Source organism: Melospiza georgiana, chromosome 2 (assembly GCF_028018845.1).
Source record: "Melospiza georgiana isolate bMelGeo1 chromosome 2, bMelGeo1.pri, whole genome shotgun sequence".
NCBI lineage: Eukaryota > Metazoa > Chordata > Aves > Passeriformes > Passerellidae > Melospiza > Melospiza georgiana.
In genome coordinates this window covers 57,180,736-57,252,824 of record NC_080431.1, presented here as the reverse complement: position 1 = coordinate 57,252,824, position 72,089 = coordinate 57,180,736, and the positions used below count along the sequence as shown (strand labels likewise).

The following is a 72,089-nucleotide window of genomic DNA, read 5'->3' as shown; positions in this document are numbered from 1 at the left end:
TTTTATCATCATTGTGCAAGCATAGACAGGCCTCACTCGGTTCAGAGTTCAGAAAGACTGATCCATATTCCTGCAGATTTTTGGTCACAAGTCTTAATCTCATAAATCCATTAAATTAAATTATTTTAAACATATTAATTTTGTGTTAATAAATAAATAAAAAATATACATCTGTTCCCCAAAGTGATTTTAGGGAAGAAAGCTGAAGTGGAAAAATCAAATCTTTATTTCTTTCAGACAGTTCTCATTTTCCTTTAATACAAATGAAAAAGAATTACACAAAAAGTCAAATATCACTTTTCTTGGAGAAAGAGACTTGATTGGAAGCATTCTTTCATTCTTAGTAATTGGAGGAAAAAATATCTAGGTGCTAATGAAAAGACAATTAAAATTTGCCTTAGACAAATAACATTAACCATTTTCTGCGGTAATTTTTTTTAAATGGTACTGTTAGAAAAGCTTTGTTGTCTGTTAAATTCATTACAATGAAACGACTGTGACTCTTAAAACAACATTTTATATATCCTTTACTTGAACATGAATGTACATTACTGCTATTCATTTCAGCAGTAAAACGTTTTCTCAGGTGCGTTGGTCAAGCAACTGCTCCGAAAGACATCATGTGGGGAAAAATTAGGGTTGACACTTTACAAAAAGTCTCCTGACATTTTTTAAACCTCAAAATTGCCCTTAATGGAAATACAGGCATAGATGGTAGTGGGCATCCTATAACAATGAAATTATATTGATGAAACATAAGTCATTGTCTTAAAATAAAAAGTTACTGGTTGCACTTCACTTTTTTCAGTTCTTTCAGTTGAAGCCAATTTTTACCACATTATTACTTGTCTAAAGTAGAAAGAAAGAAAGGTCTGTTTCATGTCTGTAATGGTTTTAAATTTGCTTACTTGTCTGAAAAATCTTTGTGTCTTAAGTAGCTATGTACCCATATTTCTTAAAGAAAAGGAAATCCATTAATTGAAGTCACATTTCACTACTGCATTTAGCTTGAAATCTAGCTTATAAATGAATGAAGAAAATAATTTTTCCTCTACTATTCAAACTTTGGGGAACTAGCCAGGATACTTGCTCTCAGTTAGGAGTAAGCACTGTCAGTTCAGCAGCAGCCTGTGACTTAAACTGTGTGCTGGTGACTTACAACAAATGTAGAGTAGCAAGCAGGTCACAGCTGAAATCGAGTAATCTAACCTCATCAGTGGATAGTTACCCACACCTTCTGACAACAAGGATTAAACTTAAAACTGAAGACAGGAAATCTTTTGTAATTTAGCATTTATCAAGAGGCAGATGGCTGAATTTGGAAAGCTCTAGTTTTTAAGGCTTGAACTAATTGGTCATTAGCTTTAGTTTCCTACTGCTGTCATTCCTTGATAAACCACTCAAGTTACTATTGAGCTAGGGTACACAACTATATTATAGTTTTGATTTGGTTTTGCTGATTTCACAAGATTGCTTAAAGGAAATGTAGTTGTGAGTTTATCCAACTTCAGTTGAGCCTAAAGTTTAATTCAGTGGAGAATTAGCTCAATGACATACCACAGCTTTGGATTTTAAAACAGCAGACCTAGAAGAATGGTGTCACCTGAACTGATAAAGCTAATGTTCTTAATTTTAGATGAGCACTGAGCAAGGATGAAATCTGGCAAGAAAATCTGACTAGACAGCTAACCTTGTCAAGAGATGTATCAGGAAAAAGGAGAGGATTTACAAGAAATGTGGGTATGAATCGTTGAAGTCAGGATATCATAGCATAAATTGAGAAGTGCAAAAATATAATCGCCAATTAAACTTTATGAAACTGTTAAAATACAGTCCAGGAGGTCCCATTACAATAAAAATGGTCGACCATTTCCCCTGACACAATGGTAATAGACAGAAAAGTAAATTAATATCAACCTCCAGATCAGCTGAATATTTGACTCCATTTTTGAGAGGAAGTATAACATTAACTGGGAGGATAACTTTGGAGAAAGGAATGAAGTGGGAAGGGCATGGGAAGTGATGTGAAAAGGGGCTGTACTGAAGCCCACCCCATTCATTTCCCTGGGGAATGTCAGCTCCAGGATTTGCAGTGAGGGTTCTTATAAAATTTATGTCTGGCTGCAGGCACATATAGCAGACATAGGGAGAGAGAGCTATATATTAGATTTAAAAGCAGTAGTAATGCTCATAAACAGAAAAGGTAAGGAAACAATCCAGGCAATTGCATTTGCTGCCATGGGTTATTTCTTTCTCGGCAGCATGAAAAGATTTAGGAAACATCTTGAAAGGAAGAGTAATTAAAACATAAATGTTAAAGGAGAGTATCATAAAGGGCAATGCACATTTACCAGAGTTGTATGTGCCAGACTAATCTGAGAACTCTCTCTGATATGAGAACTTATTTTCTGGGCAAGAAAATGTAATATCTATGTATCTGTCTGGATTTCTTCAACACATTAAATAGGGTGTTTCTTGAAAAATTCCTATTTGGGTGGAAATGATGTGGATAAGCACAGGAATTTTGAGGTAGGTGATGAGCTGACTGAAGAGAAGATAACCACGCAGCATTTTGAGATTTTAAGGCCACTTTCTTATGGCTCACCTTTCTCTGTTTCCATTGGCAAAAAAATGTTAGAAAACATATGCAGGAGACATATTCCTTGTAAAAGAATTCTTTGGGAGGATGTCGAAACTGCAACATCTGGAAAGAAACTGTGGCTAAAATGAAAGTTCACATGCACATAAACCAGTAACAAGAATTTCTAATGTGGGAGTTTGGAAGTTTTCAGAGTACAGTAAAGGGTTTAAATGTTCAATGATCCATCAGGAACTTCTGACTTAGTCAGCAGTGTTAGTGTCATGCACTGTGAAGCACTAAGCAGGTCACATTTCATGTCCTGTGGTCAGGTCTGGCTAATGTCTTTTAAAGCAAATGAGCTTAAATTACAACAGTTTAGCAAAGGGCCATTAGTGGTGCTGGAGGCATGGACAGCTTATGCAAAGAGCAGACAAAGTAACTTGGCTTACATGGGAGAATGAAGGCAGGAATGAGACAGAGTTGCTTTTTACACAAACTGAGGTGGGGTAAAACTACACAAATTGAATGAACCATGAATTTGGACAGGCTGGGTAACAGCGGAGTTTTTGCCTCCAGAAGGAGGAGGTTCTGTGACAGCCTTCTAACTCAAATAAAAGGGGGCAATAACTGTCTGCTTGCAAGGTGACATTTTACAGCTTCCTGGAAAGTCCTGAGCAGTGCCACTCGGTGATGCTCTACGAGGCCGAATTCAGTCTCAAAATACAGCATTTCCCCGTGCCTTCTGACTGAAACTTCCTTGGATTTCAGTGCAGATTTACATTAATCTACAGTATCAAAGTTTAAAAAGCATTTCTGTTAACTGGAGTCATCCACTAGTAAGAAAATTCTAAAATTCTTTTCATGATTTTGCAAAAAATTTTCCTGAATAATTGTTTTCATATTTTTTTTCCTAAGGCTCTTAAAAAAGCCAGTACTGGAACAGCCTGATAATAATTAGGGAATTAGCAGAATGTTATCTGACGAGCTGCAGGATTGCACAAAACAATGGAAATATTTATAAGTTAATGTTGGGTTTTGGAAGATATATTTTTGAATTTTGAATTTAAAAAGAGTTATGAGGAAGATGGTGTTTTTTAAAACACTTAGAAGACGGCTACAAAGCAGAAAAAGGGGCTAAAAATAATCACAGTTATTAGAGTGAACTGAAGCTGCTTCAATATTTTCTTTATAAAACAGTGTTTGAATAATCTTTGAAGTAACAATATAAGGGATTGATCTATTTTAATTCTTTGTAGGAAAGATAGGAACATAATAATTCTTTTGAAATTTCACATTTAACTTACCCAGACAGTCCTGCAAATAGTAAATGACAATTCATGTTCACTTTTAAAATTCAAAACTATGAAATAATACATTTTTAAAATTTTCCCCCAACATTTGCACATCCAAGGTTTTGCAGATCCAGTGTGGGCATGTCCTGAGCAAAATACATCTCTGAACTTTCAGTCTATGATGTGCTATGAACATTGTTTTCCTCAGTGCTAAAAAAACATTACGGACGTGAAGTAATTGAATTTTACTTCAGCCTGTGGAAAAATGTTTGATTTTGACATTTCAACAACATTCATTAAAACAAAATGCTATTTTTTTTTTTAAGATACACGCATTGTATCAAAATTTGTTGAATAAGCATTGGAAATCTGTATTCTGGCAGATAAACACTACAGACGCATGTGGGACACGTGTGCTTGTCACACTCTATTATTACAATGCTTCTTGTAGGGCTTTTGTCTTAGGTCAGCCCAAGTCACCCAGGTAGTCCAAAACTTGTGGTTTGAGAAACAGCATGAGTCTAGTGACTTTTCCAGTTTGGGACAGCCTTAACAATTCGTTCAGTTGTGATTCCATACCACTGGAGTAGTATCAATGCCAGGGATTGTGGATCATGCTCCATTTACTGCTCTGGAATTAGCAATCTAAATTTTTTATTGCTCTGTCATCTAAAAGGCCTTTACACTTGCTATGGAATAAAGTTCCAACTCCTGTTTTCTGTAAGCAGGCAGTGTATCTCTTCCTGTGAATTCTGAGATAACAAAGAATAAAATTAATTCTTTAAATTAGCACCCAATTACACAGTTAGACCTCCAGATATCTCAAATGCATAAAGTTGTTGCAAATTAGAAGATGCTCACTAAGGCCCTGTAAATTGCACTGTCCTGCTGACTGCAATGAAAGTATTTCAACTAATACTATCCCAGGATCAGGACAACTCAAAGCATTTCATACATGCACCTTTATAAACTTAATACAGGTAGTGAATATTTAAGTCTAAGTCTGAAAAAGTCTTGATTTGTTTTCTTTTGCTTGGCAATGAACGAGAGATAGATATGAGTAATTGACTGATGGGTGCCTGCAGAATGCATTATGTCGCTGCAAAGCTGATGTGATCAACTGCTGGTTTTAAATAATATTCAGTGAAGGTTAGTCTTTGCTAGTTTTGCTAAGTTTCTTTCTATATATACTTTCTTGATTCATTGCAGCGTGAGTACACATGCAGTCAGGGGCTAAATGAATTTTCTCTTTTAGGAGCTTTTGAACTCTAGTCAAGACAGAAAAAACTGAAGTATTCTGTTTTGCTGGAAACTTTGTTCTGATAGCTCACATGCGGTATAGGAACCACCCCCTCTTAGGGTAAAAGGTACAAATTGGTTACAGTTAACATTTGTTTATCCTGGTTTTGACACACACAGGAAAAATGACTTATTTAGGTATTGCCTTATTTTTGGATTGGAATTTTACTGCTTCTCTAAGCAACATTTATGAAGTAGATTTTGAGATATTTTCAAGTGCGAAAATGTATTTGGGAGCAAATATGGCAAACAAACCTCAACTGTTATCCAAGGTCTCTTTGCTAAAATTCCTGTCATCTGGTGTTTTGCCACTTGCTTCAGTGGGCCTGGAATCAACTTTTGCTTTACAGTCCACAGAACTAGGAAGACCAGAAATCCTAGTACAGCAAACAAGCTGGTAGAAAGCTTAATTTAAACAACAATTTCAATTCCTTTAACATGGGGTGAAAAAAGTCAAAGACTTTTATTTTCATTTTTTGACGATTTTTATTACTGAATTGCGTAAAAATTTGCTGTGCGCTTTTCAGTCCAATAAGTCCTCAAAGTTGGATACTGTGCTGCCTCCACGTTCTGCTCCTCTCAGAAAATTGTCTCAGATTCTTTGATGTTTTATAAAGGAGTTTCAGCTCAGACTGATGAATGTTTGAAAGAAGTCAGCCAGGAGATTCATGTGATGGAAGAATTGTTGACAGTCATGATGCTCTCTTTTAGAAGATAGGGAATAACTCCATCTAGATTCAAGATGGCATCCGCAGATGGCCGTTTTGTGAGGGAGCAACATTTTGTATAAAATGAAATCTACCAGGGGCTGTGTCCATGGTGCGGTGTTGGATTTCAGTTCTCATTGTCTGTATAATCCATGGGCTGGATTAAAAATAATCTGACAAAGAAAACACCAAGGTTTTTGGTTTGTTTTGTTTTTAAAATGTGTCTCATTTTCCCAGCCTGAGTCACCGAGCAGCTGCATAGGCCATTGCAGCAATACAGGAGCAGCTGCAGGGCAAACATGAGTGGGGAAGGGGGAGAAGGAGGAGGAACCAGGGAGCAATGAAGCAGGTACTGCTGTTGAATGGAGTTGTTACTCAGGCTCTGGCTCCTAGGAAGGGAAAGGAATGTCTGCCTGGAAGGGCCTGACAGGATGCACTCTCAGCTGACATGGCCTGGAAAAACCTTTGTTTCCACAATTCAGTCCCATAACCTCCACTGACTACACTGAGAGCTTGTGCACCTCTTCAGTGATGGACACCCTCACCAAAACAACTGCAAAGAGGTGAAGAGAGAGCCACACTTGGATCTATAACCTGAATCTAAAGGTGAAACATGCTTTGACTTGTGGCCCTTCAGTCTTGCTAGAATTAGTGGGCTGGAATTGTATACTTTTTAATATGGTATGACAGGAATTAGTAGAATAGTTAGGAGGGCTTGCTGGATATATAAATTTTCTAATCCTGGCCACAGTTTCTTGATGCATTGTATGGGTGCTGGAAAAGTATCCACCATTTGTACTCTGCTGCAAAAAAGCTCAAAAAAGAAAAGCTCAAAGTGTCTAACAAGAAGGAGACACATATTGATGAGCAGAGCCATCACTATACAGAATATCTCAAAATTGAAGGGATCTGTAAAGATCATTGTGTCCACTATTTAATCTTTCAACTTCAGGTGTCATCTTTAGAAATTTTGATATTCTTCAGTGAGACTTCGAATATCTTCCAGCAGAAATCCAGTTTCAAGAAAACATGATGCTTTGCCATGTTTCAATCAGCACTCAGCACAGGAATTTTGCTCCATATGCAGAGAAAAAGCTGTGAAGCTTAATTTGTGGTAGTGCCAACTACTCCATTTATTATCTTAAGTAAGGGAAAATGGTGGCAAATTGCAGCACAAAAAATTCAGATTAAACATAAAGAACAATGTTAATTTCAGGAGGGATGTAGAATCTTTGCTGTCAGAGATTTTCAAGAATTTATACAAAATCCTGACTGACCTGGCATGGTCTGATCTATAATCCCATTTTGAGCAGGAGATTGCATTGTGCCATGCCTAGAGGTCTCTTCCAGGCAACATTTCTATGGTCCTGCACTATATTACTTCACTTCCAATTGCCTGATTTCTCTGGCAATATCTGAACATCTTTTTCAGTACCCATTATAATAATTGGTCTTAATAATTTTGGAAATCTTGATGTTACTGTAGTCCATATGAATAAATATGACATTTGGGATACCTTCGTGTAAATTCTACTCTATTGAACAGTTATGTAGCAGTTTTTGATCTACACATGAGCTTTTGAAATGTAATTTGTACATTAAAATTTGTGTCCTGCCTTATTGCTGGCATGCTGTGTATCTGAAATCCATGAGATCTTCATTATGTTGAAGAACTGTAGTCTGTGGAAATGAATAAGAGTGTTTTTTAAAAAATTCTGTCTGTAAAACCTTGCACCTTGCACTTCAATGGTACTTTTTTTTACCCATGAGCTTTTGAAATACTTTTTGAAACAGTATTTGCACATTAAAATATTTCTACTTTGAAATCTATTAAGCAAATAGTTCCTTTCATAAAATCAAGAAAATAGAATGTTAAGTATGTACAGGAGTAGTTGCCAGATGGCTAGAGCAACAGTCTGGAGCTACTAAATGGAAAACACTCTTCTTTATTAGTTCAAGGCAAAAACGTATCTGTTAGGCACAGCCCTAAGTCGGGTATTTAGCAATAAATAAAACACCTCCAAGTTCCTCAAGAGACAGTCAGGAAATTGCCTTTAATCCTATTGAGCTGAGACACGTCTGTGGTTAGGTTGAGGGAGAAATGTACCTTCCTCTCTTTCCTATTTCTATTAATCTAAAGCACTGCACAGTTCCAGAGGGTGAGGAGGGAATATCTCTGAATATTTAGTCTCAAATTCTCTGGCTTTCTCTTCTAATTCATTGCATCCTTATGTAAGAACAAGTTAGGAAAACTAACTTTTATCTTTCTTCTTCTTTCTTCATTATTTTGTCCTAAACTTTCAATTGGCTACCTTGAAGCTGTATCAAGAGAAGGTTATGACATAGAAATAATCATGGCATTATTGAATTAATGTACATTTCTTATAGATCAATGTACATTTTATTTACATTAACTTGTTGTCAACCATGACAAATCCTTATAAAATGTTCAAAAGAGATCATGTGCCTTAGGAAAAAATGGAATATTCAGGTATCATTTTTAACCTCTTTAGATGGAGAAGATTTAAAACATTTTTCAAAATCACAGATAATTTTTATGGTGCACCATATATTAACCCAGATTTTTTATTGCATGAGTCACTAAAGAAAAATAATCAAAACCTGCCCTGCCCCACTCATGAGCTACTGAGGACTGTTCATGCACTGTGTGATGCTTTATTGAAGAGAATGTCACAAATAACTGAAGCAGCACAAGTTTAATGATGTAGCTGATTATTTGTATATAGTCACTTTTCGGTGAGATGGTACAATAAAAATATTAGGGCACAAATTAGTTTTAAGTTGTAATACTACTTTGAGGAAATCAGCATTGCAGATGATTCAGTTGTCTTCTGAAAACAGCAGTTCATAAGCCCCTCCAAAGTGCCTATTTTGAAATTAGAGATTAGCCTGCCTTCTCTGAAGGTTCATATAATTTATTTCTCTTAAGAAGATTATTACTTTTCTCCTCTCTTCTTTTTTCTTTCAGAGCTGCCTCCTAGTCATCTATATCCTGCACTGTCGCCTGACATTATTCTGCTCCAAAGACAGATTCTGCTTTTGCTACTCTTCAGTAGGTTTTATTATCTGCAAAATTGAATCTAGATGCATAATTATTTTCACATAATATGCAAGTGGGTATGTATTTATTAGAGGACTGAAATTAGACCAAATCAATCTACTCTGGAGGCCATGTCTATGTATCAAATGGAGACGTGGTTGCAATTTGTGTTAGCTTTAGTAAATTAAAGCCTGGAAAAAATATAATAGTTCAGGTTTCAGCACAGACCAGCATCCCTACGGACTTGGACTGACTCTGCAAACATCCTTGGCAACAGGCTATATTCATGCATGCTTGTAGAAACCTGGGCAGTATGGAGTTAATGCATTGCTATGCCTCAAACACCAATGGCCAATCAAGTGGACAGCTTAGAACAGGATGTGGCTGGACAGGGGGGCTCTGCAGAGGTATGGCAGCACCTTTTTGGGGCCACATTCTCTCTCCTGGTTCATGGGCACTGAACCAGGACAGTGCAAGTGCAGAGGTAGGGTCAAGAAGTGGGGCTGCACTGAGCACCAGAAGTCAATCCAGTAGGCAGGATCGACACCACTGAAAGACAGTCCATGGGCAGAAAGGTCCAGAGGAATGGACTGCTCATGCTCACTCATCTACATGAAGAGCAAGAAACCCAATCCCAAGGTTTACCCTCAGGACCCTGGACACCCTGTTGACTGAATCAATGGACCCAGGACTGGCGATGCTCTTTCCTCTCCTGTCTCACTATCTGATGTCTCTTTCCCACTCTGCTTCTTGCCTCCAAATTTTTATTCTGTTTTTTCTCCTACTATTAGAAGATAGGCACAAAACACAGACGAATTTCCATGCCAAGTGTGTAGTCTGTTAATAAAATTTAGTGAACTTGTTTTTTTGGAACCCTTTTGGTTTTTGCTATTCTCTTTAGACCATGGGTATCTATGCATCTTAGATGATCCCACTCCTACTGCATGATGTAGGAGTGGGATACAACATTTTTACTGGATTCATAGGCAGAATGACATATCAATCATTTTCGAGCAGGGACATTCTTAACCTTAGAATAGCAATGTTTTCATAAACTTAGAGAAATACTGCTTGTGCGTAGATGATATTTCCATACATGTAAAATTTCTGCCAGGCAATTTCCATAGAAGCTTCTCACAGTCACACAATACAGGATGAGCCCAGTGATTGAAGCACAAGTTAAAGAAAAAAGGAAAACATTTCTACAAATCTCTTTATTGCTACTTTGCAATAGGCCACTTTTTGGTGCATTGATAAGCTCTTTATCTGCTGATTGCCATTTTTGAGGGTTATTTTGCTGATTTGCCTTCCGCCTTTTGAGCTTCCAGCCATCTGAACCTTCTTCACACACCTCAGGTAGAGGTTTCTGCCCCAACACTTAGATACATAAACAGTTCATTTAAGGCATGGTCTGAGAGAGAGTAGGCAGGAATGGATGGAAATGTAAACCTCCTTCAGGCTTTTTTAAAAAGGGAATTCTCTTCAGCAGGAGAAGGAAATCTCTTTTCCTTTCTCACAATTTATTTCCATTCCCTCTCCAGATGTTTATGTCCCTTGGGCTGAATATTGAATTGACAATTTGTGTGACTGAACTAAGAGTTATCCACCAACAAAATTCATTTGAGAGAAGGAAAAATAAATATTTGATTGGTCTTTCAATGAAAAATAAATAGCCTTCCTCTGAAATGTGGGGATTGAGTATTCTTTCAAGTGGCTGTTCTCCAAAGTTTAGTATTTTTGCACATTACAGGACAAAACCCTGCTAATTTCTAATCCTGGATGAAATTAAGATTTTAATTATCATTTTAGAAATCAGAGATATGCATCTTCTGAGGCTGGCTATACAATGGCAGTAGTAGTAAAAAAATAACTTAGGTATTTAATATTCAATTAAAACAGTGCTTTACTATTTCTTTTGTATAAGGCTGCTAAGTAAAAAGTACCAGGGGCATGCATTTAGAATATATCTACCTAATTAATATCATATTCATTAATCTCACAGTACAAGTTTATTTACTGAGATTACTAATTCACTAGTAAAATAGAAATAGAGAAATACAAATAAAAATAAACAAATATTAAAAATAAAAAATCCTCACAAAGTAAAGTTTCAACACAGGCAGTTATCAGCATTGACACAAAAAATTATTTTCTTCTGGCTTTTTTTAGATATTCAGACAAGAGGAAAATCTGTTTTGAGGGCAAATAAATGAAATGAGACAAACTAGAACACTGGCATCACAACAAAGGCAATTAGCAGACACAGATGGCACAGGGAGGTGAAAAAGTCTGGTGTAGGATTTCAATACCTCTTCTGTGTAAACTGAATCCCAGAGCAGAGTGATCTGCTCTATGATTGCGCTCAAAAGGGACAGGAAGTCAGAAGGTGGTTTCACAACCCAGCTTAAAGTACATTCATTCCCTGACACTGACTTCATCTTGTAGGACAGGCTGTTGTGGTCCCTGTGGCTTTATTCCAGCCCTTGTTGGTTTTCTCATGTCTTTGATGCTTTTGTCAGCAGCAAGTCTTGAGCTTGAGGATGCACCAAGAGAAAGGGTGCCAAAGAGGGAGAGCAGATTGTGTGCTACTGGTATGGCTGGGACAGTAGCACAGTCCCCAGCTTTTTAAAGGTGGGCATGGACAGAAAGTCTGTTACAAAACCCATAGAAGTTCCAGGGCATTTAAAGCAATGGCAGATTCAAATACATTAAAGAAACCTCTTGGCTGATCCAGGCATAAATTTTTTAAGCTGCCTCATCAATGTATTCATCTTTTTTGCTTTTAGGGCACACAGTTCAGAAAATAAAAGAAGAAAACTAGTCTGTTTTGGTCTGCCTGTTGTGCTAAAGAAGGACCAGGCAGGCTTTTAGAGATCATGGATTCCATGATCTCTACATATAGCCAGCTACAGGGCTTTGCTCCCCTGAGAATTACAAAGTCCTTTCCTAAATCCATCCTGTGGCTCTGACTGCTGGTAGAAATGCTTTGCACCCTTGCAGTACCATTGCTGTGTCTTTCTTCTCTCCCTCCCCTTCAGTCGCCTTCCTACTTTGTCCTTCTTTCCACAAAGAAAGAACCTAGTTCCTTCTCAGTTTTCTCATCCTTTGCTTTTTAAAAACCAATTAGCCAATAATTTTTCCTGAATGTCTTATTACTCCATACTTTTTTATTGGATCATAAAATCTGCCTATTTTTTTTTAATAGGAGAATCATATATGCTACTCATTTTTTAAAAGTTAGTGATCTTTTGCATCCTAATCTGCCACTCTTCTGCCTAGTCATGTATCTAATTCCTTCAATGTGTTTTCCAGCCTCTCAGTTTGGTGTAACCCATAACTTTATAGAAATATTCTATTCTTTTCCTAGTATTCAGGAAGTTATTAACCAAACCCATAAATGTATTTATGGGACCCTAAAAGAAATGTAGCGAGCACTTCAGGAAAAATAATAGCTAATGGCTTTGAGAATCACTCTTCAAACATGTGTACACCTTGTGCTGATTTCCTCTATTCCACATTTTCTTGGCTTGCCTGTAGAAATTTCAGCACAACTGTGTCAAAAGATTTAGAGAGACCAAAAGTCAAACAATACCATGAGTTGGTTTTCCTTTACCATCTACCATGAGAAAGAAGAGAATAATTTCGGTGGCTGAAAAGCACAATGGCAAATATGGTACAATGTAATTATATATATTACACTCTTCATGTTCTGTTTTGTTCTGTCATTAGAGGTCTGGGGGTGGATGTTGTTCGCATTAGTTAGACATATGGCTTTATTTAACTATGGTAAACCAGACATTTCAACTGGAGGGTGTATCTTCCTAATCAGGAGTGGCCTGATGCTATTGCCTAGGTACAGGAGAAGCCTTTATCCAGTTAATCCTTGTCACTAATGGGAGGCTGCACATGATAATATGAAACTTTGTCCAACATACCTTCTGCAAATGAAATCATAAAAGGGTTTCCATGTCGTGAGTGCAGAACTAGGCAAAAAACTCACCATACAGATTACAGTAAGAAAAAATAGTAAAGACCAAGGACTGTACGAGAAGATGGGAAGGCGGCATTGTTTCACAGATGCAGTTGAGAAAAAGCAAGCCTTTGAAGTATTTGAAGTTATAGTAAATTTTAAAATAAAAGTTAATTTAAAAAGCTCCTGTCATTATCATTAATAATCTTGTTTTCTCAGTGTCTGCTTTATCTACATCATCAGGACTAGCTGAAAGTACATCACACCAAAACTGGGACTTTGGGACAGCAATTTTTATTATTTTATATAAAATTTTCACTGACATAACTGTGCTTTGCAAACTTCTGTTGCTGCATTGTTCATGAGCCAAACATTTTTTATTTTACTGTGTGTTTTCCTGCTTCCTCATCTGTCTCCCAAAGTGTTATAGCATCTCTACTCTTCAAGAAAAATAAAAGGCAAGACAGGTAATAAGCCCAAAGTCAGCAAAAAGGAGGTCATAAACCTTAAAATATTTTAAAATTAAGTTAAATAGGATCACAGTAGTATGTGAACATCTGCTATTTGTTCCCAAAATACACTCATACATAGTGGTGTATGGCAAAGACGAAAAGATGAAAATTTTGAGATTTTTTTTAACCTACATATCACAGTAGCTCCAGAAAATGATGCTATTTAGTGGCTATGACTCCAAAGACAATACAAATACAATGTCAGTTGTCATTATCATTATGGAAAGTAACATCATGTTTTCAGCTGTTTGGAATGGAGCCTGAAATGGGAGCTAGGAACAGAGCAAGGACCCCAAGCTTTTGATCCTCTTCTCCAGCTGCATCCCTTGCCTGAGAGCAGGGACGCAACTCCCCAGGGCTGTCTCGAAGTGACGGCCTCCTAACCATTGTCTGAAGGGCAAGCAAGCCAACTCTTCTGATACACTCCAAAGACTCCAAAGATTGCTAGTATTTTTGGACACTCGAACTTGTTTGATACCATGTTGTGCCATTTTCCAGAGTGCTTTTGAGCTAAGCTCGCTCCACCAGCAGGTGGGTGTCTGGGCACACTCAAAATCCCTGGGCAGGCTTGGCTGCATCTCTGGGAGCTTGGGACATATCTGCATGGTGTGCCAGGCTGTGGCTGGGTAAACACAAGCTGCCTCTGATCAGAGGGGTACTTCAGCCCGACAGGCCAGCTGGGCTGCAGTGGGACAGTGCCACAGGTCTGCTGAATCTGACACTGCCACACTGCATCTGGCCTGTGCCCAAATGTCCACAACTGTGCAACCAACAGGCCATTCTTTAATCCCAGCAGATATAGTTTGAAATACCTCTAAAATAGAGTGTGAGAAGCAGACACAGTGCTGTTACATGTAAGACTGATCAAATCATAACACTTGAGTATGATTCAGTGTCCAAGGCCATGAGCTATTTCATGTTTCTGCTTAGTATAAGCTGTCTGCCTGTGGGTTCCACACACTTGCTGTAGTCACAGTGAAATCATTCTTCATTTACTTCTAATAATCCTTTTAGAATATTCTTCTGGAATGTAGTTCCTCAAACACACAGAGCATAAGTCTTCAATAATTCTATCTTTCATAAGTTGTTTTTTCCTTTTTTAAACTAAAAATATTTCTGCTATAATACTACATGGAACACCTTGCTTCTTAAAACTGAGTTGAACATTTCTTAGCCTTCCTTTATTAAATATAAGTTTAAAATATAGACTCCCTCTGATTTCTCACTTTTATGTTGCCCCCAAAGCAATGCAAGTCTTCCAACAGAAAACAAATAAATCATAATTTAACCCAAGTACAGCCTGCCATCTGGTTTTGCTTTTGTTCATTTAATTTTTCTATCTTTTATATATTCTATTAGTTTATTTGTCTTTAACTATATCCACATTTAAGACTGATGTTTCATATATATATTTTTTTTATCAACAAAGACACCAATTTTATCAACAAAGACACCCGTTAAAATGTTCCATATTGTTCAGTATCCCACTTTTCCATATATCCTACACAGTTACCAGGTCACTGCTTGTTGTTGCTGCTGTTTTTATTAGATGCAGTTTCATATGAGTCATCTTTCTGCTGCATGAGGCCTATAATATTATGAAAGATAATAATGAAAGATCAATAGATATTTCTCATTCTAAAACCATCTGTATGCAGAGATGGACTTTTTTTTGGATGCAGTCATACAAGTAATAATTTCAAACCTCTAAATGTCCAGGTACTGTCCAGAAGGGGATAGTCACTCTATAAACATCCAAAATAATTTGAATTTTTTATCAGGGTTCTGCTTATCTCCCATTTTGCTGCAATGTTCCTGCAGTTAGACAATGGCAGCTGTTTGTGACATGTAATTATCTAATTTTATTATTTATTAAATACTGTAAAATTCAGAGATCAGATTGGACAAGAAATTTTGACATACATCTAAGGAAGTGGAATGTGTTGCCTGAAAATTTTATCAAAAATCTTATCATCAAAACTTCGAAAAATTTGTAACACTAATAATATTCTGGGGTGTTGTGAGGTGACCCAACACCTTCTAGAGGCTGGATACCATAGTGAAAGAAGCAAGGTGACAAAATGTTGGCAGGGAAATTGAGGATGCTTTGCCCTGGCATCTCTCTGCCTTACAAAATTCAATTACAACGTTGGTCATAAAGCTCAGGAAAATTACCTACTATGAGTATAGCAACTGCTTTTGAGGGCATGGTATGGAGGATGGAAGATAACATCCCTCTCTGTTTTAATGTACCTGGAAGAGGTGCTGCTTTTCTTCTTGGCTATCTAAGCACTTCAGTGGCAGTGGAGCCAGGTAGGCTGCCAAAGAACGGAAAGCAGTAAGGACATATTCGTACCACTGAATTCAATACCAGTAAAAGGGAAATCCCTGTGACTGGGTATGAGAAACCAAATAGGATTAATGAAATTAGCATGCTATCTGAATTTTGTGTATGAAAGAAACTGGGTCTAATATACTTAATTTTAGAAGTTTGTGATGTGTATAGCTTGCATATATGAATGTTCTACTACTAGCTTGGGATTTATGGAGTGGATTCCCAGACCCTTTTCAGTTCATAAATTCACACAATGGACTGAGTCCAAGCAAGTGCTCTGTCTCAGTTGGAGCTCAGTGCCTTTAGAGAGCACTTGTCAGCTTTCTGGCAGGCGCAGCCCTGGCCTCGCACTGCAGTGCTTCCAGGGGTCACCACTGCAGGGCAGATCACACAAATACACCATCCCATGCTTACTTTTCTAAACAGAGGCCTTAAGCACAAGGGTACAGAATATTCTGTAATGTGTAATGACTCATGATTTATTCCCCCCTCCTCCTTCTTTTTTGAAAACTTAGTATTTTGCAACAAAGGCTTGAGGAGCAAGCATCGGGAGGAGCTGTGTAGATCAGCACTGCATCCAGTTGGGAAGATTTTCTACAACCCTTTACAACTCCCTTATTTTTTTGAGGTTATGCTGAATATATGTCAAATGTGTATTAAGTGAACTTAACAGCAAGGACCTGTGTACAGGACCTAGCCCAGTAGGGTGTTATAATCGCAGACTGGACCAAAGTATTTTCTTTTGCCTGCTCTCTTTCCATCATCCTGTGAACTTTAACACGGTAAAGCTTCAAAAGGATGGGTGCAAATTGCCTCACTCTAGCAGAGAAAGTCTGATAGAAGCTGCTGATATAAACCTCTGCAGACTGAGGTGAAATCCAGTTCTTTCCTCAGTGAGGACAATTGCTAGGTAAGAGATGGCTGCCACCATCGCAGTCTTCCTTGCCTCCTTCTACAGTTTTTAAAAAAAGAAATGTCACTATTCCACCTTAAAATCTTTTAGCCAGAACACATTCATAATTATCAGACCTAACAGATCAGGTATATCTGTCAGCTTAAGCAGATGGACATGTGGATTTCAAATGAGTGATAGGATAGGTGTCTGAGTCTATAGTTTACTGAGTTCTGAAGTGTTTCTGGGACTATGAATCCAGATACCTACAGTCTTCAAAGTAAAAGAACAAATTCTTTTACAGAACCTGCATACTTTTAGCTTTAGGCGATCTGACTATTGAAATGGCTTTTTCTCAATCACAGCTTGGGATTTATGAAACTAAATTCCATTTAAGTGTCATATTAAGTGCATAAGCCTTTTCCTGGATTTTAGCCAGTCTCCAGGCTAGGAAGCTATTTGGCCTGGTGGTTTAATGGGTATCTTACTGTGTGAAAGTTATCAGCATGCTGTAAAGCAGAATAAGTAAGCCAAGTTCTCTCAGTTTCACACAAAAATTCCCTTAACTTCCCGAGGCCCTGTAACATTTACATTGGTGCAACTTGGAATTTCCCCTGGGAGTTAATTTTCTTTTGCAGGCTAATTTATAGCATTTCTTTGATTAATGGCTAGGGAAGAGCGAATTAGTGTATGCTAAGGATGTATAATCATGCTTAATGAAAATGGTGACAGGTCATGGTTTGAGACTGTGAGAAAGTTATAACAGGGAGGGAAGTGGTGGCTTGTTAATATCCAAAACCAGCCCCATGGTGCTCTGTTTGCATGGCTTTGCTGAATGTGTACGTCAGTGATGTGCTGGGTACAAGCTGTTACCTCTCAGAGTTTGCTTTCAGTGGTGCACTCCAAGGAATGGGAGCCCTGAGCACAGCTGTGTAAAGAAATGGCTTGGAACTTATTTGATTTCTGGGAAAGCATGGATCTTGCTTCTCTGCAATGGCCTGTCTGAAGGTTCTTCTGAGTGAAAAGTTAGCAGAAAAATCTTCTGACCTCATTCTTACATGGAGTTATGATTAGAACATCTGAAGCTTACTATAGTGTAGGTAAAAGAGACCACAGCTGAAGGAGCAGATTTCCAATTGGTGAACTTGTTAAATATGACTGAGGGTGATAAAAGGAAGAAAAGAAATGTGAAAAACTTGTTGTTTCACTAGCTTGCTGCTTTGCTAGACCTGCTGAAGATTAGTAGTGCCTTTGTGTGATGGAAATACTGAATGAATATTTTTATATTCTATAAAGTCATGTAGCAGTTTACAGTGGTCTGGCAATCCCAGTAAGCTCACAAAGGTGTGACACCTCCAGACACCTGAGCTCTCTCCAAATGTATGTTTTTATTTTCTGAACTTGTCAATGCAAGATACCTAGAGTAAACAGGAACAACTTGCATTCACAGTAGGAAATATTGTCTTCTCCAGGCTTAACTACCCCAACTCTCTCAGTGTTTCTTCAGAGAAAAGATGTTTCAGTCCCTTCATCATCTTCTTGGCTCTTTGCTGGACTGTCTCCAGTATATCCATGTCTCTTTTGTACTGAGGAGCCCAGCACTGAACCCTGTTCAGATTTGTCTCACTTGTTCCAAGGAGAGAAGGTTCACCTCCCCTGACCTGCTGGTGATGCCAATTGTTAAGTAAAAGCTGCAGTATTTTGGAAGGAATTTGATGTGACGTGTCACATTGACTCAGATGTGCTGGGTCTTTTGGGTGTTTAGAATACTGTTTGGGTGTTTAGATACTGTTACTGGATCACAGTAGAGTCAGCTATGGGACAATTACTTTGCCAAGACTGAGGCATCTTTTGATCAACTCAGAATGTCAAAAAGCTGGGGAATATTTGTTGATTTGTAAAGCAGAGAATTACTGTGCAGTTTAGCAGCCTCCAATACTTAGCAGGAACTTAAAGTGGAGGTAGGAATGATAAAGGATAAAGGGGCCTAGTTTCTGTTCCAGTACCATTTTCCACAAGTGAACACTTATGAAAAAGATGGTTGTTGATCAGGAGTTCAGTGTTACAGGTACAGTGTGAGCCAGCATAGAGACTTCTGAGTTATATTATTAATGTTTCAGAAAAGGCTGGCAGGCAATGCCAGTAACACAAATATTGTTCATTACACTGTCATTAGTTCATTCTCTTTTGATGGTATTTGGAAAAGGGTAAATGCTATTTTTATCACTCTTTAAATGGGAAAGGAATTTATTTCCTTGCTAGTAGTACATAGGAAATGTGATAATATTCGTAAAAATACTACCTTATGAAAGGTTAGGATATTTTTAAAGTCTTTGCCTTTGAATTTTTCAATCTAGACATAAATGTTGAATTATAAATCTTGATTTAAAAACCTTCTGTAAAATTCAGTGATGTGATTTTATGAATCATAAGTTAAATATTTTTTGTAGATAATTTCTAATGAGAAAGGATTGTGTCCTTTAGTGAAATGACAATGAAATATCGTCTTTGACAACTCTCTCTGAAACCTTTGATGCTGAGGTGAGGTCAGTGTACTTAAAGTGTATTTACATGGCTTTGCATCCAGACATTTGTTCATTCTGTAGGTGAAGTGTCAATTAGACCAATGAATTCGTGGGTGAGTGACTGAGTGCCTATAGTACATAAAACTGTATTTAGTGTCATAGAGTAACATAACTTGATTTTTTTCCCAATAACTATTGGACAAAAAAATCATTATAATATAATTTTATAGCATTCAGATTTCTATAAGTTTGTGTAATTGGGTGTATTCTCAAAAGATATTACGAAAATGCAGTTACATCTATCCTAATGATTAACGTCTGGCTAACAATCTATGTTGAAATTTTTTTAAGGAATAAATCAATATAAAACACATATCTTCTTATTTTCTTTGCCAAAGGAAAAACTTGAAATAGCAAGTCAAGGTTTATCAAGAGACATCTGATGAGAAAACATTTAATTATTTTTAGATGTAATTCATTCACATTTCATCCCATTTCATCAATTTTGTTCTGAAATTTCATTTTAAAACACCAACTGAAAGATCCAAAAATGCTGAGATAAATGTTTCTTCCATTTTTAATCAAAATAATTCTGTGAGCTTTACATGGGTTAACATACACAATTAATAAAAGTAAAATAACAAAGCTTTTATATTATATATATATTGTTATTCTTCTGAATATATTTTCCCCCTTCCATTAAACATCATTTTATCTTCATTAATTTTGTACCTTTGAAGTCTTAAGATCAAATCAGTGATGCAAAGATTAGCTGCTCAAACTACAAGCACATGGAGATAAGAGAACAAAATGTTCATGAAGAATCCTAAACAGCAGTAGGACTCATGATGCTTTTTATATCTCAACACACTCTAGTATGGAATAAATGAGACAGAATTGTTGGTCTGCAATAGATCACCTGAGAATTTTGGTTCTTTTTTTTAGAAGGTAACCAATATTTCTGAAAATAGTTTTTTAATCTTTATTGCAGTTTATGCTTTCTTAATAATCACCACAATTTCAGTTAAGAAAATTTAGCCTCATGGGCCTCACATGAACCAGAATCCAAACCAGTAGTGAAGAGATTCAGGTTACATATTTATCTCTTTTATTTCTTTCATTTTCTTCAACAGCCTGAGCTGGGAGTGTACCACTTAAATTTTAGTTTATAAGGTGGACATTGGCTTTTAAGACATTTCCCTGCTCTTCAGCTGAGAAATTGTCAAGTGATTTGAAAAGTACTTAGGTACCCAAAACTGAAAAAAATTTCTGTGGTGCTCAGTGCTGCAATGCCTGAAAGACTGGGTCCTCCCTCTGGGATGAGAAGTTATGGCATTGGGCCCTACAGGGGGAGAAGAGATCTGTCTGGACCAGGAGACCTCAGACTAATTTTCTGTTTATCCCATTGAGAGACATACCATGCAACCTTTGTTTTAAGCTGGACATGGGGGTGCTGGGTGAGCAGGCTCCTCAGTCTGGAAGACATTGCTAATCCTGCCTGTGGTGTTTCTGCAGTTAAATGGGAGAAGGCAGCTGCCCACCCGGGGCAGGAGAGAGGGATCTGCTGAAGTTCACACCTGCTGTTTTACTCACCAGGTCCTCTGGCTCTGCAAGTGCTGCAGCTGAAACCTCTTCCTTGAATCTGAGAAACTCCAGGCTCTTCGTGTGATTTATGGGATTATGTGAAGCTATAAATCTTCTGCTACAGCTAAATGCAACAATGATACTGTTTGTGTAACGACTTGCGTCAGCTTTGCTTGACCACATCTGTGTCAATGCCGAATTGCTGAAGGACTGAGTAATGGCTGTACAGAGAGCATGACTGAAATAACACCAGGCTCCCTGGCCACCAAAGGGAACTGCTCCAGCTTCCCCTGGTTCTCAGGGAATTACCAGAATTAGTATAAACAAATCCACGAGAGCTTCAGTTAACCTCAAACGAGGTGACATCCTTAGAAAAAAACTAAAATAAACCTCCTGAGCTTCAGCTGGCAGAAATGTCCACCAGCAATGTCCAGATGAGCTTTCTGAGTGGAAGAACACTTCTCTTCACAGGATAGAGTATACCCATCACCATTAGTGTCCTGACCAGAATGCCAGACAAACATCAAGTGCCCATTCTCTTTCTCCAGTAGCAAAATTAAATTGAAAATTCTTCAGCACTTTTAAGACTTGAGTTTTATTTCCTCACTTCTGAATTTTGGATTGGCACCAAAAGAGGAAATACTTGACTGCTGTCAGGTGCTCTATTTAGATTTTCCACAGCTGAGAATAAAACTGCCAGAAAATGTGTAAGAAATATTATACTTTGTGAAATTTACAACCTGTGTCTGTAAACTAATAGACATTTGGATAAATACAACTTTTGGAAGAGCTTTAGTTTTAGAATAAATGCTGGCCTTTACAAAGGATGTGTAAGATCTAATGGGTGCATGCTAAGACCAGCCTTTGACACAATCAGCATATTTTCACATGGTCGACAAGCTGCCCATATAATACCTAATTGCAAAAGAAAAACACTAAATCTGAGACTGAATGAATGCAGATTATTTCAAACGCATGTCAATAAAAAATTCTACATAACACGCTGTCTTAGAGGTTTTTCTAAGCTATATGTGTAACATCAGCAAATTGCTTTCAGAACATTATATAACTTGCAAGAGACTTGTGGAAATGGTTTTTTTTTAATATTTCCCTTTTCTTGTATCCAGTAAGTCTGTTACCTAGAGGAGAACCACACATTTTAACCCAAGTTCTAATTGACCATTATCTCAGTTATGGTTTTCTTTGTTATTTACATGTGCTTCCACCAGAACCTTTCCAGGATTGCAGTCCTCTTCTAGGACCATACTGAATGCTATGAAACCAATAGAACTGAAATCTCATGTTTTCTGTTTTCTCCCTTTTTAGAAACACTTTAAATGTTCCTGAACTTCCTTTCTCCAATAAATTCTTCAAGGTAATAAGGTATTCTCTTTTTATTGTGAGGTTAGGTCAATTTCTTTTATCTCCTAGTATTAATCAGATACAATAAATTAGAAACTATTCGATTCTCCAAGTTTTGTTTTGTTTTGTTTTGTTTTGTTTTGTTTTATTTTGTTTTGTTTTTTTCATTCCACTCTAGAGAAAGACCTTTGCTCCTTGTCACTGGAGTTAATTTTGTGAGCAACTGGTCTGACTTGCCTGGAGAGCACTGTTGCAAGGGATTCCAGAAAGCATCAAGCTGGTTGGCGGTTTTCCCTTTCAGTGTTCTGAAATTACTTTCTTACTGCATTTCCTATTTTTTCAGGATTAAGTGTAATCTGTACTTGTGTTGATCTCTTTATTTCCCTCTATGACAGTGCCAACTCTTTTAGGTAATTTTTCACGTTTTTGTATTTCATTTAACCACACTGTTACTTGTCACTATCCAAATCATGGGAGAAAAATACTGCTCTGCAGTTATTTAACTTAGACTTTCAGAGCTTCATCTACAGCCCATGTGTTCTATTGTGGTTTTTTAACCACATTGGGAATTGTCTTTGAGAAAAGAATAAAAATCCAAGGGGTAAACAAAATTATTAATAAGAATGTTTAGAGTTAAAATGAAAATCCTAAACAGTGAAGGATTTATTGGCATGAAATAACACATGGCAACAAACAGGAAAAATGCTTTTAAATGCAATTATTGGACAAAACCCCAAAATAACATCTCAGTAAGCAATTTTCATGACTTAGGGAGCCATGAGACCCAGAAGAGGCAGAACAAATTCAACAAAGCATTAAATTGCAGTGTTATTATCTATCATAATATATTTGCCCTGTATCTTTAAGCCAGAAAATACACACACACAGAAGAAATAAAAAACTGCTGAAAACTGCCAGATTTGTCTTTTCAAGAAGCTGAAAGATGATGATGAAAGTATGTGAAGTAATGAGAGCTTTTTAAGGACCCAGATGGTGTTTAAAGAGCAGCTGAAGGTACTCATCACATTGCATATCAGAAGCATGTAGTCCCCAGAAAGATGTGTGCAGATGTTTTATGTCACTTACCCTAGAAGTTACAAGTGTAGAGGCAAGGAAAATGCTCTGTGAATGTATGACTTATGAGTCCTAGTGCCTGTGGCTTTCTCCCATGTTTTTTTTCCTCTGAATAATCATAGAATCATAGAATTATAGAATGGCCTGATTTGGAAGGGACCTTAAAAGTCATCTAGTTATAACCCCTCTGCCATGGACAGGGACAGAGCTCAGAGCTCCATCCAGCTCCTGATATTTAATCAAAACCTACTCTCTTTGAGAATAATGAAATGTTTGAATTCATATCAGAAGAATTACACTGGTTTAGGCCTGCCTGGAGAAGCAAACTGCATGCTTCAATTCAAACACCTTTATTGTTAAAATAGTTAAGACATGTTCTGTCTCTTTGATCTCCTGTGATAAGGAACACTTAATGACTGATTTAGGTAAAAGTCCTAAATAAGAAGTAATGAAGGAAAAGCTTGAAGCAGTAAGAATATTTAGGTCACTGACATGTTTTCATCTTTCCTGGAACTGCATAACTGACTTTTAGGCACTGAAATGCATGTAAATTCATGTTAATAATTGAAAAAATCTAAGAAAAAATCCCACCAAAACAAATATACAGCTCATAATGGCTCCATGAATTCCAACTTTTAGGCAGATAAATACTTAACCAGAAACCTTTTAGTCCTGTTGTGTTCTCTGACAATGTATAAATAATTCCAGAGAACACTTCAGTGCAGTTCAATGCAGGGTTTTATAATGTATAATTCTAAAATGCTAAATTATAATAATTTGAAACCAAGTCATTGCTTTCAAATTCCTTTTGTGGCATGTAACAACAGGGCTGTTATCAATTTCCCAAAGGAGTCTAAGGATGGAAAGGCATTCATTAAACAGAACAGTTCTATCAAAGTGTAAAATTGTGCCACCTATGGTGAAAGCTTAGTTGTCTAAAATGCAGAGCAAAAATGAATTTTCTCATTACAAGTTTCATTTTCTTTGGAGAGAAAAAAATTATTAATTCTGCAGAAGCCCAAAATATGTTGGCTGAAAAGCTCCCATGACAATCTCTCCTGGGAAATGAGCACAGGTACCTCACATGACTGTGCTCCTGACACAGGGCCAGGAACATAAACATTCATACAATCTACAAAACATTGAAACAAAATCCCTTTCCATCATCAATTTTTGATGCCTTCTCAGTGACTATTTTACTGTCCATTCCACTGCCAGACACTGTGTGTAGTCATTTATAATGAATGATTCTGCCTGCCATAGAATTTTCTGTCTTCTTCAGTGACAAAGGAAAAGAACCCAAAGGGACACTACTTTCTGCACATCTTATGGACAAGATGAAAATAGACAGTTGTGGGAAAGTATGGAAATGAGACACTCCAATGGCTGCAGGAAGCTCCAGAGATCCCAGCTGTCAGTCCTTGATTTCTAAGAGCTGGGAGGTTTTTATTGGTAATAGCAATAGTATTAGTATTATTATTGCTATTGCTTACTACTATTACTATTAATCTTGCGATTTTATCAAAAATATTAATTTTCACACTGTTTATGTTTTATAAAAAGGAAGAACTGATCAACTTCATCATAAAAGTCCCACTTGAAAGATATTATCTGAGAAAAGGAGAAAAATAACATTTTTTTCTATATACATATGATAGAAACTTTCTTGGATGAGTGTAAACACAGGTCCTTTTCCCTTATATGTGGCATATGCTTTCTTAGTATGAAGACCTCACTTATTTTGAATGGTTCATCACTTCCTTTAAATAACAAGGCAGGCAGTCTCTTTTACACTTTTCCTCTTTAATGAGATAAGACAGTGCAGAATCCAGACATAGCCACATTTTTTCCTCATGTAATGTGTATATGAAGTAGTTGTATCAGTGACCTCTAAGAATTTTTTGAGGCTTTGAAAATTTATTATTATTATTAATATTATTATCATTATCATCATCATCATCATCATCATTATTGCACTGAATGTTATACTCTTAATCAGAAATAGCAGAAATAATATTTCTTTTTTATTATTTATTATTATGTGTATACATTTTATTATGCATTGGCTATATTTCTTCATCTAATTGAAAATTATAAGCACTCCCTCAAATGTTTTCACATTTTTACAGCTGGTTAAAAATTGAGACTGCCTAAATGTTTTGACAATGAAGTCTAAATACCAAAGATTAATTCTAACTCTGGATACCTTAAAAGACTTTAATGAAGATAGCCAAATACTGTGCACGCTATGCATCAGGCTTACGTTCATTACAATGACTCTTCCTTTTTTGGGTGAAGAGCACTCACTCAGGCTGAGTGAAACAAAGCAAATTCCCAATTTAGAAACATGAAATATGCCCTGGATAACTCAAGTGTTTTTGTACTTACTGAAAAGGAGATTGAATTCACTATCATGAGCTTCACTCTTGCATAGAGTTACACATGGCAGAAAGTCTTTTTGCCAGAGGTAAAGTGCCAGAAACTTTCTTGTGTTCCAGGGTGTCTGTGTATGCAGGCAGAGAATGCCCAAGGTGACTGCACCAGCACCTGCACTTCCACCAGCTTGTGGAAATAGAACATTTTGGGGAATGGTTGTGCAAATCCATCTGCAAATCACCGAGAATTGACATTTCAGCCAACATCACAATCAGTGCATTTTCAGCTGAGACTGCTTGTGCACTGAGTCTCAACTAACTACTGACAAAAAACACAATGATAGGAGCAATCTAAAAATATTGAGACTGAGATTGAGCTGGATAAAGGGAATGTAAATCTTTCCCAAGCGAAGGTTGGGGAAGTAGGTGCAGCTTTAGCAATGGGATTTACATCCCATAATATAACCTGCCATAAAGGATGGGGCCGCAGTCATAGTTGCTACTTCCTTTGCTTTTGTTGCAGTATTAAAAATCTACCCTGGGAAAAAAACAAAACAAAACAAAACAAAACAAAACAAAACAAAACAAAACAAAACAAAACAAAAAAAAAAAAAAAAAAAACAAACCCAAAAACCCCCAAACCTAAATCAAACCAAACAAAACCTAATAATCAAAAATGTAAGCTAGGGTGAATATTATGCCAGAGTTTTCTGTTATTCTGTTGGAACATTCCCTGTGGTTCAAGGCTGTAGCAGATGATCTGTTTGATCTCTACTGAGTGTTGGGCTGACTACATTATGGTGCCCGGAAATATCCCAGTAATCAAGTGAACATCATGTATTCATCTCTTCTGCTGAGGACTCATAGGATTCACCTAACTTGAGATCAGGCTCTGGTTATCTAACTTCAGCTGTGTCTTACTCCTGAGACCCTTCCTTTCCTGATTTTGTGGGTGGAGAATAATTTTAACTGTGTGGATTCCAATTTTTGCTCTTAAAGGCTTGTTTCCTTGCTTGTCCACACTGGCTTATGGAATTCAGCACCTCACTGCCCTTGTGCACATGTACTTGGGTGTTCTTCTGTTGGAAAACCTGAGCTGGTGGGATGATGGTTTCTGTAACTGCCCCAAATGTGCCCCCAGGTCTGGAAAGCTCTCATGGGTTCCCCAGTTCAGGCATATGTATGACGTTCTCCAAAGCAAAGCATTTCTTAATTTTATCAGCGGAAATAAGGCTTAGTATAAGTGAAAAGTGCCAGCACAAACATCTATTATGTTGAAAGCTGTAGTAGAGAGAAATGTTTAACCAGGGAGGTCTTTGTTGCTTTGTATAATTGCTTGAACAGCCTTGTGGCTGCTCTATTATCAAGGGTGAACACCAGTGTTTTCTGAGCCTGTAGCTTTCTGACTACTGATAGCTGGTATCCATGCATAAGGAAATGAATCTGCTCCAGCATCATCATCACTGAAGACAGTGATTGTACCCATGCTGCTCCCAGTCAGCTTCCTTTACACCCACCCAAATGCATGAATCCAAGCCTTTCTCAACCCTGCAATTCTTTGATCTGTGTCTGTCCAGAGTGTCAGAAGTAATGTGAAGTCTGTGTTGCAGCCTGGCAGAACAATGTACAGTGATCTTCCATGGAGCGGTTGCATCTAGTATTTACAAACTGGTAAATTTCCAAGTGTTGTCTGATGTAAATATTTTGTGTTCACTTTAACAGGTTAAAAATATCTTTTAAAACTTGGAAATTATTTACTGCCAAACTGCTATGGATATCTGATGTGACAAAAAGGATGATGGGGTTAGGTGGAAAAATAATTCTATGAGTTACTTAGGTGGGCCTGCTTCAGAGAGCTCCAGAATGCCATTGTCCAAAACAGACTCCTTCTTTCTTAGATGCAACATCAGTAAACCAGGTTGCCCAGTAAAACTTCTGTTTCTGTCAGTCATTCCCTTGAAAATATCCTGAATATGAGTAATTTTCATCAAGTTGGGTTTTAACTAACAGCATCTTAGACCATAACCCAGGTGTTCCATTCTGCACACTGGTATTTGAAGGCCAATAACATCTGTTGCTTCATCTAGGTGATAGTCATAACTGCACATTTTCCTTTCCCTGGATACTGAGATACCAAGAACCACAATTTGTCTATTTGCTGTAGAGCAGATGACAGACTTAGGTACCTACTTTGCCTTCAAAGTCCAAGAGAAGAGTGATGTTGATCCAAACCACTCATACTTCAGGACCTCTCACCCAGAGCTCCCTTTGCTGCACTTAGCAAGTGCTGGAAGCAAGACTGTCTCATGTACCAAGGTACTCATGCACCATGTGTTTAAAAGTTTTACTCAGATTCAGAATCACAACTCCTTCTCATTAGGTAATTTAATAAATTATAAGGGGAGAGACAGTACCAAGAGAAAGGATAAAGATTGTGATATAATCCTACCTCCACTGAAATTGACAAAACTCCCACTATTGTCTGCAGGGGTGATATCTCCTCCCAAATTACCTCCACCTACTGTCTCTGATGAAACAGCTGTTTAAATCTGTGTCCTAGTAATATATTCTGCATATCTCAAATTAATCATACAATGTGACCTTTACATCTGGTACTGGATCAATTAATGAATGCTTCAATTTCAGCCCCGATGAAAAGCTTGTGTAGATGAAAGATTGTTGCAGTTATAGCCATTGCCCCGAAAAAAATCTCTTATTTTCCTGTAGATCATTGAAATGACAAGGAGAATAAAAATAAATATTGGTATCATAGAAGGAAAACTAAACAATTATATTGCAGAAGTCAATTTACCACATTAAATAGTACCAAGAAATGAACATAGAGGTATATCTAACTAGGGAAGAGGTTTGTTTACTTGATCATGATGATCTTGTGTTACCTGAGAGTACTTCTAAAGTGCAGGGCTTGTACATGACCTGCCGTCACCCTGATGTTCAGCTGAGCCTGGGTCATACAAGGATTTCCTCTCCTCATTGTGGTTTCCCTGAGGGGAAGGTATGGTAACCAGAGCAGAGAGTGAAGCCACACTGGCTTCTAATAGTGCCTCATCACCCATGAATGAATAAAAGAGAGTCCAGGAATGAGCGTACAAAAAGTCTGGTTTTTATCTTCAACATTCATTACTACTTATGTGGTAATTTTTCACTGCAAAAATATTTTTAATAACATTCACACAGAAACCACAAAGAGTTAGATCATAACCTCCAATATGATTATATGGCAGTGTGGAATTTTGGATAAGGTGAAAGCAACTTATCCAAAAGAGTTGTTTAGCAATTGGTCTAGGATCTAAGTGCTAGAAGTGTCAGTGTATGGCATTTTAATGATTAAACTTATTTAATGACTAAAACAGAATTTATAATTGAACTACCATTTGAGCAGGAGGACAGTCCATGATTAATGGCATGGTTGGCTACTTTAGTACTGCTAAGCCACAGGCTCATAGGTAGCATCTGACTCTGCTTGCTTATATAAAATTTAGAGGAGCTTTTTTTCACATGGCAGTTCAGCGTGACTGGTTGTTGTACGAAGGTAATTTAAACCATACTATATAGCTGGGCTGCAAATTTTGACATTTCCGGTTGAGTACCCAATTAAAAAATGTGCAAAACTATAGACATGCTAAAATAAGAGTGGCTGTGTATGGCTTATATGGACAGATGAGATGAGCACATTCTGAAGATTCCCATCGAACAAACTGAAGATGCACAGATAGCTTATTTTCTGTCTATGATCAGCTAATACAGCCTGATTTTCTCTTGTTATGTGAGTTATCTGTGCTCCTGCTCCCAGATAATTCTGGCTTTCTGAACTTTGGAACTCATGGCCTGCATGCCAAGAGCCAAATGAATTGAAATGGTTTCCTGATTCATGGGCACAGCCCTGGCACCATGGCTGCCAGTGGATGAAGACTTTCAAACCAGTAGGATTTTCAATGATGAAACTGAAAAGAATACTGAATTTTATAATTATCTGCTGTCACACTCCTACTGACATAAGTTGTCTTGATTCATGAGGAGCATCAACAATTACACAAAATAGTTTTTCATTGCATGGTGTTGAAAAAATAATTTGATTTTGGGACAAGGAGGGAAATACTTAGAGGCATTTCTAGTTCATAAGAAATCATTCACAAATGTGACTGAGTCTCTAAATAATTTTTAGAGCTCTAGTTGGCCTCACTGGAGTAGTCAGTTTGGACCAGATGACCTCCAGAGGTCCCTTCCAACCTTAAACATGTGGTTCTGTGATTTCATGAACCACACATCCTGAACTTATATGGCATCATATGATGGCAAAAAAAGAAAAAAAGTCACAGACCTATGAGATCATCCACAAACTAAGTCAAAGTCAGTAGTTAATTCAAAACCAAAAGAGTTTTTCAATTGTTCAGAAGTTTCAGGAAAATATGAGTGAGTGGATTATTGTCACATTAACAGGGATGTTCATACTTGGTATAGCTAAAACAGTTTCATTTCTGCTCAAGAACTACTTGATGGAGTATGTCTGCCTTATTTGATGGCAGGTAAGCCAGAAAGGGAAATAAAATATAGGAAAGTGGCTCTGAAGACATTATGAGAGAATGACTGTGGGAAGGTACCACATATCTGGGTAAAGCATTATGGACTGCAATAGTGGGAAACAACCCAGGCTTGGCAAGTAGGCTGATAACATGATCTAATACAGCTTTTCCATCTGTAATGTCTCTGATCTCTAGCTGGAGAAATAAAAAATACACATTTGATATGCAACTGTTTTGTTCCAGACTTGCTTCTGTTTGGATTGTTGCATGACATATCCCTGGCTCATGCTTTTTAGAGTCCTTTCTGAGGACTGGAGGTGAAGGAGAGTGTACATTCAGGTATTGTTCCAAAAGAATTGGGGGTTTTTTTACACACGTGAAGATCCATTATCTTGGCAATGCTCCTGGAGCTTCTGCAGGTTTGTACAGGAGGCAAGGGTCTTGCACTGGTTATATGTAATATTCCTTGATTCTTGGCATTATAGGATAAGCTTTTCCAAAGACAACCTCATCCCTATCCAATTTCATATGAAAATTCAAAATAAAATCCCCAAAACAGCAGCAATATACTTATTTTAAAAAGTTGTCTGCCAGCACTCCTCTTTAAAACTTGTACTTACTGTATTTCCTGTCTCTGTCCAGCTGGGATCCAGAAATGAGTTATCCTTCTTCCCTCCCTGGAAAGAACAGACTTTCCCAGTTATGTCTCAACTGCTTATTTTTTTCTAGAGATGGAACAAGAGGGCTCAGCAGTCCCCTCACCACTCCATCTATATCTCCAACCACCATACAGGCACTTTGTAATTGTGGTCTTCATAGAGACAGAAAAAAAGTCCTACTAGGTCCTCCAGACAAATGGACCTAGGTGTCTGTAGACAGATGGATCTGTCTACCTGGATTTACTGCGGACCATGGTGACAGAGCAACAGGCAGGCACCTGAGCTTTGGGGGATTGCAGGGACCCTGACAACCTTAATAGGTCATTTTCTCCATAGTCAGCAACCTGAAGAGACTGGGCTAAACTTCTGTAAATCATATCCAAAATCACTCCTGTCTATGCCCCTGAAAACATCCCTGTCTCTTGCCAGTATTCTTTGCAGTGATGGATTTTTATCAACTAACAAATGTGTTGCTTTAATTCTGTTTAGTGCTACAGTCACATCACATGGCTTCAATGTGCTCTTGACTCAGGCCACATCTTCCACTGGTTAGAAATACAGCTGTTCCATGTGAGAAATACGGCTGCTGGAAAAACTGTTAGGTATTTCACTAAGAACAACATTAAAATACAATTGGACTAGCAATTGTAGAGGTATAAATGCCTATGTTCCAACCCAGACATGATTAAAACAGCCCTTAAATGTATCTGCAGGAGGCATCCTGAAATGAAGTAATATAAAGCAGGCGTGCAGAAAGCAGCACTTCTCCTATCTTAAACATCTAGCACACCATGACCTCTTCTACTTCTTAGTGGCATTTCCCTCAGCAAGTTTTCAGATGACTGTGCAGAGCAGGTGACACAACAGAAGGATGGGATGCCAACCAGAGAACCTGGACAAACGTGAACGTCAAATGTGAGAACCTCATGAGGTTTACCAAGTTTAAGTGCAAAGGCTGCACCAGCATCAGTCATTGGACTAGGTGGTAAAAAATGCTGAGGACAAAGTAATGGTAGTGTGAATGAATGTGCCACTGGATCTAAATACACATCCAAAATCTCTAGTTATGTTTTTACTCAGTAGTATAGATGAAAGATAAAATCAAAAGTCAAGAAATCAGAGTAGACACAAGATGCATCAGATCAGAAAGTGAAGCAAGAATGCAACCTGACACATGAGGGCTGACGAGTGTTATGATCCAAAGTTTAAGTGCTGATGCCATTCCTCTGACTTGCACATTCTATCATAGAGGTTGCTTTTGTTTAGCAAGGAAAATATCCATTAAAGAAAGCTTGATGTCTGTAGTATTTAAAGGGCGCTAGTTAAAACAGCAAGGAAGGAAGAATTTTAATCTAGCACAACATTAGGAATAAATTAGTAGGGCTGTAAAGGAGACTGAAATGTCTCCTGAATAGAAACTGCTTCTACTTCTCAGTCAATAACATGCTGGGTTCCTAATGAGATATTGTCATTCTGATCCTAATTACTTGTACCACACAGAATTATTCACCCCATATAGAATCTGTGGCTAATCTTTTGTGTCTATCACTGAATGTTTTAATTAGTCTTGGTTAAAAAAAAATGTATATACTAAATATAATTTTTTTCCATATGTTAAAAAAAGATTAATGATGTACTGTAAAACAAACCTTCCAGTATTGAGAGGCTTACATTTTCTTGAGATGCTATAAAAACCATACCTTTGGAGGAAGGGGACACAATAAGAACCTGTGAAATCTTGACACATGGGGTTTATGCAGAAGAGAAGTGGAGGCAAATCTTCCTTTAATGGAACATGAAGCTCTGTGCCACTATAAATCTTAAAAACATCCCACATGATCCAATTTCATATCTTATGCTGCCACTGAGAATTCTGGAGCTCAGTACTTAAAGGAATCAGCTCTTCCTCCATGTGAGTTGTGCTTAGGCTTTGGTACACATACTCAGACCTTCCATCTGGGATTAGTGTGTATTGGATCTGAACTTTAGACAGTAAAAGAATTAAATACAATAGAACTGATCTCAAAGGACAACTGTCCCTACCCACTATTTTATTAGAGTACTTTGTGGACAAAAGTGGAATTCTTGAACTTAGTTTTGTTATTCCAGGTCTTCTGAGAGACAAATGACATGAAAAGAGCATCCTACATTTACGTTGGAGATGGTCACTTGATAAGCACATTTTCAGTTGTCAAAATGGAAATGGTAAAAAAACCTTTCCTCTCATTTTTTTTCAGATTTCATACCATTGTCTTTATAAAGGAATCAAACTATTCATTTTATTTTACTTAGATCATCTTTCATATTTTGTGATCTTGTAGATTATTTATGTGCACTTTCTGCTGGCAAAACTGAAAGATTTGGAAACACTAACAGTTCAAAATTCTTCTGAATTAGTTTTCATAAAGGATATCAAAGGAAGCAGAAGTGCTTTGAGAATTCCATCACCAACTCACCTGGACATTGCTGTTTATTAATACCTGAGAGACTATAAAGAAACACAAAGTAAAGTGAGTGCTCTATTGCTAAAGAGAATTCTAACTTGGTAGTATGCTAATCCCCTGTTAAATCACATTACATTAATTTAAATTGCTCTGAGGTGAGGGGAAATAAGTAGGAGGGCAGGAGAAGTTGTAAGTTCTCCAAATTTGCTCATTGGTAAAAGACTGCCTGTGTTGACACAGAAATGGCTAAGCATATGAAAAGCAAATAAAAAGGACATGTTGTTTTCCTTTCTGCATTGGGTTGTGGAAAGATTCCTGTTCAGATAGCTAGAAAAAGCCACTCTACTAAAAGAAATGTCACTGTTCATTGTAGCTGGGCAGATATCTACTGTGGTCTGAGAAGGACTGAGTGGGATGATCTATCAGGAAAACAAGTTTTCATGGAGGAGTGCCCTTAGTATATTGTTGTATTTGACTTGCATTGTATTATATATTACTATTATATTATATATTACTTATTTTTAATAGATTATATTGAAGAGTGAAGTATGAAATGTATTTTAGTGAATACCAGATGTTTAAAATGTTATCAAAGCAGAAAACTAAAGTTATGGTATGCCACAAATTCACAAATTTATTCCTAATTAAAAAGGTAAAATCCTTTTTATTCCTAATTCAAAAGGTAAAATCCTGAAAAGGTAAAGACCTACCACAGGATAGGCCTTAATCAATTTTTTGCTACCTTTTACTTTCTCCCTTTTTTCTGTCCTTTGTTTATCTGTCATTTCCATTCCATTTTCTTCCTTATCTCCTAATCTTTTTGAGCAGAGAACACAGACACATTCTTCCCCTAAAATAATTCCTGTCAATTAACATCTTACTCGACTGATAGCTCATGATAGCCCAGCATTGAAGGAAGAAGTTTAAACCCAATGATTTAATGACAATCAAATGTCCCAGGGAGAGGTGACAGCTTCACCTTTTACATAGCCCTAAGAGCTCCGATGTTGACCTAAAAGCTATCTGGCCCTTGCCATGTTAAAAGCTGTCCTTCCATTAAAGCACTATCATAGTAGATACTGAGGTTACCTTAGTGACATGTCTGATGGCCCAGCAAGGCTGCACAACTTATCAGTCTCATTCTCAGATGGTTGTGCTGTTCAAGGAGCAGTGTTCAGGGAATGTCACTGCGGAATTAGGGAAAGTGTTCCATTGTTTAAGGAGAATGGTGCAGTTTAAGTCCTTTAGCATGTGCTAAGTAAGAAGGGGAAGAATTAGTTTGCTTCTGTGAAAGCATATTTTGCAATTTCAAGTTAAATTTAAAATCTTTAAAATATTTAGAATTTGCTTTGCTATTAAAAAATATTTGCAAATGAAAGCAAACACAGTTCAGCCAAATTCTTTATTGAGTATTTGTTTCAAAACAGAAGTAGAAAAACATGGTAGACAATGACTCTGATATTTTGGTCAGCAAAATTAAGGAACTTTGAACAAGTTTTTTCTACTCCATGAATAATTGTCTTTCAGCTTTTCTTGATAAAGGCAGACAATTTCTATGAGTACAAAATTAGAGTGATAAAATTGACATAATTTACAGAAAACTCCACATTAGTACCAGACATTAGCAAAGCATGTTTTGATACAAAAGCTTTCAGACCTGGCCTCATTTTTTGAAGACTTTTTTCCATGCTGAGTTAACTGCTTGCATGCATTTTATTTATCACTTTTATAATCCACTTTAATAATCAAAAAACACATTTAGGGAAAAATGGGAAAACACTCAAGAATCTCAATATATTTATTGTTATAGGATTCCTTTAATGGGAATGTGATTTCTTATAAATAAAGAAGTCAACATGATCACTAATACATTGCAAGAAGCTCATAATGTTTGCTTTTTTCCTTTTTTGAAGAGCTTCCATTAGCCAAGTTACTAGCAGGTATTTGGATATGCAGTGTAGGACAAAAAAACCCATGATACATTTAATATAAGGCATATTTGTTTGCTTAGAAAAGGTAACATTACTGGTATTACAAATTAAAACACATGATGAATTTTGACTTATAAAAGCATACAATACTACTGAACCAAAAGTGCTATGTTAACATCTCATATTTCCTTAGATTACTATAAAAGTCACCTGAGGTGATTCTTTTTCTTTTTTCTAGAAATCATCTAATTTCACTTATACTCCTTATTTAGTGGAAATAATAATAATAAAAAAATACACTCTGTATTGTTCCCTGCTCATTTTTAATCAAATCCTGCAAACACTTATTAACCAGTGGAAGAAAGAATCCTGGTTCTAACAGAAGTTTTTGGGTTTGCAGGATCCCACCCTCGATAGTGCTTACTATCAAGAGCAGTAAAAGCACCTCCAATGGATTTCTCCTAGTGAGCACTGTGCTGGCAGTGAGCATCTGCAGCTTCACATCTTTTTGTGGATTCATGGTTCAGTTTACTTTATGTCACAAAACAACGTCATTTTCTAATGTTCTCATAAAAAAAATTCCAAAGAGTTCCTCTCAAAGACCATGTTGTTAATTTGTAATTCTGTGAATTCTGTCTTGGCAAGCTTTTAGGAATGATCTAGTCTTGTCCTCCTTCTTGCTCCTCCTCCTGCAAAGTAGGGAAAAAAACCTTTAGTTATTACCTGTAATTATATGTAATATAGTAAGACTTTATATTGTATTTACTTTTGAAACAGACGTGAAAAGGAAAGATGAAGCCTGGAGCTGAATATGTCTCCTTGTGCTGCCAGCTCTGAAATTAAACTGATCTTTCAGCTTCTTCATTATTCAAAATAAGATAGATTCTGAGAGTTATAAATCTTGCAGTGGAGAATCCCAGAGTGTCAGTTTCTCATTGCTAAGACTTCACTTTGATGGCTTTAATCTCATTTGAAACACTCTTTCAGTAAAGCAAACAATCTAGATTGTTTTCAGATATCAGAAAAAATAATTAGCAACTCCAGATTTTGTTAGGGTATTTTTAAACATAGAGCTTTTTCTTTTGAAATCTGTATTTTTAAGAGTCTTTTTTCCCCCCGTCCTAACTCTTAAGATAACAGAAATAATATTTGATATGTCTTATAATGTTTAAATGTATGGCTTTTTTTACCTTGTGCCCTCCTGGTTGGTTGTGCTTTCCGTACAGGTGCTTCTAAAAAACAGAAATATTGCAGTCAGAATTTATTTGCTGAAGACTTTGAATTAGAACTCATTAGAAATATTGGAAACTCATTGCTGATTTTTGAAGTTTTTTCTTTTAAGTTTTCAGTAAATTAAGAATTTTGTTCCAGAAGCATCTTGGCTTGATCACCTGAAATATGAATGCTTACAATACAATTCCCACATTTCCCTCATGTGCAGACCGCCACTAAATCTTAGTAACATTTTAAAAGTATTTTGGCATTTTAAACATATGAATTAATCCATTTTCCACACTGATCTTCTACGGATGGTTACATGGTGTAGGCAGGTGCCAGGGCACTTTGCCTATGCCCTTCACTCATGAAACACCGTGTGACACTGTGTCAGTGAAGTGCAAGCTCAGGTTAAGCACAGGACTCAGTCTCAGGTTTTGGGAGCGGATGCCCAGGTCTGTTGCATTGACATTACAGGAATTATTCAAAAGCTAAATGCTTGGAACCATTACAGGATAATGTGGATATTGGCCACATATCCAGCTGGGTTTAGGCCTTGATTTATAACTGCATTGTGAGTCCACAGTACGATTCCACATTTAGGGTTTAGTTACTTTTCTCAGGCTTCTGCTTTAAAAGGTGGAGCAGAGCAAGGACTATTGGATAGGTACCACCCCCATTAGATATATCCTTTTTATTTCACTTATTCAGTGAAACTATGGACTTGCTTTCCTTTTTCTTATCAAATCTTGAGACTTTTTTTAACCAGATGTCTCCTCATTGGGAGGAGGAACACGTCACAGGCAAGAAATAGTTCTTCTGTTACCATCACAGAAATGTTACTTCAGTAATTTTTCCTTGTTTACAACCATGAAGTACTTGTATATTCACTTAACAAGCTGCAGCCAATTCTCTTTTCATCCTGATGTACAGGGTATATAGATGCATAGCCCTGAAATGAAGGCTTGGCCTCATTTCAGCTGAGACTAAACACTGGGTATCTGCATCACCATGGCAGAAAATTCCAAGTTCTGCACTGCCCTGACAAGGACAGGATATGGTCCATCCAAAGGATGCTTTCCATACTTAGGGGCTGCCTGTACAATTATGCTTTCAGATAAGCCTTGTATTTGAAGATCACACCCATCTGTCATTTTCAGGCAATAGGAGACTCCCCAGCATGCCTTGTACTACTCAGCACTGAAGCTGTACAAGCACTTTGTATAAACCTTCATTACTTGGCACAGACTTCAAAATTGAAAAGGCAGAAACACAATTATTTAATTTCATTGCCCAAAAGACATATTTTTCTCCTACGTATTTATTTCAAAGGCTGACAGAAGAACCTATTCTGCATTGTTAGAATTAGAAAAAGACATAAATACAAAAGAAACCCTAAGCAAATTACTTCTTAACTTTGAATGAAAATAATTAAACAGTGGTTGTTAAAGTCAAAGAACAAAATTGCTGGTACAAAGGCAGAGTGAATTCTATTTGGCTCCTTTTGGACTATTATTCCACTAGGGTTTTTGAAATCAAGAGCTTCCCTCATTTAACAACAGGACAAAGGTAGAGAAATTCCAAGACCCTGTGAGATATTTACTCAACCCCAGAGGTAATATTCCCTGCACCCCACCCACTCCTTCACAACACTGAGAAACCCTGGCAGCAACAGATCACATTTGCACTGACAAGAAATAACTCAAGTTAAAAGCAACTCACGTGGTCTTCTTCTGTATGTGCTGCTTAAAGAAAAGCAAATTTTTTATGGCTCATGTTCCTTCAAATGTTTTACCTAAGCTTAGTGGTTAGGCATTTCCTCTTGTCTACTATGCTTGTCAAATCTTTTAGTTACTTTTAGCCACAAGATAAGCCTCAACATTTTTCTTTGCAACATCAGTTAATGAATTCTTTTCCAAAACAACTATAAAACACTTGCTAAAATTCTGGCTTCAGACCTAATAATTTTTATGAATAGATACTGTAAAACCTCACCTGGAATGATCACTTTGGACAAAGCAGGTCTTAGTGATACTGAATTTTTGACAAACTAACCTTCCAGATGAACTTTCTTGATTTCTCTCTCGATAATCTGTGGCTCTCCCTCAATTACTTTAGTAACCTTGGTGTACTCAGTTCCAGCTATGGTAAGCATCAAAAACAAATGAGTTAAATCTGGCATAGCATTTTTCCATGTGCAAGGAGCCCTCAGTGGAAACAGTGTCATTTTTGGGCACAGGTGTTGCAGGCTACCATGCTATTCATGCCATAAAGCATGTTACTTCTAGTGATGAGTCATTCATTGCAATCTTGGTTTAAAGTTCTGCTTCAGCAATGACTACTAATTTTAAGCAGTTCTGGATGTTTCATGAGCAGAATTAAAGCCCATATGAAATCATTCCTTTATTTAGACAGCAATAATACATATTTTTGTGTCAGTACTCAAATTCAAATGATTAGGAAATTTTCAGAAAAAGAATAATTTTATGTAGACAAGAGGGCCATAAAGCATTATCACCAACAACCCTAAAGCAGCATATGTGTCTGCTTTTATTGACTAAATGTATAGTAAGGTATTATCATGGCAGCCAAGGATAACTGACTGGATAAATAATGGAAAAGATAGAGGAAAATCAAATTAAAGAAAAAGACAAATCTACCTACTTTGTACATTCTGTAAAGCAGGATGCTTATGCAAACTAACATATAATAGCAAGGAAAATAGCAAGAATTCAAGAGATTATATTGTCTTCAAATTTCCTAGAAAGAAACTATCTCTTTTCCATACACCGATTTGCTCTAAGATGCACCTCTACAGATTACATCTATCTAATTGCATACCTCTGTATCTGAAGGTGATTACAAGAACAGTTACAATTGTTCAATTCTCGTGTCTGATCAGAATTCTACAGATAAAATTTGATCCTGATTCCTGTTGACTGGTTTAAAGCAATAGTGCAGTATATACAGGAATTTCTTACTGAAATTTTTTAATTTTCAGCTTTTCTTTTAAATAGTCAATCCAGAAATAGACATCTACAGAGAGCAAAGCTTTTCACATAGCTGGGATAGTTAGGACAAAATGAAAAGCCCTCTGGAAGTTTCTGTTTCTGTCCAATATTATAGGTGAATTCTGGCTTAGGTCTGTAAAACAAAGATTCAGATGTTTGAAACAGACAGAATTGCAGTCAATGGGAGTCATAGTCATATCTTGGCTTTTCTCTAAGACTAGTTGTGTTATCAACTAGCATATTTAAGTTTGGTGGTCAGCTGTTCAGCTGTTCAGCCAACAGGAAATTTTTTACTTGACTGAAGTTTAAGTCACATCCACACAATCGTGCTTTTGAAAGACAATGCGATATAGTTCAGTGAACTAAATGGGGCTGAAAGTTACTTTACTGGAATACAACTTTGTAACTTACTGAAAAGTGAACATAAAATTAAATGGATTAATTTAATTTATGTCAAGAGAAGCATCTGTCCATATTTTTGAGCTTCTGACTCAGGATTAAACTAAGATTTACAAAAGCCGTATCACTTAAATTCTTTTTTTATTACCCATTGCTATTATAGATAGTTTCTCTAATCTACATTAAGCAGACAACATTCCAAATTCATAGATAAAGATTAATTTCATAAGCAGAAGTTCTTTCACTATTTTCTACAGCTACTGGTTATGTACTGCCAAAACTGTTAGAATGAAGAGAGCAAGAAGGAAAGATAACCATTCCTTGGAATGCTGTATTTGAAGAGAATTAAAGTTAATGTCTGGATATCCATCACCTGTAAGCATTTAAAGATGTTAAACATGCCTTTAATTATTAACTTGAGGGCAATGAACATTCATTTCTGAAGAACTGATAAGTAAGGTGAATTTGGCCAGTTACAATATGTTCTATTTCATAGTGTTTTTCACAGATTTAAATTTGCTAAATAACATTGAATAAATCTTCATTGCTCCCCTAGGTTTTAATTCAGTAACCTTTTAAAGACTGAAAAAACCAAAATATATTTTTTTTTCCTGTGATCAATGGCATGAAAAAATTGATTACTCAAGCTTTGGTTCTTACTGCCAATTCACAGATATCTGGCACTAGAATATAGTGTTCTATTTTTTCCATTAATATTCCACTTGTATTACATCAGTCTTTAAAATGTTAATTTCAACATATCTGAGAGGGGTTCAGTTATCATAACCTGTTGCAAAATTGTTAGTTATAATTCTCTGAATTACCTCCCTGCAGAAGTCTTTTGATTTCTTCATCTTCCAGTAAATGACCATCACCTTCAATAAATTTGGTCACTTTGGTAACCTCTGATAGGATACAGGTTATGGCAAAAAAGTTGATTTACAGAAAACATTTGGCAATCCCAAAAGAGCATATATAATCATGTCATGACATTGTTCTGAATTTAAAAATTCATGTTATGTTATCAAATTTCACATAAACACCGGAAACACCATATTATATGACAAACATATCATGCTATATATTAGACCCAGGCAGCTTCAGCTCTAGAGCTGACTGAAATATGAAGATCAAGGACTCAAACCAGAATTTTACATTTGAAGGGTTCTGAGGGTTATTCTCTGGGTAAGATTTTGCAGAATGAACATAAATTCTTTAAACATGGTATATCCCCTCAGTAATTACTTAAGTTACATATAGATATATATATATGTTAAAGAAATGAAATAAAACAAGCATACTAACCTTCTTCAAGGATTTTCTTTAACTTCTCTTCATTGTCTGAACCTCCTGCAGTAATTCTGGTATATTTTATTTCAGGTCCTGGAAGAAATTTCATAAGATAGTGGCTTTTATCAGATGTAACAGGGTTGTCCTTTAAATTATATTTTCCTATTTCATTCCTATGGTGATTCCATAGTTAACATGCTGTAGTCTGCTTATGTGGTAACTTTATTTTTTACCATTTCTGAAATTAAACTGAATGAGCATTAAAAACAGTAGTTAGGACTAGTCCTGAAAGTAATTAGGCAAATTGGTCATAATTAGAAAAATTACCTGCTTACATTCTTAGAGTTAGATACGATTTTAAACTCTGTTGTATTAGATCATAGATATTTCTGCAGTCCATTATTAGTCTGAATTGACTGTTGCAAATAGACATTTTTGCTTTTATTATTGCTATGAATAATTTGAAGACTTAATATTTGAGATTCCTTATCAGTTTCTACAGATTGAAAATGAGATACAGGTCCGAAATTCTGGCATTTTACATTCTATTTACCATTTCACGTGGGATATTAGTGAAACTTGAATCTGAGAATTGAGAAAATTATATTTTATTTGTCTCCCCTACAATTTTTTGCCAGAAAATAGTGCCAGGTTTATTCATAAATCACTAATGCCTGTCATTCAGTTCTTTTCATTGTAGTAAAAAGTTTTATGATAATAACTTTAGCATGATTTTTTTTTCTGCCTTTCTCAAATTACTTTGGTTGAATCTCAATATTTTCTAAATAAACTGATTATTAGGACTTGCAGCTAAGTCAAAATGTTGTTATAACAGTGTCTTTTCCTTACAAGCTCTCTAGCAGACAGAATTTTAATGGCAGCATTCAAACTGATATTTACACAAGGTGATCAAAAAGTGTCTACAGAGAACTCCATATATCACCTCCTATGCTTAAATATGCCTCGCTTCACTTATCAATTTCTAGGATGCTTAAAGAAATAGCTCTGTAATAGGTCAAATACAATTGAAATTGGCCAAGGAATTTGGGATCTTTTGTGTGAGAAAATCCAGGGATGGAGGTGCATATTGATTTTATCTTAAATCAGCTTTATCCAAGTGTCTAACTTGTGGATGCCATATCAAGTCCCCACTTTACAGAGAAATAGAGATCTTTTTCTGAAATGGCTGTCAAGAGAGCCTGGGATGACATGCAAAAGTAGGCATCTACACATTAAACATCTATGTTTGGTAAAATGAAACCTTCCTGGAGGTATATAGTCCAGAAGTTCAGAAAAAAGAAAAAGAAAAAGATTTCCTTCTAAAGCAAAGCAGAGTACAAAAATGCAATAAAAGCAGGCTTATTCTGAAATGGTAGCAAGAAGCTAGCAGAAATAGACTCCTACCAAAATATGAAAATAAAAACAAAAATAGAAGGCAAATCTCCATAGTTTTGCATGCTGTTAAAATATGGTTGCCATTTATGTATATCTGTGTGTAGGACACATGGCCAGCTTTAAAGAGACAGTGGGAAGTATTAGGGAAAACTCATCTGTCAAGGAAATGCAGTTTAGGCACTAGGATAGAACTTAAGATATGTTACTTTTGTATGCAAAGGTGGACTTTACTAAGAATTAACATCTCAGCTTAATTTACCTTGAATAATTCTTTCTTCTGTTACTTTTTTCTCTGTCACTTCCACAGGTCGTCCATCAATGATTTTGGTGTATGTTTTAATAATTGGTTCTAGAAGGATTTTTAAATTCAAGGCATTAATCAAGTGATGAACTTTCAAGTGTTCTTTTTGAGATGTGGAAACTGACTGAAGCACGGCAGGAAATACCATAGAATATTTTATGAAAAATAAAAATGTTCAGAGATAAGGAACTGAATCTACTCAAAGTTTAGGATGATTGAGTGATTTTTCCTTTAAAACCATCCTACATGTGAACATCTCAATGCCCTTAGCAAAGAGAAGGCAAGGTTTCTGACAAAATCGCCTTTTAATTACAGAATCACATCCTACATATTTGATTTCAGGACAGCAATGAGCAAGCAATTCTTGACTGAGATATTTGTCAGCATGCAGAGTACTTCTAAACTGTCTTGACTGAATCTATGGAACACAAGTAGGGGAAAAAAAACCTCAATTTTTTGAAATGCATGAGAATTTTAAAGTATATGATGCAATCAAATTTCAGCACTTCACAAAGTCCTTGTTAAAACAGAACAGCTGTCTAACATGAATTACCTAGATAAAGTATAAACTGATGGGGAATAGAGAATGCTAATGCAAATTGAGTTGCTGAAAGCATACTAACCTCCATGAATCACTTTAGTTATTGTCTCCCCTTCCCTGACTATTTTGAACTCAGGTTCCCCTTCAATTAATTTAGTGAGCTGTGTGATAGATGGGTCTGTGACATAGGAAAAAAAACAACAAGTTACAAATAGTCATAAAATACTTGTAGTATTCCATGCGGGTGAGATGAAGCTTGCATTTTCTCCCTTTATCCTAGATAAACCATATCATTGTTATAGAGGGCAGTTTAAATCTGAGAGATTATTTGTGGCAACATTTACAGTCTTGTATTTTCTTACAGAAGATCTTAAACAAAGATCCTGTTGTACACTTACTCTTTATTTATTTTGTGTATATGATATTTTTAACATTTGTTGACAAGTTCCAGGCAATAAACCAGATCATCAGCAGTGGAAAAGAAGTCTTTTTCTATATATATTGGTAAGAAGATTACTCTACATCTTTGCAGATATCTTACAGCTATTGCTCCACTAGTGGTCAGCATGCAATCTACAAAGCTTTTAGTTTTTTAGTTATTTTTATTATTTGTTGCTTTGGAGTTTCTTTTATTTTTTGCTTTGAGTTTTTTTTTACATGGCTTTTTTTCCCTTTGTATTTAAGACTTGGCCAGTGGTTACGCAGCTTCAAAAAACCAAACAAGCAAAAAGCAAACTTTTGAGATCAGCTGGAGTGGCTGTGAGGATATTACAGGATCAGTATTACTGGCTATTATTATCATGGGTGAGGTAATTTTGATTACACTGATCCAAATGCATCTCTGCCTGACATGCTAAAGCAGAAGATACTAGATAAATTAGGAACATACCATCAATTAGCACTCTCTAATGAGTGTTGTGGGACTCCTTTTACTTAAGAAGTTGCTTTAAAACAAACTTTCTTTACCCCTTATTCAGAGACAGAAACTTAGCATAATCCATCTTTTTTACTTTCCTTAAAAATCCCTTAAATATTTTTATATGGATTTTTGTAGAAGTTGATTTTTCATTGATTATTTTTTCCATAATTACTGATCAGGATTTAACAACACCTTTTAAAGATGTATGCCTCCTTTTAATTGTTGCAAACAGTCAATATAGGCAACCTTCAATAATAAAAAACAAAAATGTTTTGGGTTGTTTTTCAGTAGCAAATGATTACATCAATCAAAATTTAGAAATAAATAATTCAGATGAAATTATATGATAGAATCATAAAGATTCCCTGTTATTATAGACCTCTATTGATTTAATCTGAGTTTGAAACAGTTGAACGAGCCCTCACTTCTTTTATTTTTAGTAGGTCTGAATGCAAAATATTTATAAATATTTTAAAGTAACTGCCTTACAAGACTCATTCCCTGCTTGTTTTAAACCTGGAGGAATTTTTTGCATGTTGAGAATCTATTAAAGAGCAGTTGACATGGATAAAAGAGATGAATATAAATGAAATAATGTAAAAGTTGTATTTATGAATATTTATAAAAGCTTTATTTTTACTTTTCTCAATAACTGTACCTTTTCATGTGATTGATACAGCAGATGTGTGCAAACCAAAAAGTGAAGGCATAGCCAGCTATATTGCCTAGTCTAGGATCAATCCTGGATCCTTTGAATATTTTATCTGTTAAAATTTGAGTATCAGTCAGATTTAACTCTACATCTGTTTAATCTTTTTGATCCCATACGTGCCCAAGTACAAAAAATGGAAGAACAACAAAAGCAGAAAACACTGAGAGGGAAAAGGCACACATCCCCCTCTAAACTTGGTGGGGAGAGATGTAATTATTTTTTAGTGGAAATTGCCCTTGCATCATGATCTATTAGAACTGCTGGACAAAATTAGCATTTAACTTTGCCAACTTTTATCTACAGACTGTTGTGGATTTACATGGTTCTGATGGCATCTGCCACTCACTATTGTTACTGAGAAAGATCAGAAGTGACAGAATTTGTTTTATTTGGTCTATATCTGAAGCAATTGTCAGCAGAAAGGCTGCACTGGCCAGAGATCTTTTCCTGGAGTGTGTCCCAAAGCAGAAATACTGTACTGGAAATGGAAAGGAGTAGCCCTTCAATACTCACTAACTTTTATTTTTTCTCTATCTGGTGACTAAAATTTAGTTCTACATTTGACTATACAAGTGCTCAGATTTTTAATATTTCATTAAATATTTCAAAAATATTTAAATTTTTCATTTTTTTTTCTTTAAAAGTCTATTTTATTTCAGGTAATTTTCAACTTCTAAACATCCTGTAAATCACCTAAACTATATACTTTGTCTCTGGGTTTAACAGAGCAGAAGAGGTACTTTCAGAAAGTGATTCAGCCTCACCATAGCAAGATTTCTAAATAGCTTGGATGAATTACCATATGAAGTCATCTATCCATTTATATTGCACTGTGGATCTGATTTAATGATGGAGACTAGGCAACAAAGATCAGCATGTATGTTAAATGGCCTCTAATCCTAAATGCTATGAAGCACAGACATGCTCCTGAGAAAGTAAGCATCTGTCACTTCTTCTGGAAGGAAATCCTCCCAGAAACAATGATTAAGCAGTCTGGATAAAATTCTTTGCATGACATTTTTAACTGCCTTTCTCAGTTGAGAGAAAACAAATTCCCTTTCAGCATTTTTATTTCAATGGGAAACTGGATCTCATCAGCTTTACTTAAGTTATAAATCACAAGTGATTTTAGCAGTCCCATCCCCATATTTTTTTCTCTTCAGTCCCATCACTAATCTTTAAGTCATGCTTCTGTATAAAGAAATAAAAAAAGCTAAAAATTGGGTAGATCTTTTCAGGCATCCAACAGATATTGGTAGTTAGAACTGATTGAAAATTATAGCAAAATTAACCAATTTTTTTCTTCAAAGTGTAAGAAACATATCTACTTTAAAATATCTGTTTTAATTAAAAAAAAGGAATGTCTTAATTGAAAAAAAAAGATGATAAAATAAATGGTTTAAAAAAACATTATTAAAGATATTTAAAAATTACCCATAGAAAAAGGAGAAAATTCATTTGGGGAGAAAAACCATGGGTAATCTTTTCATACAAAATATTTCAGTCAGTTCTAATTGCAATATTTGTATCTTTGCTTTTCCAGCAAAGTACTTAGCATCCTGGAGTTGCTGGGTATAAAATGCATTCCATTAAAGAAATATATTGAAGGTATATTCTGAATATGTATATGAACATATGCAGAAATATATATACCACAGGCCTCATTTACCTTCCTTTGTGATGATAGGCTGGACGTTGCTTTCAATTATGTTAATTTCTGAAAATATAGAAAATGGAATATGCAGTGCATTCCATTCTTACAATTTCTTTGAGGCAACCATCAGTTAGATTTGGTCTGCTCATGAGGATGTGGATAAAATCATAGATATTAATGGGTGGAAGAGCAACAGAAAAGGATCTAGAGTATGAATCTTGGTCCTGGTTATGAAATGGTGATCGACTCAGGTCACCTGCAGACAGAATCTAGTGATATGGTATTTGCCTTTTATGAAACCCATGGGTCATGGTACACATGTTGATGTATGGTACAGAACAGAGAGGGCTTGTACAATCACCCACACAAAAATTTGCAACATTCCCTGACATGCCTTATGCCTAAATATTGCCCTTTTCATTTGGGAGCTGATCAGGAAACATTCAGAACTACAGGTAGAGCATCACAGAACACTTGCCCTTGGAAGATCAAGTTGTTCACCCAGGACAGACTCAAGTATTCACTGATAGTGATTTGATTCATACCCATCCACTGGAGGAGCCCACACTATAGGGGTTCCAGCCTTCCCAGTCTTTCACTCAACTGAATCTACAGCTACAGCTTTCTAGGTGTCCACACTGACCTCTCTAGCTTAATTTTTGCAGGCACTTCTTCCTGTGCTACTCTCACTGGCCTTGGGAGGTAGAATCATAGAATATTTCAAGTTGGAAGAGATGCCTAGGGATCATAAAGTCCTTCTTCTCCAAGGAGAAGGAAGACCAAGCCATATGACCAAGGATGCTGTCCAGAAGCTCTTTGAACTCTGTCAGGCTTGGTGCTGTGACCATTTTCCTGAGGATCGTGTTCCCTTGACTGACCCTCATCCTCTGGGTAAAGAACCTTTTCCTAACATCCCATCTGAAATTTCCCAAGGCAGCTCCATTCCATTTCCTCGTATCCTGTCATTGGTCACCATAAAGCAGACCAGCCCACTCTCTCCACTGCCCTTCTTGGGGAAGGCATGGGTTGAGATTGGGTCACTGCTCAGCAACGAGGTCACCCCTCTACCTTCTCTTATCCAAAATGAACAAGTCAAATGACCTCATCAACTCCTCAAAGTCTTGACCTCAAGACCTTTCACCATCTTCATCACCCTCCTCTGGACACCGGGCCCACAACTGGCTCCCAGAACTGTCCCAGCACTCGAGGTGAGGCCGCCCCAGTGCAGAGCAGAGCGGGACAATTCTCCTCCCTTGCCCAGCTGGCAATGCTGGGCCTGATGCACCCAGGACATGGTTGGCTGCTTTGGCTGCTGGGGCACTGTTGACTCATATTCAACTTGTCATCAAGGTGAATTACTCTATTTTTCGTTCCAAGGGGTTTTGACTTCAGAATGTCCATTCCCAAGTTTCAAAAGTCTGATGGGATGGTTTCGCTTTATACTGTGAAATATGGGTAGGACTCAGTCAGAATTTAATAATTTGTCTAAATTCATCTTGCCTCACAAGGTTAGAGTAGGATCTTTGTCTTCCAACAGCTTGTTTCAACACATACTCTATAATAAGAAATTAAATGCACATCCTGAGAAAGGTTGTGAGGGAGCTAAAAGGGGTATTTTTTTTTACATATACTCCCTAAAGAGATAATATTCTGAACAACTGTCTCCCATTCAAGCCTCATATTTGCACATATGGGAAACAGGGTCAAGAGGTACACTCTGTCCCTCTGGAAATATTTATGGAAAAAAAATTATCTCAGCACACAAACAATGCTGCATCCTGGAGAGTACAGTACTATGCTACATCTTAGAGAGAGATACAACTCTGTTATGCACCAAGCCCTGAACCTTGGCTAAAAGTTGAAAAACAATCTTTTCCATATGTATCTTGTCTACCCCAAGAGTTTAAACAGCTTACTTCAGGGTTACTTTCCAGTCACACATCTGGAAATGGAATAATACAGTAGCGCAGCAGCCAGAAACATTCTACTTTGAGTCTTTCCCTTCCTTTTCTTCATTGGCACATCTTACTTTCCCAGAAATTGCTTTCTTCTTTATTGAAAAAGAGATGCACAATTCCAAATTGGAATTGGCACCACTTAAAAAGCAATATTCAACTCATCTGGAAGTATTTAAAACGAACTTACTGTAAAATGTCAGTGGAATCTCTTTGAAGGTACTGTCACGAACAAACTATAAAAACAGAAAAGCAATTTATTTAAAATTTTAAAAAAGTAGCATTTGCCTTACAGTTTCCTAGTGAATGTGGGTAAGATTCATTGCTTCATTGACCTAGTAAGGTCAATTCACTGCTTCATTGACTTTTTCTTCCTAGTAAAAATCTAGGAAAATTTGTCTAGATTCTCTCATTCATTGTTGACGGAGAATGCAATCTCAAGAGGGTAGCTGAGAGAGACAAGGATGCCTACTTTTCTTCATAGGTTATTGATGCTGCTGGCTTTAATGGCATAAGAATTTTGTCACTCAGTATTTTTTTCAAATAAGTGATTTATTTTCAAGAGTGATAAAGTGAACTAAAGAGCAGATTTGGGCCAATTCACACTGTTGTTATCCAAATGCAAATATTTTCCAATAATTTGGCATTGAAAAACATAACTGTTGAGTACAGGATATCATTCATTATTATATTTGGGTAACTGGAAGCTACTGGATGTGTTGTCTGCTAAAGAAAGAAAGGACCAGAGAATCATTTATGACTTATAATGTGCTCAGTTTTATAGATCCTGCCAGAAAGACAGAGGAATAATTACTAAAAGAATACCTTAATTTGAATGTATTTAATCAACTTCTTCAGTATTGTGAGCAGCTGATCATTTCCAACAGGCAGTTCTGACAAAAGAAGCAGGCACATAAGAGGAAATATGCAACTGTGTGCATTTTACTTTGATTTACAATGATCAGGAAATGCAGTCATTCTCAAACACTCACACAAGCTTGTACTCGATATAAATTATTCCATATCAGCAGAAAAGGTAGTCTTTGGCTAGTCTTGTCTGTCATATACTTTACTTTCATAAAATTTCAAAGTCTTGCTAAGGTTTTAACCAAGGTTCTTCCATAAAATGAGCATTGAGGTAGATTTTCTGTTTCAAATTCCACATAAGAATTGTATCTTTAAATTGATTACTTTTTTAAAGTTATTGCAGTTACTGAGCATGTAAACAGATTTAAAAGAGTGGGTACAAATTTCACGAAATAACACTCACCTGCTGGGTAGAGGAGTTTGTCAATGACATGAATGACACCATTTGTTGCCATGAGATCAGATTCTCTTGATTTCAGTTCATTAACCAGAAGAGTATCATTTACCTGGTAAAGGATCAAAAGAGAACCCAAGTTATCAGGGACATTAGAAAACAACCCCAAACCCTATTGTAACATTTGGAGAAATGCATGCCATTCTATAATGTGGATAGACATGAAATATCAAATCTCTCTTACAAGGCTGTAGCAGAGAGAGATTTTCTATACTTAACTGTTTTCAAGTAGAGTTTGCCTCCTTGGATGGTTTTAAGAATATTTGTTACACCAGGTTCAAAGCCACTTCCAATGAAAACTCCTTGTGTCAAGTGGTAAAGAAGAATATTCCTGAGAGCATTTTTGTCCCCTATGTAAAAATAAAAAAGTTAGAATAAAATTAAATGGTAGAGGATTGTTCTTTGTGGAAGTGCTAAGGATTCACATACACTTGAGCTAGAACTAAACATACTATGTATGAAAGTACCATGAACACATACAATTTGAATTTGTTAAAATGATGACAAAGGAAAAAAAGCCCAACTATATGACAAAAAGGTACTCAGAACATAATCACAAAGATCCTATGAGAAATCTTCTACAAAAAACATAAAAGGGGTCAATGGAGCAATTAGCAGTGCTGAGTTTGTCTGTTCTTATTGAGGACAGAAGCAGCTTGGAGAAGTCAGGCAAGGGGAAACCATCCTATTTTAGGGAAGATTTCCGTATTTCAAAGTTTAACATTCCTATGTGGGATGAAAAGGAAAATGTCCAATATTTTCAAGACTGTCTCAAGTTAATGTCTTGATAGGGCTGTCTGAGTCTATGAGGGTTGAGAGTCATAGGATGGGATGCAGAAAAACCATAACATGTCCAGGAGACAGGGTATCAAGCAGAGAAACTTTAAAACACATCTGTTTGCCATTACATGGAATATTGACCATTAATACTAGAATTACATGCTGATTGTAGTTGTTATTAGGAGTTCCAGCCTTGGTGAAACTGCAATGGGAATCTTGTCTGGTTATATTCTTTTCCTGATGTCTCTTTCAGTGAAAATTTTCTAGTTTTTCCCCATGTTTTGCTCTGATCACTGACACTACTGCAATTTACTTCACTACTGATATGCAATTAATTGTCTTCCTCCTCCTAGTAAAATTAGCACTGATATTTTGTCACTGGGCCATTCATGGGTAGCATTAAGTTCCATAAAAGGCCTAAAAATGGCCACTCCAAAGGTTTTTGCAAAAACTATCAGATTACTTTTGTGACTATGCCACTATAGTTACTGGTGAAAATAATCCTTGGTTTGTATTTTTCTTATAGATAAAAAAATTATGAGGGCCAAGGAAAGCACTAAGTAACTGAGTCACAATGATAGAAAAAAATGGTGCATTAAGCCCCTGGAAATGCAGAAGAGCAAATAAAATTGTCTTGTTAACTACAGAAGTAGTCCAATATGGCATTGGAGTTGGACAACCTCAAGTTCTGATTTGAAGACAAAAATAATGGAAAGAAGCTACACTATGGAATAAGATATTGAGGAGTGAAATTTAAATTTAAATGTCAGGTTGGAGTTATTTTCCAGAAAGACATTTTCTCTAAGAAGGAAGGACATTTCTCCAAGAAGGAAATAATTATGCAGATTCCTATGACATGCTCTATGCAAAAGGTAAACTGCTTCAGCAGACAGCTTTTGTGTGAGAAGTGCATTAGTCTCCTTTCCAATAAATTTTAATTTGTTCGTAATGCCAGGGGTTTTTTGGTCACTTACTTATCAGTATGTCCTTGTCATCATCAGTCAAACCTTTAAAGGCATCATTAGTCGGGACAAACAGAGTCCACTGTCCAGGCTGTGACAGAACATCATCTAAATCTGCAGCTTTCACCAGACTGAGGAAAATGCTGTTTACAGCAAACAGACAAACCACAAATACATTTTGTTGAAATGTGATATAATTGGGTCCAGGTACTTAGTTCTCCCATTTTTAGTTCCAATACTGTTTCAATTTTCAAACACTTTCACTATTTCCCAGAAATAAAGATAGTGGAAGAGGAAAATGAGAAAAAAAAAAGAAAAAAAACAAAAGGAAAAAGCAGTCTTAAGAGTAGCAGACAGAGGAAAAATTATTTGAAAAAAAAAACCAAAAAAAACCTGCAGCCAGGATCAGAGGAGGATTTGTTGAATACAAACCCTTGCAGACTGAACAGATAAAAGGAGGATGCAAAGGATTGTTCTTGCTCTAGGAGTATTGAGATTCTTGCAGGAAAGGGACAGAAATAAGTACTGTAAAGGTATGCAATCCTGCTGCACCCATACAGAATTGTATCATTCATTAATTTAAACTCCAGAGACCATTGCATTTACAGGTCCGGATGTATCACTCAATTCCTTCTGTCCTGTTACTCCTCTCATTCTAGTGTCTTACAACCCTTTGTGCCATAAAAAGCATTCTAGCATTGAGTGTGGAAGCCTTTTCAGCATATAGCTGGAGAAATTTCTCTTCCCCCACATTTTTCTCTCCTTTTATTTTACTTGTGTAGTTAACAAACCCTTCTCTGACATCCCTGCTCTCAAAGCCCCAACAACTCACATGCTCACAGTCCAAAACTTTTTCTCAGACCAGCTGTGCTCTATATACCCTCTGCAGGAAAATCTCAGTTCTGTCAGTATTGCTACTCACCTAAAACGCTTATCATTTCTCAGCATTTCATGCAAAGTCTTTTCTGCTGGACTGATGATCTGCCTGAAGATGTGAATGAAACCATTTCTTCCTTCTTTGCTTCCTCTGACCATGCATGAATTTTCAATACATACAGCCTTATTGAAAGAGAAATAAATGTAGCTGTTTACACAATGCTAAAAATAACAACCATATGTACTTCCTACAGCCAAATTGTGTGGTCTTGCCAGGAAATTTGGCATTGCTTGAGTAAGCAGAAATTGCAAAATCTATAATAAAATAGCATGGTGCAAATATTTTAACACTTCATTTTTGTGTGTGTGTGTTTTTCCCTTGAGAATGTTCTTAATTAGTTTTAAAAACAAACTTTAAATATTTGTAACTAATTAAACACTCACTTTGAAATTTTATTGCATTTTCCCAAAGAGTTCTCTGTGCAAACAAAGCTCAGATTAAGATCAGATTTTCATTTTTTGCTATCTTAAAAGTTGAAAGATTTTTTGCTAGATAGTCATAATGGTAAATTTTGGGGGTTTCATCCAGCTTTGCCTTTTATTAACTTCCATTTTCATAGTTGGATGCATATTTTTAGAAAGACTCATTCACTTACTGTGCGATACACGAAGACTCTAAGTAGTTTTCCTCCAATTGTTTCCAGCTCTTGTCCATTGTACAGTTCATTGAGCCCAACTTTCACTTTTATAATGTGATTCTGCAGGATTCTTTTAAGAAGACGTTGATCCAGATTTAAGGTGTCATCTACAAGCAAATTAGATATTAATGTATAGTAATTTATATAGTGAATTTTTATTCAAATATAGTTAAAAGAATCTGGAAATACTGATTTTTTCTTTGAAATACTTGAATTAAAGCATGGACGGGTCTGTGTATATAGAAGACAAGTTGTTTAGACCATTCCTCAAATTCAGTCAAGATCTTTTGACACAGCCATGATTAATTACTATAACTAATATGTCTGATGATTTATAGGTGGGCCGGCTCCATCTTCTGAATTAATGCTATATTTTGTCTTAGAACTAGTCCTTTCCACATGTGCACCTAAAATCTATCCAAATTTTCTTCCTTAGTAGTAAGACTACACTCTAATTCTTTGAGAAAAGGCAAGATATCCATGCAGTCACCTCTGCAAATATACAAACACCTGTTTTACAGTATATTTACATCAGTTTCCCTCTGCTTTGATGTACTGAGAAATAATAACTTTCTTGTGTTTCCTGAGCTTAACTGGGATAGAGTAAAATTTCCTCCCTGCAGGTATATTTTCACAGTGCTGTCTTTTGGGTTTAGTATGAGTGTAATGTTGATAACATGCTGACATTTTGGTTGTTGCTGAGCAGTGCTCACCTCGAGCCAAGGACATCTCAGTGTCTCATGCTCTGTGAGTGGCCAGTGCACGAGAGGCTGGGAGGATTATGTCCAGGACAGGTGACCCAAACCTTCCAGAGGGATATTCCATACCATAGAATGTTGTGCTCAGTATATAAACTGGGGGAATCTGGCTGGGAGGTGTCAGTCAATGGCTGGGCATAGGTCAGGGTAATTGTATCATGCATCACCTGTTTCCCTTAGGCTTTAATCATACTTTAAAACTATTATTATTATTGTTATTATTATTTTACTTTGTTGAAGTTATCAAATTGTTCTTATCTAAGCCTATGAAGTTTTATTACATTTTTCCCCCTGATTATCCTCCCCATCCCAGAGTGGGGGAAAGAGGAGAGTGATCAAGTGGATGTGTGGTACTTAGCTGTTGGCTGGAAGGAAACTACTGCATACATTTTCTGAGAATAAATAAGTTTTGAATCTAATGGAAGTAATTTAAGACTAAGGAAACTGGCAGTTTATTAATATCTTTCCATTCCTACAATCTTTCTGTGTATATTTTCTATCTTATGTTAGTGCTACTATTTTCACTAGCAAATGATATTTTCACTAGCAAATGATAGTGCTACTATTTTCACTAGCAAATGAGTGAAAACAAGCTGTGAGTGTGGTGGTTAGGCTTATTTTGTATTTCTACAAGGTCAAAATCTGAAAGGATGAAGTCGTTCTATTTCTCTGTGATGCTCTTGCAGTGAGACTTAGAACAAGTACTGGGAGTTATTTGGAAAACTGTGACATATATACTTGTTTATTTTGACAATCTTTTAGGGCTACTAACCTGAGAAAGCACCATTCAGAGGTGCCAGGAGAGTGTATTGGCCTTCTGGCCTTAGAGAAGATGCCAGCCCTAGCTGTGCCACCAGGTCCGTAAATGTAGTCTGCTGAGCACCCCCAAGCTCAATGACTTGTTTGGCTGCAAATAAAGAATTAAGAAAAGGTATTTTAACACACAATATCTTCCTATTCCTGTTTTGGATTCTCCATGCTTATCCAGAACTATATATCTGAGGGAATCTGGATAAGGTTATTGAAAATATCTTCAGTTTTCCATGCACATCACTGACCAGAATCAGGAATTAGCACTTGATCAATGAGGTGGATAACGCCATTGCTTCTCACAATATCTTTGCGTTTCACCATTTTCACTCCATTCACAGTCAGACTTTCACCATCACATCCAACTTCAACAGTGTTTCCTTCCAAGGTTTCATAGACAGCTCCCCCTGTGATGGCTTCAGAGCACTGGAGAGTATTTAATATATGGAACTTCACAAGAGCTGCAGAGAAAAGAGCAGGAATTTAACAGATGTAGGTGTTTGGACACATATACATATACGTATAATTTACATACACGATTTTAAATTAATTTCACTCACAGATACTTTATTTAAATTTAATGATACTGTAGGTCTCTAAATCACATTTTTGATTAAAACTATTTGGCATCCCTTATATTATTAAAAATGTATTGGTTATGCTACAATCTGCTTGTCACTGCATATGATATGGTCCAAAAGGACCTATGAGTACAAAACTCCATAGGCTATGCAAAGGTATGAGAGAATTTAATATTCAGATAGCCCTGGATTTCTAGGGACAGGAATGTCTATCAGACCTATGCAGCTGAACTATTAGAAAGTCAATGTGCTTATATTTTCACAGTTCCCTTTAAATTGTTTTGGAGATTAAGTTTTCAATGACTTTCTATCCTTGGGCAGGTGGAAAAATTAGAGACAAAAGAAATAACTCTTCCTACACACATGAAAGCAGAGGTGCTTCATTCCAGAGCTATAAGGATAATGCATTTTCTGCCTCCTGATCAACTCATACATATTTCTCATTTGCAAAAAAGTTTAAATACCTTCAGAGGCCACCTTGTCACCCATGATTCTTTCTAAAACTCCCCTTGGAAGTTTCTCAAAAGCTTCATTAGTAGGAGCAAAGATTGTGTAATGACCAGGTCTTCCAAGAATATCCATGACACCTGATGTAATGGCAGGAGCCTAAAATACAATTTTTTTTTAATGCTGATTATTTGAAATATTACCAAAATACATTATATGTCTAATTTTACCTCATGCCTGCAGATACTTGGATGCTAGAGAGATAATGAATGTTACAGAATGATGAAATGTTACAGAATGATGAAAAAAATAATCTACAGAGGAATGTTTTTAAACTGAAAACCAGAAAGTATTGGTTTTTATATTAAGTTTTTTTAAAGATATTAAATATTGTGGTTGCCTGTAACTGTCATGAACTCGATTTGAGGGATTCAGAGGATCTTCTCCACCTTTATGCCTCTCCAGTTAAAATACCTTTTTGTATTTATTAAGGAAATGGAAGATGGAAAAGAACAACAGTTATCTGCAAAGAAATGGTACATTTTTTAAAATATGCAGCATGAAATCCCATTACACTGTGCACATTTTTCAGAAGATGGAAAAATTAGAAACTTAGACAATTTTTAATCATGCTTACTCTATGCAAGAAAAATCCTTCTTATGTGTATCTACTGACTCTATGAGTTGGGTTCTGAAATGTATTTGGTGTCTTTACCATTTTAATTTATCCATTTCAAAATTGTTCTTATTTATATAACACCAGACTTTGTAACTTCATGCTCACATTTCATTTTCTCAGTGCTTGAAGAGAAGATACTTTTTAGGTACAAGGGCACATTCCATCCTATTGATGTTGCCTTTTTAAATAGCTAGGTTTGCAATACTACCTGAAGCTCTTAATTTAATTAATTTCTTTTTCCTCTTACTGAGCTAACGCCTCTTACTTCCAGGTATTGTAAACAAATAAAAAAGGAATTAAAAAACCCTCCTTAAATAAACAGAAGAGTTTTTATTTTTGTCCACTTACTCTAAATGATGAAAGCTCATCCTCAAATTCAATGAAATCTTGAATGGTATTTGCAACAGAAGTCAGGACACGATCAATGACGTGGACAACACCATTGGTGGCAATTTGGTTGCCATGGATGATCCTGGCACAGTTAACAGTAACAACCTGTATTTGAAGAATCAAATAGTAGAAGATTAAACACTAATTTGATCACAATCTTGGAACCTGACTCTCACAGACTGGCAATGTAGGTACTGTAAATTGTGTATTCACTGCTGTAATTCCAATTGTTTTTTTTCAAAATAAGAAGTAAAGTCTTTTAAGATTTGAAAGTTTGACTAAGCTTCTGGAAAGATGGCAGCAGATTTATTCAGGTGACATTGATTTCATATTCATGTTTAATTTCTTACTGCAATTATTCTGATTTCTTATCTAGCTAATATGTTGATTGTACTGGTTCTTTTTAGCAATAACACCTGTAGACAAATAAATATTTTGATGCATTTAAGACACCAAAGATGAGTGACTTAACTGGGAGGTTTCTAGCATTTATAATTTTTTTTTTGCCTAGGCAAATAATGGATGTGTGTTTCCTACAACTTTCAATGCTCCTAGCATGGACTGAAATTCAAATAAAAGAACTGCTTTAATATTATTTATCAAAAAAAAATTAATAGTAGATTTTTCTGTCAAATTTATTATGATCATGTATTTTGAACACAAAAGACTTTGTCTTTTATGAAGAAAGTTCATTTTCTTTGCCACTTTGATTTTGAAACATCACAGTCTTTACTCATCCTATCTTAGTGATTAGTCTACAGAGCAGACAAAAATTCTTCAAGAGAATATTTATTTTTGTCAGTGGCAGCTGACTTGGTGTATGGTAAATTTTTGATAATATATTTTCTTAGTTATATAAGGAAATAAAGGCATCAAATAAATAAATGTATAAGGGGGAAAAAAGATAATTGACTTACCCCATTGGGATAATGGTTAATAAACAATTTTTGGCCATTATACATAGACACCAGGGTCATGCCATTCTTAAGATCTTTTGTCAACATGCGCTTGTTTAACATGTGGTGGTGGAGAGAATTATACAGTTCAATATTTACATTGTCAACCAAATTCCTGTGGGTTTCCTGAAGAAGAAAAGGAATGTAATTAATTACAAGCTTCAAAACCTCCTGCCATTCAGAAAGATGTATGTATTGTTTTACCTTAGTATGTGCTTTCAACATATACTCAGTATCTGTTGGGGAAGACGACTTTGATGCCTATAAATCTGGCTCTACTTAAATCATCTTTAAGTCTGATTTGCTCACAAATGGAAGATGAGTCTTCATCACAGTCAAATAATTGGAGGATCTTTAATTCAATGTTTATTCAACTAAAATCATTACTAAAAGAAGGACACCTGAATACCTGACAGTGTACAGCCATACATCATGCAGCTGCTGAAATTCCTAGGAGTTTCCCTAGGAAACTATGTTAAATTAATTAACAATACTAATATGTGTCATGCAAGTGCTTAAATAAGAAGCAATTACAGTTGCTTAGTACTCCTGAAAGTAAACCCAGCTTCTCTAGCTTCAGAAATGTACATTAAACATGTAGATTATTTCATTATTACCTGTATTATGTCCTTCTATGTCTAAAACTTGGCATTGTTTCCAATCTAATTGTCCCACACTAGCTGCTTCAGCTAAAATGTTTAACTTACACGCGTGCACACAGAGACACACACACTTACTGAATCTAACTGGTCCCAGGCTTCATTGCTTGGTGCAAAGAAAGTGAAAGATCCTCGTCCCTCAATCTCTTGTCTCAGCTTTGACATATCAGAGTAGCGCTGTGTGGTGGTAGCTCCCACAATACCAAGGGTACCATATACATGATCAATTGGAGCAACTAAAATAAACACGAGGAAAGAACACTGTAAACTCTTCAGTCAAATTTTCTTTCTGTCTTTTGGATGCATAATAGTTCTGAAACTGTTTAAGTCAGAATTAAAAAATATGTTTAGGTTAAAAATTTCATCGTCAAAATATTCAAAAATCATCTAAGCACATCTGCTTGCTGCTGCTTTTTGTGATTTTCTTAATGAAAAATTAGATCAAACAATACTGAATATTGTAAAGTTTCCTTTAGATCTATTGTATTTTGTATCAACTCAACATGAAGGAGGGAGGCTATCCCACAAAAACTTCAGTGGAGTGGGTCTCATTCAGTCATGATGGACCAGAATTCTTTCTGTGAGGCCTCTTACTCTTCTTCCAGTGTCTAGTTTATGCATACACTGATTTATCCAGAGAGTAAGAATGGCCATAGTCTCACAGGTAAAACATGGCTACATGAGAACAGGATTCATATCTCTCAATTTTAGGCATCTAGAAGTGAGATATTTGCATACAATCTAATAGTTCCTGACTCTTTTTATGGTTATTGAGAAGAACAGGTGATTCTAATGCGTGACTGATCCTAATGTCAGCATCTGAAGGTCTGTTTGTCTGAACAAACTGAACTCTGCATTATTGAACATAGGATTATCTCAGTTGCAGGGATCAAAAACTATGAAATGTATTCCTTCTCATACTACTCTTTTCTGCTACAATTTTTTTTTTTCTACAAAGCAGAATTGCGTAAATAGGGGAGATGAAGAATTTCTGTCTTCATTTTCACTCTTTCTTTGATAAAGGCTATAAGACTCTTTAGGTAAATGAGATTCAAGTTTTTCAGAAAAAGGAAAATACAAAATTTAGATATGCTCCACCCTGGGTCCTGGCTTTCTGACCACATTGATATGCTTCAGACTACTCTTGGATTTGATGGGAATAGGAATTAAAGCTCTTCTTTGGCAGCTTTGGGAACTGAAGACACTATCAATTCTCACCAATCCAGAATCTGGAAGGAATTGGGAATTTCAACCTAAACTTTATGATCAAATTCAGGGCTAGGTAATTTTTAATTGTGCTTGCTGCATGCAAATGAAGCTGTACATTCTTAGACTGTACTTCTTAAAAACAGGCAATCATCTCTCATGCTGATCACCCTTGAAACTCTGCTGTAATTTTAATTCTTTCCATATGCCAACTTATCTATAAGAAAATAAGCTTATACCTGCAGGACATCCTCTTGTACCATCCATCTTCATATAGCCAGGACAGCACTCATATAGGACAGTTCTGTGGATTCAGACAAAAGCACCATTAAATAATGTACAGGAGAAATAAACTAATTTTAGCTAAGTCTAATTTTATTGCAATTATCAATTTTTCATTGCTAGAATATACTCTCCAGCATTTCAGCCTTTTTTTGTCATTCAGCCCTTTTTGTATTGATTACAAATTGGTCATATTTTACTGAATGTAACGTTTTTGAATTTAAAGAATGACTGACATCAGTAAAATAAAATCCTGGTCACAGGTTTGTGAAGGAAAAAGACAAATTTAAATTAACATAATAGAAATTAAAGTGACAGAATTACATGAGGTCACCTACATACTGGTTATAGGAATTGACAAGTATTTCAGAGAAGGTCCTGTGCATTGTATGGAGATAAAAAGTGGGATAAGAGAGACTCTTTTTTCCAAGGAAGAATTTGAAGAATCCTTCAGGAATGAAGGAGAGAACTAATTAAGAACAGGCACAAAACTGGTTCCAGAGAAGGAAGTCACTAAGAAATGGATGGATGGACTCAAGGGAAAGTTCACAGGTAAATGTAGTAAGTAAGGATGAAAACCAGAATAGAAGAAACCAAACCCAGGGTTTAAAAAGTTTGTCATCACAGCACACAGAGACTTTAGCATTGCCAGGGGCCAGGAAATGTTATATAACAGTACTCTAATTCTCAAATACACATTAGCTACACATAACAGCAAAATAGGGCTGAATGATGATCCTATAATATAATGTTCATTTTAACATTGTTTCTTATAAGATATAGTGTCTTCTTAATTTTAAACAGAAATAAGAGTTCTACCATTGACCTGTTTGAAAAATCCTCCTCTTTTACAGGAAAATGCAAATTCACTAAAGTTATCACTGAAGTAATTTTGGCTCCTTGGAAGAAATTTAATACATTAAACTTCAGATGTTATTTTTCAAATTATCTTACACTGTACAGCATATGGTACACCATAATGACATTACTGTTTTACACAATATGTTGATTTTTATAGATGTGGCTGATGTTGGCAATTCAAAAGTTCTGAACACTCATTCCTTGAAGCTTTTTACTGGTCCTTTAACCACAACAGTTCATTTTCAATTTGCAGAATCTTTGATGACAGCTGAATACATTTTTCTCATGTTTCATAATTTAAAGCTGACAAAAAGTTAATCACAACCACATTAAAATGAACAGCTTACTCAAATGAAAAGTTGGACTTAATATCTTCAACATCCAAACTATTAAAAAGATTTTAAAATAAAGTAGACTGGAAGAAAAATTATAATGAACAGCATGATTGGAAAAGTGAGGATTATCATTCCATAAAAGACAGCAATCTGATAGAGGTGGTGAAAATTATTTCTTTTTTAAACACTGTCTTTTATTTCTCCATGCTATGAAAATATTTTTTTGTCCATTCCTTCATAGGCAAAAATGTACATGACATATTCATCCTTCTGCCATGTGCATATTTTCAACTGAGAAGCCATATATTGAAAGTATTTGTACAGTTCTTTTAATACATCTCTTCCTGTAGAGCAATTCATTAAAGACTGTGTCTTGGGAATGCATGGATATAATGGGCTAAAGATTTTTAATCTAATGATAAACCTTTTACTCTTAGTCCTTCTTGCATCCTTGCCAGAAGCTAATAATAAAAACATAATAATCTGATTATCTGTTAAAATAATGTAGCAAAATAGGAATTAAAATATTCTCCTAATTGTGTGAACTGCTTTGTCATGAGAAAATATTTTTTCCTCCCTTGGAATAGAAAATATTTCCCCCTCATCCCATGGAAAGCTATGAAAGATTGCAGTTTAATTAGCATTTGGAAAAAGGAAAGAAGCAGCTGAGTTATAAGCATAGATTAAGACATGGCAAGATAATCCTCATACTACATCCAACAATGATACAATTAATGAAAGACAGAAAATTGGCTGAAGAACATAGGTAAGAAGAAAATGCTTCTTCAGCCAAGCATTACAAGATCAGTGACTTTTTTACCACGTATCTTGTTATGCACAGCCCAGGCTTCTTTTCAGTTAGCAAGTTCCTACTGACATTATTCATATTCCCTTACAGTTTTCTGCAGTTAGAAGGTTCTTTAGCTGTGCTCAAAATGTAAGAAAGATGGATGGGAGAAAAGAGGTTTATATGGAGCATCATCGCTCAATAAAGTCAGAACCAGATAAAATTTGGTGCAAGATGCAGTTCCTCAGTACCACCTGTGTGTAGGCAGAGCACACAGGGGAAATGCCACCTCAGACCAGATCAGAAATTATCCTCATATGCATCCCTACTAGTTCAGTATAAGCCTGTGGCCAAAAGAAGAAAGAAATCAATTATTCAGCTAAGAAACCAATGATGCATTCTTGAGGTTTTGGTGGGGTTCGTTTCTTTGTCTTTGTTGGTTTTTTTTGTTGTTGTTGTTTTTTTTTTGTTCTGGTTTGTTTGTTTGTTGATTTTTTTGTGTTTTTTTATGTACAACATTGTCCTGACCTCATCCAAAAGAGTATATTCCAAAGGAAAAAGACAGAACAGCACTACCTTAATCCTTGTTATTCTTGGCTAATGGAGCCAGTTTTCAGTTTATTCAAATCAGCTCTGTGACTCATCTGTTTCTACTTCTTGCTGGCATGGAGATAAAATACTGCTGAGAAACAGTGGAAAGACTTTTGTTCCAACAAATGCTGACTTAGGAAATTTGTATGTTACACTTCCATTGTAAATGGGAATTGCACATGATAAAAACTTTCAACATTTTATAGACATAAGTTAGGGAGGACTTTTTAACATGGAGACACTGACATGAGATGAGCTGTTGTCCTTTGGATTAGCATTCTTATTGGAGAAGTCTCTTAGTTTTGTCTGTGTTTCTGGGTTTAGTATGCAGAGTATAAAACTCATAAATGGCTAAGACTAAGTTACAACAGACGCTTTATTATAACCACAAAACCCCCTAAACAACCCTCAGGAGTTCTATGACTGAACTTATTCTCACACAGATTCTTTTTCTCATCTAGCCCTGCTGCGTGAGTGCTTGTGCAATGGTAGGGGCGTTAAAAAGGAAGGGGAAGAGCCGGTGATAATTTTGTGTACACTGTCACAACCAAACCCACCCAGCCCCACTGCTCAAAGTCTTTCTCTGGTTGGCAGTATTAGACTTCTTGAGGCCATGCACAGGATTTCTGAAATATTTTACAGCTAACATTCCTCCAAATTCTTGTCATGAGGAGAACAAAGTCTCCATGTGACTTCAGTTCGATGAGTCTAAACTGCCTATTGTTTCAAACTACTTTTCCTAATGCATGAAGTTATCCATCACTGCTTCTGGAGCTTTGAAAAGTAATGAATTCCCTCAGATTCATTCTGAGAGCAGACTTTCTTTCATGGGAAGACATGACATCTATCTAGGAATAAAACCACAGAAGTAGGTTGCTTTCCAAAACTGCCTGTGAGAATATTCAAGTTCCACTCTAACCATTTTCAGGAAATACCTTTCTTCCCAATGTGTCTGCGGTAGAACAAAATTTAGTGCCAAAGTTGTCAGCAGTATGGCAGACTTTAATGAAAAGGTGAAGTATTTTGGATGACTTGCAGTGTGCCCAGAGAAGGAAAGGGGAAGTCAGTATTGCAATGCCACCTGGAGGAGAAGTAAAGATTCTGACATAAACTGTAAACAGTTTGTCTGTGAGAAAAGGAGTTTTCTAATCGTACGTTTTATTAGCTTAGTCAATAGAGAACAGTTTGGAAGCAGAGCATACTTACGCTTTCTTTCCACAGATGGATTGCTGGTACCAGTTTCTGCAAGTGCTGAAGTATTTCTTTTTTGTTCCCATAACTTGCTGAAGAGCACAGACATTTGGGCTATGGGTGCAGTGAGAAACATTGTAAAAAGAAGTTTTCATACATGAAAGATTTTACATGAAATAGTAGAAAGTAGTTTTCCTGTCGAGTAACAAATTAACATCTGGCTTCATTTCCCAGGACAGGTGTGTTTTGAAGTAGCCACAGTGCAAGTTCTTGGGGCTGCCCAGCTGGATTCCTTGGCAAGTCCACCCTCCCTGCAGCGACAGAAGCTTCCCCCTTCATTCTGGTTTGACCCTGTGTGTCTGATGGGCAGTGATCACCAGCTGTGCCCAGGCAAGTCTCGATATCCATTTCTCCCTTCCCCCTGTGAAATGAGTTACCAGGCACCGGGGACCACTGAACACCATGACGCTCTTTTCATTAAAGTTTTTGTCTTTTACACATCTGTGCAGCTGCAGGTCATGGGGAGATGGGGAAGAAAAGTGCCTTGTTCTCTATGTAGAAGGAAGCCCTGTCTTCTGTAAATCAATCAGCTATTTTGATTACCAACCACTTTGAGTACCGCAGGCACCTAAATAAACATTCTGGGAATTACTGGGGACCAAAGGGTAAATTGGCATGTAAATAAAAGGAGTCACAGGCTTCAGAGGAGGAATACGTGTTCCTTAGCATGGTGGTGTACAAAGATGACTTTCTTATGGTCAAATTCCATGGAGCAAGGGCATTTCATCCCTTATTTTTATACTTCTGCAATTAAAAAAATTCATCACCTCCGAAGTTAGAATATATATTTTACATCGCTGGGAAACTAGTGAGCTTCTTTATTTGAAAAGTTAAAAAAAATTTGAAAAGCGTATGTGTGTAGCAAGCAGTGGGAAGATAGGATGGTAAACAATTCTTATTCACAGAATTTTTTTTGCTTAAGAAGACTAGAGGAAAATATCTTTAGGCACATGTGTTTTCCTGACACCAGCTGTTTAAATTATTTCCATGTCTCCAAGCAGCCTGGCTTGTAAGCGTTGCCTTTTGGAAGCCCTGCTGAGCAGCTTGCTGCACTGCTCTAGTGGGAACAGAAGTTTCACAAAGGATTCCCAGTATATATTCCCACATTAGAAAATATTTAAATAGAGTTAACAGTTTTCATCAGGATGGAATAAAGAGAGCAAATACTGTGGATAGCTATCAACTCTGCAAAAGTTTGAAAACACATAAAAAATTTCTGATCTCCCATTACAATACTTACAAACTGAAATTAATTTTGGTGATTCTGAATCACATTTTATACATTGAGAAGTGGTGATTTTAGATTTCTTTCCATTTTATGAAGTTTAACAGTATTCTTTCTCCTTTTAAAACTCTGTGTAAAGCTTTTTATTCAGGAACAATCCTTGTAAAATGAATTTTAAAAGAAAATTATACTTGAAGGACAGTAAAAATTCATAGTGAAAAATCACATGTAATATAATGCTAGAAGAAAGGGGAGAATAAAGATTAACAAGCTTCCTTTTAAATTAGAAATAAAAGCCAGTTACTTACCCCTGGTCCCGTGCCCTAATTCGACTGTGAGTTAAAATCTTGTCATAGTGAGCAGAAGCAGCTGCTTGTTCAAAAGCAGACAACAAAAAAGGCAAAAAGGTGAATAAGAAAAAGATCTTCATCTTTAGTCCTCTGTTGCTTCTGGCAAGTCTAGAAGAGAGAACTGGCAAAGGGTCTGGAGAGCTGACAATTTATATACATGCTAGAAGGTGGTGGGAGGGGACCAGAGGATCAACCTGAAACTTTGTACCACCCCCCTTAGAACAGCAAACAGCTTCTGCTGCCAGCTTCAGTAACCTAAATCAGTACCCTAATTAACCATATAAATAATTTCTTTTAATCCCCAATTGATTAATTTTTTCCTTATTACAGAAGGCTTAACATTTTATTCTGCTGACACAACAACAGAGAGAGTTTGAGAAGTTTAGACTTTGACTTATGGTTTAGTATTTATAGCACTGAGGCATCCAGAGGTCACGATCACTGCGTGTGGTTTTATTCAAACCCAGAGGAAGATGTTGTCTGTTCCCATAAGAACTGCATTGCTTTCCTTTGTTTTCCATGTCCTCACAGTTATCAGCTATGAGCTGTTTAACTAGTGAAGTTGATGAAAGTTGCAAATACACTTGCCAATAACCTGAAATAGCATTTTTGTCCTGAGAAAAAAAAGCTGTATTAACACACATTCTGATTATGAAGTAGTCACTCAATCAAATGCAGTATTAATTTAAATATTCAATTTAATTCTAATGATAACAAGTACTGTTACATAATGCTTTCATTCAGAGCTTTATGTAATATATGATTACTTCATATCAAAATCACAGAGTATCTGAACATTTGCATGTTTACCTTTCTGTACTTATTAGTCAGTCCTTCAAAGCCTCTTGGAAAATGTAATGGAAATGGAAAATCTCAATCTGAGCTGTAACTGAGGAAACTGAGGCAGAAGTGACAGGCTCCAGTCTCCTATGAAGGGATAGTCTTAAGGCTCCAGGGGCGACTGGTGTGTTGACTGCAATCTAGGAGTTTGAAATTTTCATGACAAGGAAAAAATTCTGCCATTTACATAGATGTGTTTGCATAGCACTTAAAGGTTTCTAAGATTAAGAGCAGAGACATTTGGTTAAATGTTATGTGGGCTTCTGTTCTATCATGACCTCTATATACCCAACTTGAAAAAAAGTCAAGATAGCTCATGGAAGTGTCAGCAGCTCTTGATGTACAAACTCCACGCCTGAAACCTCACTGACAGATCCACTGATGGAAGTGATGGGTCAACTCTGTGATTTCATATTACAAGCCTTAGGAGAATATCAGTGCTGTGCTCTTATTCCTATCAGAGCTTTTAATTTCTTTCTGGTCTTCATAGCAAGAAATACTCTGAGAAATATCACCTCTTAAGTGCCTAGCTGTGATATTTCAAGCTGCTAATTAGCATTAGCTGAGTAGTCTTTGCAGTTCTCAATTTAAAGGTGAAAAAAAAATCAGAAGATATGCTGCAAAATTAACTTGAAATCTTCAGAAAGTCCTAGAACTGTGCCAGTAACCTGTCTTCTCAGGACTCCATCCCTCATCTCTGAGATCTCAGCATAGCTCACGTACTTCTCTTCCACACGTACAATGTAGCACCAAAAAAAAGTAGCAATTAATGCTGCTGCATGCATTGAGCTCTTGTTTACAGAGCTATCCACCACAGTTAATGATGGAGCAATCTGAGAGGGCAACCATTTTTCTTTCCATGGTTTTCCTGTTTTCTGATTAGTGACCCTACCTCAAATCTCAGAGAATCCCGTTTGTTCTCTGCATTGAGTACAGTAGACTACAGTCCAACACTTAATAACAAGCCTGGTGACATCATTATACTATATTTAATGAGGCAAGCATTAGCCAAAAATAGTAAATGCAGAGGTAAACTAAGCTGCCACCTTATTTTTTTTCCTTTCTTCTGCTAAATGCTTTGTGCTATTATATTTCCTAAGTGATGTGATATTGAAGATCTAATTATAAATGTTAAATATCTAACCATAAAATTGATTAAAACACTGAATGGATTTGAATTACTATCACAGTAATAGGAATAATTATTACCTAAAACAGAAAGAGTATATCCAAAGAAATACCTGCAATAAGAAAAGAACACATGTTGATTTTCATCTTCCAGGACATGCAAATATTGTCAAGAAGAAAGTCTAAGGTATCTGCTATTCTGAAGAGTTTATTGCATTTCTCTAGAGACCTCTAGTGGAGAGAAATCTGTAAAGTCATTTTCTGAAACCTGTGTTAATTGTTCACACTATGAATTTATTGTATGAGAAGCAATTAATTTTATTATTCCTAAAGAGGATTAGTTTAACTATCTGATACAAATTCTTTGTATTAAAGTATTTAGGGTTGTGAATAACTTCTTTTGCATCAAATTGAAGCAACAGAAACATCTGTCTATTAGCAAATTGTACCCAATCCATAAAAATGAAATCTCAACATGATAGCAATATGGTTCAAAAGAAGCCAGTATTAATTCTGGACTTAATTCTCTCTGGTCATTTCCTGCAGGAATTAACAAAAAGAATTCTGCTCCTGAATCAAAATTGTTTTTACTTTAAAGTTTAAATTTCATGTGGCACACATTGTCAAATACTTTTTCTCCTTATATTTCCATGTTTTTTTCAATAACTAAACTTATTCTATACATTATCTTTCCAGATTTTAGCAGCACAAAGGAGTTTATCAAAATATCTTCCTGCTTTTTTCCCCATGAGTGTTATTTCATCCAGTGAGTGTGTGACACAGCATGTGTATATAAACATACATGGGAATTAAATCGCAGAAAGCATTGCTAGGTGTAGAAATAGCTCATAGCCATCTGAATTTAGAAGAGAAGAAATGGAGAAAGGAAGAAAAGAAGACTCAAAGTTGTCATTCTGGTGATTCAGAGCTGTAGATATTAACCAATACTTTGATTCCTTCTATATTTTAAGGAAAGATTCATCTTCGTCTATCCTCAGAAACTGTAAGTATCTGGTTTTAAGCAAGTCAACAGGGGCTGTAAAATCAACCTGATCTCTTAGAAAGTGCCATTTTATAGTCAAATTTTGATGGAAGAAGAAATATTCCTAAATTATAAAATATCATGTACATGCTCCAGTTTCTTGATTATGAATTTATTTCTATCATTTTTATGCATAATGATTAAATTTAAAGTGTAATGTTCCTAGATGTTATTCTAAACTCAGATTTAAAGTATCTTGTATACCAATTTATGGATCTGGTTTTCTTTAGGAAATTATATTTAATGGTGATTTGTAAACCCTGGGAAGGATTGCTTCTAATCACTCTTTCAAAAGTTTTTCGTTGTATGGACTAATCCTTCTTATGCTATTTGAGAAAAATATACAGACCCAAACTCAAAATATTCTGCTCTCTCTGTGTCAAAGTGACACTAGAAATCCCAACACATAAACTGCAATGTCCACATGGCAAAATTTTATAAAATGTAGCAGCAAAGCGTGAGTTATATGGTCTGATTTCTCAGTCCTGATCTGCATATTCAGCTCAGTTACCCTGAAAAATTAAGTAGGGATTAACCTTACTCCTCAGGAGAAAGGAATGCTGATTTCTCATCCAACAGCAGGTGATGCTCTAGGCATTGGCAAACGATTGTTTTCTTCCTTAGAGAATGAGCACATCTGACAGGGCAGCCTGCAATAAAATCCAAGTTGTGCTGTAAAGCACCGTGGCAAGTGTCAGTGCAACACCGAGATAAGAGCTGGGGGAGCCAATCCATAGGAGTTAAGAAGTCATTCAGGCAGCAGCAGAATGTACCAGAGGGTCCCAAAGACAAGATACAAGTTACAAGGGTGTTTGTGTTGAGCACCACTAATTTTTTAAAGTTATCCCAGAATTAGATGGTATGACGATGAACTAGACTGTGTCAACACTCTCTGTTCTTTACTGCTTAAAGGAAAAAACACAGACAAGCAAACAAAGAAAAAGCCTGTGAGTTTGCCAGTGCCATCCAGTTTATTTAGTTAGTGAAGATGCCTCATGAACAATTTCTTTTTTTTTGGTGAGGTTGAAATGACAGCAAATTGTCAGTAATATGCAGCCTAAATGGCCCAATTAAATGCTTATTTATTCTGCTGGAAAGCTTTTACAAACTTCAAAGGTCATTTAAAGTACTCTAGTGCAGGTAAAATTTATCAAGTGTCCAGTTAATCAAAAGGTCATTTATTGCAGTGTCTGTATTGTCATGAACACTAAGTAGTGCTCATATCCCCAGGATATGTATACTACAGAAATGGTGGCTTTTTCATCTGGTTTGAATTTTGTAATGGCTGCTGTCAAGTTAAGGCAAAATTCTAAGCTTCTTGCTGTTTACAGGCTGTATAATCCTGAATGCCATGAGCCTTTCCTGTAACAGCCAAACTTTGAAACCTAGAACATACAAAGGCATGAATCAAAAGTGTAAGAAAGAATTTATGGATGTGGTGGTATGGTGGATGTGAGGTGCAGAAAACATGGGAAAAATCACCATTTATGATGAAAGAGATCTTTTAAATTAGGCCTTTGATCAATAACACTGCAATAATAAAAGAGCAACATTTGCTTTCCTCTAAGAGTAATAGAAAATTACTGAGGAGCAGCTCGAAGAGAAACAAATACTTTCAGGTTTTATAAGGTTAAACACAAGAAAGACAGCATTCTGGAAGATGTGAAAATAAGAATTATGAAAACTGAGGTGCAGTGAAACTTTAAAGCTTAAATTCCTCAGTTTGAACTTCTGTATGTATGTACGGAAGGGCAATGGATTTGACATAAAAATTATTTATCATTATTGATTTTCTTTTTTAAGTGCACGTGACATACCAAGATAGATATTTTGTCAATTGAAGAATGTAGTAGTGTCAGCTCAGTGTGGGAAGAGAGAAGTGATCTAAGCAACTATATGAAGTTTTTTGAGAATTATGAGATTCTCAGAGATTTCGGGAAACAGTATCATTAATATTGTTAACAAAATCTAAAATTACTTCTTGTTCAGATATTTTTTTAAATAGAAGGGATGAGAAAGCAAATGCAAGATTGATCTCTGATAAAATAATGATAAATATTAAAATAGATAAAAGTTATTTTTTTCAATTTAATAATTGAAAAAACCTCAAAAATTAATAAAATTCTATTTACAGAGATTACTATAAAACAGAGATGACTATAAAAAGTTTGAAGTCTTGAGTTTCAAGAGCTACTGGAAAGGCACAGCTCCCCTTCAAACTGAGCAGGGAAGGATTTGACCCTGATGTAATCCTGGGAGGGATTTTCCCACATGGTGTAAAATTTTAGGCTCTCTATTTGTCTGACATTCAAGTTTGTTTACTGCACAGAGCTGAATTGAAAGTCAGAGAACCAGTTCTAGACATGACAAGACATATTGCCTTCCTTCTGGCACCTACATTCCTATATATCCAGTCTGGAGACTGGGCAATTATCTGGTATCTCTTTCCTACAAACAGCTATAGTGCATGACACAAATTTTAGGACCTTCTTAGTGTGTGATTAGGATACAGTATTGTAAATATGGGGGGAAAAACCCCACAGGATGGGTTCTAAATCAAGGATTCTCCATGTAAATATTCACTACGAAAAAGTAGTTTCTTTGAGTTGGAGAAGTTTAAGACAGGTTAACTTTTCTAGAAAACAAAATACTTCTTCCAGGAATTGAAGTATTTAATGATTTTAAGTTTTAAAAAATTATGAGTTTACCTAATATAATAAATAAATACCTGTACTAATAAGAACTCGATGCTGAGGCATTGTCCTATACCAGTGAGACCCTGCACTGTACATAAAACAATAAGACCTCAAATGTGGCCAGATTTTATTTTTCATATACAATGTGACAAGGTCAAAATTAAATGTTTTTGTGACAAAAAACATGTAACTGTCTTCACTGTGGATATTTGGAAATATGCAGGTTGTCTTCTGAAGGGCTAAGATAGTGTGAAAATATGAGTGTCATCTTTCTAAAGCAGAACATACAAACCAGGTTGAAGAAAATCAAACCTGTTTTTAACTAGATTTCATGTAGATTCACACTTAAAGAGTGTTGCCCTAGTAGATGGATATGACTTTCAAATTTAGATTTCAATTCATCAAGTCGTGTGAGCATATTTATTGCATTTCAAAATTTTCAAAGCATGCACAGTGAGATTTGATCTGTACTATGTGTATCTGGATGCAGTTTTTTGCACTTTTGCACATTAGTTTTGTTTTAGGTCCTTTCTAGAATATGTGACTTTTCATAAGAAGTGACACCTACCCCAGTTTTTATTATAAATGTTCAGTTTAAAGATCATGACTTGCAAGACAAAATTAGTTAAATAAAATAATGCAGAATATAATCTCCCTCGACAAATCAGTAGATCTAATTCTGCAAGGTTAGAGAAAATTGATTTTCTCTTTGACAACGGTAGAGGTTTGAGAAAAAGATTAAGGATATCAATATCATATTTTGGAGAGGAAATCAAACACTTAAGTGTAATGTCAGACACACAATTATTATTTCACTGGTTCAGTGAGTTACCATAGTAATACAATCCAGTGGCTTTTGAAACAACTTATTTATCTTAGTGACTGAGGGGAGGGGTAATTTTATTCAGAATCAAGCTGAATCAAAATAAGGGAATATGTTTTTTTTACCACAATTACAATGAACAGTCCATAGCTCCACAATATAAACTTATTGATTACAGATCTGTCTTTTGAAATCAGCCTCACTTTTATAGTTAAG

At 36.1% G+C, this 72,089-nt stretch overlaps 1 protein-coding gene across 3 annotated transcripts; it reads right to left on the bottom strand.

Annotated features, from left to right (window-relative positions):
* Nucleotides 1-34,607: 34,607 nt before the first annotated feature.
* Nucleotides 34,608-65,424, bottom strand: POSTN (periostin). 3 transcript variants are annotated; one of them, XM_058045221.1, is made up of 24 exons: nucleotides 65,303-65,424; nucleotides 63,725-63,823; nucleotides 59,902-59,966; nucleotides 58,535-58,692; nucleotides 57,759-57,923; nucleotides 56,800-56,946; nucleotides 55,790-55,931; nucleotides 54,993-55,205; nucleotides 54,707-54,841; nucleotides 53,135-53,283; nucleotides 52,525-52,661; nucleotides 51,615-51,745; nucleotides 50,080-50,210; nucleotides 49,810-49,912; nucleotides 49,365-49,432; nucleotides 48,730-48,775; nucleotides 46,600-46,647; nucleotides 43,382-43,477; nucleotides 42,717-42,806; nucleotides 41,078-41,155; nucleotides 40,597-40,677; nucleotides 38,418-38,504; nucleotides 36,338-36,379; nucleotides 34,608-35,836 (listed from the first exon to the last, which is right to left on the bottom strand). In XM_058045221.1, the coding sequence occupies exons 1-24, from the start codon at nucleotides 65,422-65,424 to the stop codon at nucleotides 35,796-35,798; spliced, it is 2,574 nt and encodes an 857-aa protein (XP_057901204.1). In that variant the 3' UTR covers nucleotides 34,608-35,795. The 3 variants fall into 3 exon arrangements, with proteins under 3 accessions (XP_057901204.1, XP_057901206.1, XP_057901205.1); XM_058045223.1 differs by lacking the exon at nucleotides 38,418-38,504 and adding an exon at nucleotides 38,085-38,104; XM_058045222.1 differs by lacking the exon at nucleotides 46,600-46,647.
* Between the last annotated feature and the right edge of the window lie 6,665 nt (nucleotides 65,425-72,089).

Excerpts from the sequence above, each read along its gene's own strand:
- POSTN (XM_058045221.1), bottom strand. The coding sequence starts at position 65,424 with ATGAAGATCTTTTTCTTATTCACCTTTTTGCCTTTTTTGTTGTCTGCT. Across the intron at positions 59,967-63,724 it reads TCCATCTGTGGAAAGAAAGC|AACTGTCCTATATGAGTGCT; the intron begins GTAAGTATGCTC and ends CTGAATCCACAG. Across the intron at positions 41,156-42,716 it reads AGAAGAAAGAATTATTCAAG|GACCTGAAATAAAATATACC; the intron begins GTAAATTAAGCT and ends AATTTCTTCCAG.